The 60948-nt window shown below is 42.3% G+C and overlaps 2 protein-coding genes across 5 annotated transcripts; both read left to right on the top strand.

The window, feature by feature from the left end:
- Positions 1-580: 580 nt before the first annotated feature.
- Positions 581-36098, top strand: LOC128759302 (potassium voltage-gated channel subfamily H member 4-like). 3 transcript variants are annotated; one of them, XM_053866174.1, is made up of 17 exons: positions 581-995; positions 1099-1299; positions 11752-11985; positions 13001-13132; positions 14032-14165; positions 16718-16958; positions 17349-17506; positions 17614-17815; positions 17967-18161; positions 19381-19580; positions 19752-20001; positions 21729-21943; positions 26450-26488; positions 29465-29853; positions 30518-30609; positions 32000-32076; positions 34283-36098. In XM_053866174.1, exons 2-17 carry the CDS (start codon positions 1224-1226, stop codon positions 35210-35212), a joined length of 3564 nt encoding a protein of 1187 aa, XP_053722149.1. In that variant the 5' UTR covers positions 581-995; positions 1099-1223; the 3' UTR covers positions 35213-36098. The 3 variants fall into 3 exon arrangements, with proteins under 3 accessions (XP_053722149.1, XP_053722150.1, XP_053722148.1); XM_053866175.1 differs by having other exon boundaries at positions 581-1299; positions 14038-14165; XM_053866173.1 differs by having other exon boundaries at positions 581-1299.
- Positions 36099-48532: 12434 nt separating this feature from the next.
- On the top strand, positions 48533-55529 carry LOC128759492 (ras-related protein Rab-5C-like). 2 transcript variants are annotated; one of them, XM_053866493.1, is made up of 6 exons: positions 48533-48585; positions 49962-50149; positions 50550-50701; positions 52654-52776; positions 52836-52929; positions 54612-55529. In XM_053866493.1, exons 2-6 carry the CDS (start codon positions 49981-49983, stop codon positions 54737-54739), a joined length of 666 nt encoding a protein of 221 aa, XP_053722468.1. In that variant the 5' UTR covers positions 48533-48585; positions 49962-49980; the 3' UTR covers positions 54740-55529. The 2 variants fall into 2 exon arrangements, with proteins under 2 accessions (XP_053722468.1, XP_053722467.1); XM_053866492.1 differs by having other exon boundaries at positions 48538-48650.
- The last annotated feature ends 5419 nt before the right edge of the window (positions 55530-60948 follow it).

Genomic DNA, 60948 nt, shown 5'->3' with positions numbered 1-60948 from the left:
CTAGGTAAAGTCATGTGGGCATTCATGGGGCCGACATGTTCTGAAACATTTTCAACATCTTTGAAAAGAATATTTTTGAGAAGAGTCTGTTTCAAGCTCAGCACAAGTTCAAACATCATTGTACAGACTAAAGTCTATCGATTATTATGGCAGGTAGCTTCTTTTCATCCTTGGCTCGAGTCTACACAGATGAAGCGCTGCATCATCAGCACAACATAAAGCACAGTGGCACAGTTATGCCAAGGAAACATGCAGAACCCCACAGCAACTCAGGGTTCAAATGCCTGCTGACATGACACCTTGTTAAAGCAAAGAAAAAGCTGCAGTGTTGTTAGCAGTGATTTCCTTCCAATCACATTGTCTTAAGACAATCTGCCTAAGCCATCTTTTTTCCTGGGTCAGACACAACTTTGGTGCGCTAAGCATCAAGTCTTCATGAAAAACATCTCCAGGCTTATCCTTTTAATCCGCTCTCAGAGGCTTTTATCCCAGAGCCTTAATTTTGCGTGCTGGTGGAAGCTGGCGGGGCCAACAAAGATGCTGCACAAAGCTATCTGTGGTGCAGCCCGTGGGAGTTTCATGGCTGGACTGTCATAATATCTTGACAGAAATAACATTTTGTACATGGTTGTTTGCTGCACAGGCTCCCCCGGAACCACTGGCACCAGCGGCAGCTCTTCCATCCAGCTCTCCCAGATTTGCACACCATGATACAAACGCCATGTGCTGTCACTGACAGCTGCTCCTAAGTGTGCTGCCTCTCTCCTCCGCTCCACTCACCTCTCTCTCATCCAGGCTCTGCCACCACAACTGAAAACAATTCCCCGCTGACGATGCCTGCGTTTCATTGGCTGCTGAGCCACAGGAGTGGATGCGAGCGAAGCAAGACTGTGAGAAGATGCAGCGACTCCGCCACATCCTACCAGACTGAGATGAGGGAGGAAAGGAAAGACACCCATATGCTGGACACAGATTCTGGACAACTTTGTTTGATAGTGAAATGACTTTCCTACATCAACCTTGTTTACGGATCCTCATTGATCCGCTGCCCCACAGAGACTGAGCAGCTGACAGGGATCCCCTCTTGTGTGTACTTAGATCCTTTGTCTGCCAAGTCTTCAGGATCCCTGCTGTGAACAGCCGTGGATTGTAACCCTTGCCGCGTCTCCTCTGGAATGTTGTGAGCTTCACACTCCTGTGGGCAACGTCCCACCTGGGTCAAGATGCCAGTGATGAAGGGGCTTCTGGCCCCCCAGAACACCTTCCTGGACACCATCGCTACCCGCTTTGATGGCACTCGTAAGTGAAATCGAACCCTCACAAGTGTTGTTGAATATTAGTAGTAGTGACATGAAGTTTCCTGGCTTCCATCACTCGCCCACCAACTTATGTAGTACACACAAACAAGTGTGTTTGGTGTTCAGCCAAATTTTTACGGCTTTTCTGCCCAGCGCACTGGATATCTTTTCATATCTTTTGAGTTACTATCTCTACCAGTTTCATTGCTCAAGTGGAAACTAACTAGAATTATCAATGCTACTTCTACCCCCACAGATTAGGTTTCAAATCCAGAGATCATTAATCCCACTGTTTATGAGGCAACTCAACTTCATTCTCACATAGTCTGAACTGCTTTGTGAGCAATGACGCCACATTATGTTGTTGATGATACATAATGTGTTTGTTTGTTTTGTATTTCAAATTCATCTTTTCACCACATTATACTGATCTTGTTTCGTATTTGGAATCACTTTTTACGGCCTCTGGAGATACCTGAGGTCCTTAATCCTCACCACATCATATTCAAATAGGAACACAGTCTAGTTATACTGAATACAATAGCAATCGTTGGTTCTATTGGATCTATCTGTTTATCTATCTCTCTACTAAAGTGTACATCCATTGTTGGAAACACAAGCACATGGGTTTTATTTTATTATTTTAAATCAATTTTGGGACCTTTCAATGCTGAAACATAGTAAATAATAATTTCGCAACCAACGACAACAGTAAAGTCTCTTGTTTTGGTGCACACAAAATAAAGACACAAATCGATGACGTGGTAGAGTACAGTACAGTGAAATGACAGGAGATTCTGACTGCAGGTTTCAGTAGCCTACCTAGCCTTGTCACCGGTGCACAGACGCTTGTTTTGAACCCAGATCCTTGCACCAGGGAGTCTGCAGGTCGTGTGAAAAGACTCCCAAGGGGCGGCTGTGTTTGTTTGCGCATGGATGTATTGTTCACGCCACTGGTGTCTACTTATAAAACAGATTGAAAACACTGTCACTCAACGTGTTTACATTGTGTGCATCCCTGCTGGTACAGTTGGGTGCAAAAGTCCACAATGAAATTAATATGATATTATGATGTCCCACTGTGTTGGTGTGTAATTATAGCTTGGACTTGTGAGTTGGGCCTTCTAATGAGGAGTCAGAGTATTTCTCTAGAGCTTATATCGCTGACACAGTGCTCATACTGTTGCCTTATATGATCACTACTCAATTGAGGCAATATAAGCAAACTGTGGACTTCACGCAGAAGCCAGGGAGCATTCCTCATTTCAGTTCTGTATTGCCATCAGAGCTTTAAAGTGGAGCTCGAGTGTTTGCTAGACAAAACATTCGGGGGATTGATTTTGGAATAATGGAACATGAGTGAGTCACATTACTGTGAAGCTATTCTGACACATAATAAATGTTGTACTGTGGCCGTGGGCAGACAAAGGATAAGCCCATACAAAACCATTTCTTTAGGCTATTGCAGGGAAAGGTTCTTGAGGTTGATATTGGTTTTAACAAATGAATGTCATCCTACTTTGAGGATTTATATAAAGTCACTGTACTTCAGTTCTATCCTTAAAAACACTTCTCCTTTCTTCTAAATAGTTGGCACAATGATGGACCAGATCATAAACCGACACATCTTCACTCCTATGTCCCATAATACAAGGACGCTAGGAAAATAGACTTTTGCATCCTATACTGACGCCAAAGGCAACCTTGAGGCAGCCCGCAGCATATCCTGACGCCGTGGGCCATTGTGCTACGTAAATGAAAGATGGAGACAAGGCATGTGATCACGCCCCTCTCGTTCTATAGTCATATAGTATCATATGTATAATGACAATAAAGACTATTCTTTCTTTAAGAATCTACATTGAATGTACATCCAATCCGATGTACATTCAATGTACTCACAGTACCGTCTGTAAGAAACCTTCATATCCATGCACTTGCATGGGACAGGACCATATGTTTCAGTTGTTGAAGTCTAGTGTTATACTTTGTCGCTCAAGTTTTGTTGCGAAGTTTTGACATTTATTGAATTGGTGACAGCAATAACATAAATAATAAGCAGTAGTTTTTAATCATGAGGAATAAGCCCCCCCATTATAATACCCAGACGTCTGTCACTGCCAATTTACTGGTAAGCGCATGCACACGCGGTTATATTGCGCAAGTTTGTGAATTATTTATTTTTAGTATGTGAGCAATGCCAGCACCATTTGGACTTTAGACCTTATGCCCATCCTGAAGACATCAACTTGACCTCGCGTCTCAGTAGCAACATGGCTCCTTTCCTTCCTGCTGATCTGCAACAGCACGGAACCTGTTTGTGCATCCATTCATTTGTATTTCAAGTCCAAATGGACTCATGGTGCATGAATGAAGCTTCATCTTATATCTTAATTTCAATTATGATTTTCTTTTTATTTATTCAGTAGGTTTCTCTGTGAATTTGGTTGTGTTTTAAAGCATGTATATTCACTCAAATGATTACACTATTGCAAGTGTGCATATGTGTGTGTACCTGATTTACCAATACTTGTGAGGACCAGTTTTTAAAAACCTACTTGTGATGACATTTTGCTTTGTGTCAACATCTTTGCCAGTCCTCAGGGTTAGGCCTCAAATTGAGGGTTAAAATGCAAAGTAACTGGGTCATTATAACTGGGTGTAAGTTTGGTTCAGACTCCTGGTTAAGGTTAGCCATTTGTTTTGGATGGATAAGGATTAAGGGGGAGAGGCTGGGGAAAGCATTATGGCAATGAAACTTCCCACCGTGTGTGTGTGTGTGTGTGTATTGTCAGAATCACTAAGTCACAAATAACCTTCAGTACATCACCATGTCAGAGTTATGTTACTCCAGATGATTTGCATTATTATGAGTGCTTGCCATGTGTCTGTGTCTGCGTGGTTGATTTCATACCAGTGTGTCTGATGGTTTATTGATTCCTCGAGGTAAAGTCTCACAATGTCAGAGTTCAGGTTAAGGTTACAACACCCTAGAAGCTGTGCTGCAGGGCAGGTCAGGAGAGCAGATGCTTGCTGTTGTATACTCTAAAAGAGCACAAATTCCCATTTGTGCGTTGTGCGTGCGTCACAGCCAACATGTCAAGGCTTCGGTGGGTGACCTCCCCAGCAGCAACTCACAGTGACAGCAACACAAGTCCTATTGGGGGTGTGCGTTCTCCTAGCAGCTGGAGGCCAAGATAAGAAGAGAGCTTATTTCACAACTAAACACCCTTCACCTAGATGGGAAAAACAGATGCAGAGAGAAGACAGAGGAGACGGCTGTATTGTTACAGAACACAAGAGGCAGCTGAGGGTGCTGAGATGTCAAACACACTGCAGTCAGCTTTTGTTTCCCAAGAAGCCCATTTCTACTGCTGCCTTCTAGGTTTCTAAATCCATACTCTCTAAATTCATACCAAGACTCTTCAGGGTACTGACCCTTTGGGTGCCCCTTGGTGAATGTGGGTGTCAGTAGGTGTGAGTCTTTCTTTTACTTGGCTTTTTCTCATACCTGCAAACATTTTTAGGTGTGACTGACCGAAATGGATGCTTGTGTTCAAAGGGTAGGATCCACTGCATGCGATTTTGCTGGCTAACACATGCTAACTTTTGTGTAAGCGCTTCCTGTTTGTGGGGGGAGAAGTTTGAATCCACAGGCCACAAGAAAAGGATATTTTTCAAAAATTTGATCTTGAAATTGCAATGTTTGAAGTGGGATTCACCATTATTCTTTTTAATCCACAAACTTCTGACTGAAGAAATACATTTGCTAACCACAACATAAATAATACTCTACTGTACATGAACCCACAACCTTGGGGAATTAAGCGCCATGTTCCTAACTGCAGCACTACAATGGCCAGCTGCCCTATAGTACTCCGTGAGTCACTTTAAGTTTTAATTGATCTCTAATGTCAATCACTAGAAGAATTTAAGATGAAGCAACCAAGGAACCTGTTGTGGATTAAAAAAAAAAAAAGCTGACTCACGTGTCACCTTGGTGTGACAGCCTAAAGATGTACAGTGAAAACATGCCACTGGCTGCGTGGCTGGTGACCCAGACTGGCGTAGCCCTGATCGGACTGAGAACATTTGTTGTGTACCACATGCAGGAGGACACACACATCTGACGGTGGTCGAAATGAAGGGACACAATAAGGCACTTCTAATGTGTTCACTTCAGTAAATAGCTACACAGATGCGTCAGTTAAATACGACGTTGAACGCACCCGTTTATGAGCACAGAAACACTCTCTCACTCCTCAGTTCATAAATGTATCCTCTTTTCAAATTCGGACGTCAAAGTTCAGATCCGGGACGGGTCTTTGGAAATGCTCCTAGACTGTGTGTGTCTGAGTGGTTCCCTAAATGCAGCTGTCGAACGCTCCTCAGTGAGTGTCTTTGCTGTAGAAGACCAGAAACCGTGCTCAGAGATATAAAGTAGCTTCTCCAACTTTCAAGACAATTCTAAGCAGCACTTAAAAAGTGGGTTCGTTCGGGTCTGTTTGCAGTGGCTCTGTTTACAGCGAGCAGCAAGGTATCAATCCCAATCATGCGCTTGCTGATGTCATGTGGTTTGACTTTAACATTTCGCAAAGACTTATTTTTAGAACTAAATTACTCAGAAATGGATGAAAATGGTTCTTTCACACTGACTAACAGGGGTTGGACAAAATAATGGAAACACCTTAAAGCTTTCGCTTATTTATCACAGTATCCAGCTGACATCAGAATAGACACTGACTGTCCAAACAGATGCACACATTTGGATGAAACATACCAGTGGTGCACCTGACCTGCAGCGCCACCGTGTCAACGACACCACCAGAAATGAGAGCTGCTGAGTGTTTTTAACATGTAATAAGGTGTTGAATATTGAATAACTGAAAATTTAATAACATTCTGAATAAAATAAATCCATTACTAATTATCATAACATAAAATAAAATATTTGATTTAAACTCCATAGTATATATAAGTAAGTGTTATTGAAAGTATAGTCATAAAATGTTATTAATTTTAAAACTGCCTAGTTGCTTTCATGAACAGTTTTTACTGTGGGGGGGGTGGTAACGTCACTTTCTTTATCATTTTTTCTTTTCAAGAACTTCTCCATTGTTGTTAACTGTCTCAGATTTGCAGCTGTCAAGTCAATTGAGTGACCCACCACTGCCATCATATGTGGCCATAGTATTAAAACTGAGCGTCTCTCGGCCCTAATGTGTAAAACAAAAAACGTAGCAGCCCTCAAGGAGGCGCTCGCGTCCCAACCAAACGTCTCGGCCCTATGGTTCAGAATCACTGATCTAAGTCACATGAAAGGCCATCTATTACAATGACTAAATTGTCGTATCTTGTTGTGTGCAGCAGGAGTCAGTGGAGGGAATTTTACAATTTTTGTAAATTCAAATGGACCTCCAGAACACCGCCAAATTGAAATCACTTCTAAGTTTGTCCAACCAATCTGGATTTTTTTTCTTTTGTATGCACTGTATGTCCGTTTCACAGTTATTCTAGTCACCAACGCACACATTGGTGGAGACATTAATTGCAAATGTATGATCTGAACAACCTCAGTGCAGAACAGTGAGTCGACCCAAGTACTTGAGCACAGTATGAGTCAGGAAATATACAGAGATGGTAGATTCTTTGCAAGAAGGATTCATAACTCAAAAAATATGTGACATTGAAATGTGATAGAAATGTTTTTTTGTCATATACAGTATGTGTCATCACTCCAGTTATCTTCATTGACTTCCATTGTGTTCCTTGCCAATGAACCAAAAACCAGTGAGTACTCGCACAGTAACTCCGGCAGCCAGTTTCGAAGAGCCAACCCATAAAAAGCTTGAACTTCAGGAGGTTTTCGCAATGACAGTGCAGGTGACTTGGCTGCTCAGCTAAAGTCTGATTGGTCAGTGTCTAGATTTGAATATTTCAGTAAACAGTGATGAATGAGAGTTGATTTCTCTCTGTAACAAGCTTGGAAACATTTCACTTGCCTCCTGAACAATCTCCCATGGAGTGATATCACGTGTCAAAAACACACTCAGCAGCTCTCATTTCTGGTGGTGTCGTTGACACGGTGGCGCTGCAGATCAGGTGCACCACTGGCATGTTTCATCCGAATGTGTGCATCAGTTTGGACAGTCAGTGTCTATTCTGATGTCAGCAGGCTACTGCGATAAATAAGGAATAAACAAGCACTCAGATTTATACGTTCCTTTCCTGGTCAGATGGCGGTAATACGCATTCACACTTCAACATCAAAGCACACACTCTTGTGTCTTGTTAAGAGGTGAACAGTTGCTGTTCCGGTGTCCTGTGTGACGTGGACATGTCGTCCGCCAGCGTCCGGCGTCATCATGTCAGATTACAGAGTCAGCACAGATGTGTAATTAAGGAAGCTGCTGCTTTCCAAGCAATATTCTCAAAGGGATTAGAGCCCCAGAATTGTCAGTGGGCGTTCACAAAGTTAGAAGCTGGTGAAACATGTCGGAGTGTGAGGTGCTGCAGTGTCAAACATCCAGTCCAACAGAGAGGCCACATTCAGTGATATGTTGTCAGCTTGTGAATAATTCCATTTTTAATGTACTGCTTTTATTGCCGTTGTAAGTTATACAACTGTTTTAAACCTCATTTAAATGTGTATGTATTTATTTATCTGTATATTATTTTAATTGTCAAAGTCAGCCAGAAAGTCAGTCAGTCAGAAAAATCTTGGCTATTGCCAAGGAGTGTTCCAAAGAAAACAATGTTCAGGTAAAAAGCCACTTTTGCGTTGCAATAACTGTAGTGGGAAGCAGGTCCTTGTGTATCTTGCCTTCATCACTCTCTGCAGCACTTTCTGTTCAGCCCTAGAGCAGCTGGAGAACCCCACTATGAGACAGACACTTTGAAGTCCATAGTGCTTAAAGTTGATCATTTGTTTCTGTGGGAGAGTTACTCTCCTTTGTTTCCATAGGCATTGTTGTTGTTCACCCCATCCACCAGCTCACCCTCCATTGTGAATTGGAACGTGGTTCAGCAGACCCGAACGAAAACAAAAAGTGCTGCCAGTTGGGGTGACGAACTCTGTTCCCATGCTGACGCCTTGATTGCAATTTTTTTTTTTTTTTTTTTTTTTTACACATAAGTCCGTTCATCGGTAATGAGGGCTGGTAAGAGGTCAGACTTTATAATAAGGCCAAATGCTAACATGCTCTACTCATCATGCTTCATTTATCTGTGCATATGGGAAGTCTGTAGTAGATTTTTAAAAATAAAATATAATTTAATTTAACATGGTACAGCAAGCAACAACTAGGCTGCTACAAAGAAGATACATATCATTGTAGCTAAAAAGGTAACCCTCAGCACCACGCACGTCACACTGGCTTCTATTTAGTCTTGAACAGGATCATCCTGCTCATATTGCAAGGAAATTAAAGACAGCGTCAGTGCTCACTTGATCTGAAGGAGTCAGCGGTGAATTACCATTATTCTCCAACGGTTCAAACTGACAGAGGGTGTTGTGCTGCTCTGCAGATTCTCGTGTGCTACACACTATTTTGTACTCCACAAACTAGGACTGCACTAATGAATATTTTTGTGGTCGACTAACTACTAAAAAAATCAATCTTTTTTCAGATTAGTCGACTAATCACGATCATTTTTGTAAGCACAATTTTGAAGTGATTATCTTGCTGTTAAAGTGGGTTGTATGCAGACATTTTATATATTTATATATTACAATGATGACACATAATGCAGTTTTTCTATGAGAGAGATTGATATTGCTGAACGACTACCAATTCTCTTGTTGAATGGGGAAAAAAGAAAGCAAAGCACGTCATGTAATATCAATAAAATTAGATATATCAGTGGGAACAAGGTGTGGACAGAGCTCTAGCATTCTCCCGAGAATGCCAAGGTGTCACGTTTGAAATTGTTGAGAGTGATGGGACCTCACATGATAAGAAGAAAAAAGTGATGTGACTGCAAAGAACTAAATAAAAGTGGACCAAGAAAAGAAAGAACACAGCGAGATAGAGGCTAGTTATATTGAATAGGCTGCTGCTCATACAGTATGTTCAGATGATGGTGTCCCACAAAGTGCAGGCAGTCAAAAAGCAGGGCACAAGTTTCTATTAAGGCTTCATTTGTGCTCAGTGGCATCAGAGATAGCTCATCCCGGACACGTGATACTAACTTAAGCTGGATTTCGAAAGCTCAAGTTTGGTCACCTCCCATTCATGCTCAGAAAGCAGATTTGGGTCACTTCCACACTGCACGACGTGAAACATCTAATCTCTGAGCTGCCATGTGTCATGTGAACACGCTTTCTTTACTGCCATGCTTTTGCTTCCATCCATCAGTCAACATTGTGTCCACAAGCTCCAAGAGAGGGGAACGTCGACACGAAAAATGTGAAGCAGGATTTGAGTAGTATGACTTTCTACTTTCATTTGGTGGCGGCTGCTGCTGCTGCTCTTAAAAAAGTCTACAACACACCTGGGAGAAGGAGAAGAGTGCAGTGTGTTTAGTTGTCTAACTTTAATGCATTTATACCAGACAAGAACTGTGGTTGACACAAACACTGACATTTTAGACCTGAATAATCAAGGGGCAGCATTTTGCAGTAACATTGCTATAAATTATTTGGAGTGTAACCTCTCGACCATGCATGGATATGTGTGGGAATATAGACATCCATACTTCAAACACACTTTACTACCAAGCTGGCAGAAGGATTGGTGTTAGTTGTAGGTTTTACAACAAGTGTGTTTGCAGGAGAGAATCTCAGAGTCTCACAGAATGATGCATTGTTATTTTTCTGTTGCTTTTCATAAAGCCTGAGAGCTGAAAGTATTTACAGCTGCTGAGAGTGGGCTCACAAGAGGCTTCATTTTCAGATACATTTCTGGTCTTAAATTCTATGAGCATGCCTGCCACCCCACCTTTCACAGAAGAGTTCTGAGTAGTGTAAAAAAAATCCTGTTTTTTTTCTCTTCTTTGTCATCAGGATAGGAGAGCAGACTACTTCCCAACATATTTATCTGACTTATCAAAACTCCTCTATGAATATCCAGATGCAGCTGCTTTTATTTTTGGGTGAGAATCAAAGACACAGCACTGTAGGTTTCATTCATATCTTGTAGACAAGACGTTACTGTATGTAACGTCTCCTCAGCAAAAGTTCTCTATTGGGCTCCACCTACATTCGACCTCTTTATCAAATCATCCAGCACCATGTTTCTTTCTGCTGTTAAGCAGACTTCGCTCGGTGGGGCAGCGGTTCATGTCTGATTAGGTCACCATTTGGACGGCACAACAACAGAAGCATCAGTTCCCCTCCTTATACTGCCTTAGCTTCTCTAGCTATTCCCATGTCCAGAAATGTAAAGGAAATCTCAGCGTTCATTTTCATTCTTCACCTTCATTTTATTCTCAACCACTGAAATAAGAGCTAAAGAAATGTCTGGATTAATCTAGAAGCCTAGTGAAACTGAGATGATTGATGATCTGTGTAATCCTTCAGGGAAAACAAATATGACCCTTACTCTGCATCTCTTTTCACTTTGATTGGGTTAAAGCGTTTTCACATGCTTATGCATTTTAAATACCTTCGGGGCTGTGACCTTTAGCTGCCGTCCACACCACTTTGGTGAGCTGGTGCATTGCTGGCGAGCTGACTGGCTACATCATAAATCAAATATATTCAACATGCTCATTCAGCCATTGTGAGGGTACATTTGCTCCCTTGGTTAAAGAATTCACAGAGCAATTCGATGCCATTGGAAGCATGGTTAATATGACACACGTGTCAGCTAAAATAAGTGGACGACCAAGCATGCATTTGGCTTGGTTTTCTTTTACGACCTTCCTGTAATTACAGCATCAGATGTTTTCCTCGTGTATACTGTATCTCACAAGTTATTATCCTTACCTTTATGCTATTCTGTGTAATATAAAACACAGTCTCTACTCTCTGCACGTTCAATACAACGCAGGATGAAATAAAGAATCAAATCAAAAGCTCTGCCACAAGAAACATGTTTTTCTTACTTCACTTCCACACTTGCGTGCAACACTGATGCAGACCCACAAGTGCCATAAAAGAAGATTTAAAGGTACCAGAGTGCTCTGATTTTACAGCTTTAATTTTTTAAAATGAAACAAAGCCATTTCTATTTCAAAAGGGGCGGTATCCGCTAATTCTGCAACCCTCCAAAAGGCAACATGTAATGTGTCTTACTTGTTTTCCTATTCTTCATTTTTCTCGGTAGAGATTTTATTTTATGCAATTCAAAACTAAAACCGAACCCCAACTATTATCATAATCATGTGTGAATTAGGAAAGTGAAAGAATGAATAACTCTTAATATCCTGATACAAATACGGAGGTGATCAGATTGATGTTGCGGATTGATTTCGATCTCACCCTCTTTACTTGACTGTTGTCTCCTTGTAGACAGCAACTTTCTGCTGGGTAATGCCCAGGGTCACCGTGGCTACCCCATCGTCTACTGCTCCGATGGCTTCTGCGAGCTGACAGGCTACACCAGAACCGAGGTGATGCAGAAGAACTGCAGCTGCCAATTCCTGTACGGCCGCGACACCAGTGAGCATGTGGCACAGCAGATGGAGAAAGCCCTTCAGGGCCGTGAGGAGTACCAGGCTGAGGTCCACTTCTACAAGAAGAATGGTAGGCTGAATCATGAAGCTTGACTTCTGCCTGTTGATGAGCTCATCCCCATAGGGAAATCGGTTCATTTCTCCTTTCCAATTCAGGAAAACACACGGCAGGATTATGACTGGCAGTCTTCACCTCACATTCTCCTCTCCTCACACATCAGCAGAGTTGTAGTTTGTCACTTGTATCATTTTTCCTCTCCAATGTTGGAAAAGGCACATTTACAGGCTGCTCAGTTTTGAAGTTTATGCTGTTTCAATTTGTACGACAGAGCAAAATCTTATGAACGGCCAGATGTGATAACCTTCACAAAACGTCCAGCACATTATGGCTGAACCACAGTTGTCCTGCAGAATCAGAAGAAAGGCTTTGATAAAACATATTTTAGTATCCACAGTTACTGGCATTCTGGGTTTCTTGTTCTGAATCGAGCGGTGCTGGGTTGCACAATTCCAACCTTGCACTTCAGTAACTGTTAAATTAAAAAACAAACCCAAGAAACCCATAAGCAAAAACGCATTATTATATTAATTTAGCATAGAGCTGATTTCCATTGGGCGAAAGTGGTTGCTCAACATAGTGGATAGCCTGCAGCTTGCTGGTTACATGTGGACAACCCTCACGCTAGTGGACAAAATAGGGTCACCATTTTACCTCCCTTAAGAAAGGAAACAGACTTTCCATAAGCTACATTTGATCCCTGGGCCATCCTGTTGTGAAGTTGAAGCACTACCCTTTTTTAGTACTGGAATGCATGGACTTTTTGCAACATTGCAATGTCTGTATCCACTGATTTTTCAGAAGGGTAGATGAGAAATATCCGTCTCTCCGAAAATGACTTCACTTCTCGGACTTGTGCCGTCATTTTGTTCAGAAATTGTTTAAAATATGATCCTTACCTAATGTATTGTCTGTGCTCCACACTCAGATAAAGTAGCAACAAAAGTGAGTCAAGAATATGTTGGCTGTAGCATCACCGGAGAAACCTAACCTGGCAGCCACTGCTCTTTCTGTGGTTCTCTTCCAGGGATACCTTTCTGGTGTTTATTGGACATTGTGCCGATAAAGAATGAGAAGGGTGAGATGGTTCTGTTCCTCTTCTCATTTAAGGACACCACTGACACTCATGGAATCGTCCATCACAGCAACAAGAAGGAAGGTAGGATGGCTGAGAGTCAAAGAGACTCACTGAACCTTTATTAGCTTGACTGTGTAGAAGGCGTGCTAAAGACCACCAGTGATCATCCTTCTGTGTGAACTGTTTATCACTGCCCAGTCATGGCCTGCAGTTATGTTTGGCCCAGCATCTGTTCACTCAGCACAGTTGTGCAATGGGGACACTTTTCGAGGCCACCATGTTTGGCATTGCAACCTCAACAAAAACAGGAAAGCATGCCCTGATTTAGTCAGATGCAGCTGAATGCTGACGCACATACAGTCCGTATGTTCACTGTTTCTCTTTTTCACTCCTTTTCCATTGTAGATCCATACTGAATACATCAAAGCTATGAATGAAGGCATATTATGTGACAAAGAACAAAAGTGTTGACTAACTGTCAATATGATTTATATTTTAGATGACCCCAAAGTAGCCACCATTTCCTCGTTGACAGCCTCCTTAATGAGCTTCATGATGGAGTCACCTGTCGCAAAACCATTTCAGGAGACCACCTCATGAAGGTCATCGTTACAATGCTGAGAGTGTGCTCAGCAGTAACGAAAGTGTGGCAGCTTTGAAGAATCTAAGTAAATTGAGTAGTACTGCATAATTTCATGCAGCGTGTATTCATTCATGCCTTTGATGTGATCAGTGTGAATCTGAAATGCAAATAGTCATGAGAATAAAGGACAACCATTTGGTGAGAAGTGAAATGTTTGACTGATAGTGTGTATATACTTTTGCATTATAGGCAGTGTTATCTGCGTGGAAGTACTAGCTGAACACCATCACTTGTCTTTGATAATCAGATGGCAGAGTTATTGATATGACTGGTTTGACTTAACTCATCTCACTAATAATAATTCAACTGAAGCAGCACTAATGGATTTATTTGACAGTTGTAGAGGACAAAACACACAAGAGGAAAAGCAATTCTCACTTGAACGAGGCCAGGAAGCGAGGACGCACGATGCTGTACCAACTCACCAATCAGTTCTCAGGCGGAGGCAAAGGCGAAGTGAACCTGGGCACTGTGAGTAAATCACTCAATCCTCTCTCAGATTTGACTCTGGCATCAGAATTTATGTCCTCACTGAACCAGTGGAAAATCCACTCAGGCTTCTCTCACACATGCTGTGACCTTATTCTTCATCCTGTCTCAGTTTTTTTTCAAGCAATGTGCAAAACCTAGACCCACTCCCTGTCAATAGTTTTTATCAATATCACTTGGGAAGACATGCAATGTGTCATGTCATTGTTCAAGCCTTGACAAGTTAGAGAATTAAGAATAAATAAAGCATGAATAGATACCGTTCAGATCATGAGCGCAGCCTGGCATGAATGAGCCACAGAACTGCCCCTCCCTAACCAGCACAGCTTCATTTTAAACTTACTAGTGTTGAGGCTGACACAACAAAGCAACATCTGGGTTCTATGTTTGACTGTATCTGCAGAGTCCTGTTCAAGGTAGTTTGCTTGATCACTTTAGATATGTCTGTGGAGAATCCAGTGAATGGTGCTCTGTAAGGATTTTGTATGCAACCCAGTAAGCAAGGCACCTGTACTCACACACACTCGTTCCTCTGATACAGAGAGGAGTGGGGGAAGCTGTGTGAGGACATACCCAGGTTGCATATGGCTAAATTGAAAATAGACACACAAATAAGAACGATCTACAACTTCATTTAATGAATAATTGATTGTGTTAACTAAAAGTCTGACCTATGATAATAATATAAAAATACAGCATGGAACAAGTTTTGTTCTGATGGAGATACTTAAACTGCAAGATACTTTTCTCTCATGAGCACATTCCCCACGTGTATAAAAGGAACACCAGCAGACATGACCTTGACCAGACATGACCACTGAAAGAGCAGTCTCTGACATCTTGCCATGGAGAGCTAATGCTACCACCTCACTGTATGAAGTTTGCAGCTTTGCTTCCAGTTTCAGGCAACCTCAGGCCTCTATGTGTGGTGTTTGTACATTCTACCCGGGCATTCTACAAAAAGCAGTGTTTAGAATACAGTTCAGTGCTATAAAATGTCCTTAGGTGTGAGTATGTGAATGGCTGTCTGTTTCTGTGTGCCTGTGACAGGCTAGCGACCTGTCCAGGGTGGCTCTATCTGTACTTCTATCCGACCTTTGAAATCTCTGTCTGACATTGTCTGCATCTCTCATACTGAACTGTCATCACAGAGACAGGATGCAGTCTGCTTTGCAAATGAGTGTGACGGCTAAAATGTCACTTTCAACCTTCTTGTTCGGGCAAAGCAGAGATTCTCATCTGTAATTAACAGAGGGTTGTAAATCACCAAAACCTGTGCGTCATCTTTGTCAAGTCATCTGCAAGATCCAGGCTTCCTAAAAAGGAGGGGTTTGGGGAATTGGGTGGTGGTGGAATGATATAGCTTCTGTCATCGCAATTTCTCTCAACTTTTCGTCAGAGCACTCCGAACAAAATCTCATCTCCAACGTATAGGGGATACGGAGCTCCCAGTGGGACATGAGAAAAAAGAAATGGTGACTATGTGGTGCTCATGAGTTACTAACTGGTGCGCACCACTTAATACAGTATCTTGTGAGCAAGTGCTCAGTAAATTCTACAGCCAACACAAATACACTGAAAACAATTGAAAACGGTGCAGCACCCATGCTAGGACTGCAACTAACAACAACCAAAGATGGAGTGGTGCATGTGCACACATGAAGCTTGACCACTATTCTTTGCACATGACCAAATGGATCACTAAGAAACGCTGATGTTTACACAGTTGGCCTGCTATTACAAGTCAATACTGAACTTTTAACAGCCTTCTGATCAACTGCTGCATCAACACCACAGGGAGTAATCATCTTGAGTTCCATAAGTTCCTGTTTGGTTATGGTTTCAGAAAAAAAATATTCGCTCAAAATGTGAATATTAACATTGTGTTTGTGACTGGCCTCTCTGAAGAGTGTGATCTGCTCACGTTATTGCAATGATTGTCTGCTTTTCATTGCAATGAGTAGCTGAAGGTTTCATTTTAATATTAACAATAAGTTGTATACTAGTTGCTGAATGTACACCAATCTGTAGTGTGACGGTATTGTGAATTGGCGATTCTTTCGGGAAGAAGTCAAGGGACTGGGGTAACGTCATCATTTCAATAAAATCTGAATCAACACAGATCTGGCGTTTTCAAACGGTGGGACTTCAGAATAACTGCTCTGCTGGTTATTCCTACTGTGAGTGAGAACAACGGCTCTGTGTGCACCAAATGATCATCCGACACAGAACTTGTGTGTATAAGGACCAATGTGTGAGTTACTTGTGCAAAACCATTGAAATGTTCAAACATACATCATGTGCCACTGGTGCGCACCAGATAGTATTTCGTGTGCAGCATTTTTTTTCCTTTTTCCCTCTGTCCCTTGGGCTCCATTGTATTTAATTTCAGGTTACATAAGATTATGTTTAATTGGATAGTTGATAAACGCTTGAGATAATAACAAGCAATACATCCTGACCTAGAGTTGTAACGTCTCTACTTGACAGGAAACAGTAATTTGACTAGTTTTTTTGTCTCTTCCACTATGCAGGGCATTATTGATAAACCTTCGATACCGGAGTACAAGGTTGCAGCGGTGCAGAAGTCTCGCTTCATTTTGCTCCACTACAGTGTCTCCAAAGCGCTGTGGGACTGGCTTATCCTATTGGCCACCTTCTACGTGGCTGTGACTGTACCCTACAATGTCAGCTTCACACCGTACGATGACACGGTCACTGCTGGCCGCTCTACCATCGTCAGTGACATAGCCGTGGAGATGCTCTTCATCTTGGGTGAGTTCTGGTGCTCTTCTCCTGCCAGGCTTTTCCTTATTGAAATAGATGATGAAAAGTAATACAAAAAGGAGCTCAAGAATTGAGCAACACCTACATATAGATGATTGATAAAGAAGCTAGACTAGTTAGTGATTGTCTTTGATCATCCACTGTACTGCAACCAATTCAAGCAGTTTACCAACGTGTCTGCACATGGTGTAATGACAAGACACACAGACAGGCATGCGCACGGACACACGCACGCACGCACACACACACACACACACACACACACACACATATTTTGTACACTAATAAGAAGATCTGCATGTTCAACCTGTGGATGAATAGGGCCCCCTGGTGACGTTTTGTTCAATGGACGATCATGTTTTTTTTTTCCATTTCTAGATATCGTCTTAAATTTTCGCACGACATATGTCAGCCATTCGGGCCAGGTGGTGTATGAATCACGTTCCATTTGTATTCACTATGCCACCACGTGGTTCTTTGTGGACCTGGTTGCTGCCCTTCCCTTTGACCTTCTGTATGCCTTCAACATCACAGTGGTGAGTGAAACTTTTAGCAGCTCCATGTTGGCAGACTTCAAAGACAATATCTCCTGTCCTACTTCTCTCCCTTCCTTGCCTCTGCTGTGCTGTGCCCTCCATTCCAGACCTCCCTGGTCCATCTGCTGAAGACAGTACGTCTGCTAAGGCTCCTCCGCCTGCTTCAGAAACTGGACCGTTACTCTCAGTACAGTGCCATGGTACTCACACTACTGATGTCTGTGTTCGCACTGCTGGCTCACTGGATGGCCTGCATCTGGTACATGATCGGACGCAAGGAGATCGAGACCAATGACACCTGGGACATCGGTGAGTTCTGGTAATGTGGATAGACAGACAGACAGACAGATAATGTTGAACTGGGCATGGATGTGTATACATCTGCTGTGCTTGTCTTTGGGATGTGAGGCCTGGTGATGAATGAATTCCCTGACTGGCCCCCACCCATCTCTCACTTAAGGTTGGCTTCACGAACTTGGCAAGCGTCTGGAGATGCCGTACATCAACAGCACTGTGGGCGGCCCAACAGTGCGGAGCTCCTACATCGCTGCCCTCTACTTCACCCTCAGCAGTCTGACCAGCGTGGGCTTCGGCAACGTCTGTGCCAACACTGATGCTGAGAAGATCTTCTCCATCTGCACTATGCTTATTGGAGGTCAGTCGTGGACAAATCAGGTCAATCTCTATTTGTTAAGTCATATTTATCGTCTCAAGTTGAGGCTAACGTTTCATTACAGGCCACACAACGGCCTAGTCGTGCCACTCTTGCTCTCCATTCCAGGCTTGGACGGGTAGCCTTTCTGCATGTTCTCCCTGTGTGCTTATGGCTTTTCTTCGGTTTCCTCCGACAGTCCAAAACTCACATGCTCACGAGGTTAAATAGATGCTATAATTTCCCCTTGGTGTGCGTGTGTGTGTGAATGGTGTTTGTGCCCTGCTTCTCGCCCAATGAGCGCTGGGATAGTCTCCTCGCAACCCTGACTAAGCTGTGGTTAACTGACGACGTATGTGTCATTTCCAAATTCAGACATGGGTATCTATAGATAAAAACAATAAAATGAAGACGTATCTGAACACAGCAGTCCATGATGTTTTCTGGGAAATAGAGTGAGTTGAAGCGTTTAGGACAGGGGTCTCAAACCGATCCTCACGTCTCACTTTGACGCAAATACGGTCACCATGAACGATTCTGCCTTCGGGCCTTGAGCTAGAGATAATTGTGGCAGATTCCCGAATTAATAGGAAAGACATTGAAGGAACCTCACTTGTACACATTGAATCATGACACCACTTCCTGAACCGCACTTTCCTTTAATTCACATGAAGATCTTGTAGGTGATTGTGCAAGACTGTTTCAAAATTCAAAAGTCCTGTCATCTCTTTCAAATTGAAGAAACACCTTCAAAGCACCATAAGGTTTTTTTCACTGCAGTGAAGAGAGAAATGGCTGTTGTGTTTATAGTCATATCACCATTCAATCATTGCAGTCAAGGTGTGCGGTAAAAAAAATAAACTCACTCCTACCCTGCCCATAACTTCCGTGCCATGTTTACAAAAATGAAAAATGAGAAATCTGTAGCACCAGTGATATCACCAAGTATGGGATTGTTCTATGGCTTATGTTTGTTAGAGACTTGCACAGAAGAAGCAAATGCTCTATGGGGGCAGGTGTTATTCAGTAAACAATGAGCGCCCTCTTGTGGAACTTCGTTCAGGCACCTGACGTCTGATACCTGGGCAGTTTTTCAAACGAACGAAAATATGGAGCAGCATCAGTGCACAACAAACAAATCCCCATCTGGTATTTTCTCTTATTGGCTTGTCATACTCCTGAAGTCACACTGTATGCTTTTGTGTCCCCTCCACTGCACTAGCGCTGATGCACGCTGTCGTGTTCGGAAACGTGACAGCAATCATCCAGAGGATGTACTCCAGGCGCTCCCTGTACCACACGCGTATGAAGGACCTGAAGGACTTCATCCGTGTCCATCGACTGCCGCAGCAGATCAAGCAACGTATGCTGGAGTACTTTCAGACCACTTGGTCCGTCAACAACGGCATCGATGCAAATGAGGTGGGAGTTCTTACTTTGCGACAGTCACTCAATCCAAACCAGTGGGACGCTGCATCACAGCATGCAGCTGCCCCAAAATCATGTCCTATTGCAGCTCAGCAGTGGCTTGCAGGCCCACCCTCTCATTGCCTGTCAGTGACATACCTTGTTGTACGTGTCATACATTCACAGCTCCTGCACGACTTTCCTGATGAGCTGCGAGCTGACATTGCCATGCATCTGAACAAGGACATTCTCCAGCTGCCTGTCTTCAAAGGAGCCAGTCGCGGCTGCCTGCGCTCTCTCTCGCTCCATATCAAGACCTCCTTCTGCGTCCCAGGAGAGTACCTGATCCGTCAGGGTGACGCCCTGCACGCCAACTACTTTGTCTGCTCCGGGTCTTTAGAGGTGCTGAAGGATGGCATGGTTCTGGCTATATTAGGTTCGTATAACTTTGCTATGTGTCTGATAGAAGGCCCTCACAAGCCTGTTGATCAGCTTCGTAAAAATAAATGACTTCTCACAATAGAGGTCGAAGCACCCAAATCCCTTTTTTTACCTGGCCCTCTGAGGATATGCAAGCATCCAGTAATAACCCTTTAATGTCAACTCTTGCACATCTTCTTTTTTGCCAAATTAACATTTTTTTCTTCTAATACCATCACACATTTTACCAATACTTAGCCAACCAGTTCATGCTCAGGTCAAGTATACTGTATATTATGCAGTACAAAAGTCCTTCAGACGTGCATGGGTTGATTAAATGGGAGACATTTCCCATGTTGTCTGCAGTCTTAGTAAGATGAAAGTTTAAAAGATGAAACTTAGTTTTACAAATAACAAATATGGCGTCTACGCAAAAGGTTCTTGTACCTTTTATGTAGATTGTACTGATTTCTTTTTACCTACTGAACTAGACATCACAAAGGCCGGTTCATGTGGCTCCCAAGGATTACGAGATAGATGGTGTACTGTGCTGTGTAAATGGTGACACTGATGGTCGACATGAAGCTACTGTTTTCTAATGATCATCTTGAAGGATGATGAAGAGTTGGCTGTAAGTGAGAGGAGCCAGTATTTGCTTCCCGAAAGACAGCGCTGCAAAGGCTTAGTGGTTGAGTTTGCCACGCCAGAGTCTCTCTATGGAATACAGCGATCCATACAGCAAATATTTCACAACAGTCCTTTTCACCGAGATGACCAACTGCATTGCATGTTTTGCAGAAAACTGCACAATAGTACTCTACTTTTCACTTGTCTGGGTTCTGAACTTTTGTGTCCGCTAGAATCTGTGAATCCTTGGGAGTCGGTGAAGTGGATACACATATTGAGCACCAATGAACTCCTTTTGGTGAAATAAAACCATGAACTTTATGTTGTCCGCCACATGAGGGCATGAATCAATTAAGCATCTCAGACCAGAGACTCACCGTTACACTATTCCAGGGGTCGGCAGGCTGTGACTCCGAAGAGACTCCATGAGACACTTCACCCTCCTAGTTGCAGCTCCCGTTAGTGTTGACTATGTTTTGCTGCTGCAGACTGTATTTCTCTCCCTGGAAAAGGAAAAAAATGGCTGTTTTGAATCTAAGGGCTATCAAATCCTGCCCTATACTTGGGAGTTGAAATCCAGCAACCAATCTTACCAAGATGATGTGAATCGGATCAGCTGCAATTCAGCTGCTCTAAATACTTCAGTGATCAATATATTTGAGTGGTCAAGGAGAAGAGTAGTTTTTGTCTGCCCCAAATGTGCCACGGTCCCCCAGAGATTGTAACATTGCACAATAGTGTGTGCGCATGTGTGGGTATCAAGACACACCTCATGCACAGTCTGGTAATAACTGAAAAGGTTCAACACCAGCAAAATACTTTTTTGGACTGCCCAACCACTGTTGGAAAATAGAGAAGTGCTGTGCATATTTTTAATGAGGCTTCTGGGACGCCTCGGAGCTGTGGTGCTGTGTGCCTGGTGGATGCCCCCTCATGCACTAGAATAACATTGCAGTAACAAGGGGTTGCTGAACGTTCATTTTGGTCATATACTTAGTCATGAACTAGGCATGCAGTGATAATTGTTTGTCAACACATCACTGTTGGTTACAGGAAGACAAATTAAGATATCACTAAAATAGTAATAAGATAAAGGTTTGTTGTCTGTGTTTTTAGGTAAAGGAGATCTGATTGGATCGGATCTACCTGGGACCGATCATGTGATTAAGACCAACGCAGATGTGAAGGCTTTGACCTACTGTGACCTCCAGTACATCAGTGTGCGTGGCCTGAAGGATGTCCTAGAGCTCTACCCTGAGTATGGCAGCGTGTTCTCCTCCGACATTCACAACAACCTGACGTACAACCTGAGGGAAGGCAGCCAGGATGAGGTACTGAAAACAACATGACAGAAATTGACATTCGATGAATCAATTTCGACGGTTGTTAGCAACAAAAAATGCAGATAAACAAGACTTCAGTTTCAAGATATTAATGAAATGCTACATTTTATATTCTTCTTCTTGACTTTAAAGGAGGCCCGCAAGATTCGAGGGAAAGTATGACGATTTTTTTTAGCTAAGAATTGATATCATGATTGTCTGCCACAATTTTTTCCTCATGAAATATGAAGTTTATTGCCCACATACACCAGACATATGAAGTTTGAGGTGCTAATAAAGATTTGTAGTAGAGAATCTCCTATCAGGGCTTTTGCTGCCGATCTCCAATACCGATCACATGGATTAACCATGAATTTGTAATCAAAATGATGAGACCTTCTTTGTACATGATGTGGAAACATGAACCATTAAATCATTTTAATTCAGACAAGTTCTAATATACCTCTTCAAGAAGGCAAAAAAAAAAAACCTTGCAGAATGCAGCAACTATTCTGTCAAAAGGACAACTGAAAAACATATAATTTGATGTGAGGCATCGCAGTTTGGTGAATCTCAAGAGGCTTTGCTATGTCCTTGAAATATTGATACACTGACCGCTTGTAGCGGGACTCTGAGACAGAGAGCACTGCGTTTATGAAAGTTTCCACTCTAGGGGCTTCAGACAGATTCAGGCGGCTGACAAAACTGCACCTGACTCCGCAGCAACACCTGAAAAAGGATGCTCATCTAGTTCGGTGAAATTACTTATTATTTCTAGGGCATTTAGCTTAGCGTTCTGAATGTCACGCTCAGTCACAGACTGCTGCTGAGGAACCAGCGCTCTCACTGTCACTAGCCCGGAAAACTCTGTGCTGTACCATCTGAGCCTCCCAACTTCTTCATGAACTATACCCTTGATGTAAGACAAGATCTGCCTGAGCAACCACGGCGCTGAGCGACCAACATTCCTCAACGTTTGCTCTTTCACACACCTCTACACTTGTCATACATAACCCCAATAACTTCCACTGTCTACCTTTTTGATCTCGGGGCCCACCTTTTCCAGAACAAATGGGTCAAGGGGCCCATTCAAGGAACAGAATTGATTTATTACTGTGATTATTAATTTCTGATTTCAGAATTACTGATTTCATTTCATAACCATACATGTAAACAAAACCAAAACCTTGTGAAATGATGTGAAACCATGTGATCAGCTAGTATTTGCAGATGTTTGTCATCGAAAAATACACTTTATGCAAACTGTTGACTGAGAAAATTGGAAAAAGTGTGCATCCTGAATAAAAATTGGAATAATATAAATATAATAAAACAACGTCTATATATATGTATATTTAAAAAATCGTTTTAATAAATAAAATAAGTAAAGTGAAAATGAAAGTATTGCCATAAAAGTTTCTAATTAATTAAAAAAAAATGCTCCAGTCCTTGTTGACTCCTGTATTGATGACCATGGAGCACGCATAAATTCATTTTATAGGAAGACGCACATTGTGTTTTCTGGTCTTGACACATTTTGAGGGCCACAGAGACAACACACTAGACCCTAACAGGGAAACGTTGTCCTGCCAGTAGACATAGCATCAAGGGCCAAAGGGCTGCCAGTGACTTGAATGTCACACCAATTACTCTGAGCCTCTGTGAAATCTAGCTTCCACTGCATGGTGAGAGCAACGGCAGGCATTGACTCTCAAACCATGTGACAACTCACAGCTTGATAACAGTGGACTGAACCCCCGTTTGCATGAAGGTGGCTAATTTTAGAAAAGGACATTTCACCCTCTCCGTTTTCCAAAATAATTGCTTGTTCACGTACAGGTATCTGTTTAGAGAACTTGTAATTGTTACATATGGCAGTCAAACTAGCTATAAGCTCCTTAGTAAATTTGTACAATATGAAACTTATGATCTGGGAACCTCAAAGAACAATATATGACAGTATTTCCATGTACATTTACTTACGTACGTTTCCTTAGTAGCTATGTGTAATATCAAACTTATATGAATTAGACAAACATCAATAAAACTTAAAGTTATCCGCAGCGTTGCATATATGATCGACACATTTTTTAAAATTTTATTGAGTTTCTTTTTTTTTTTAAACACAACTCTGGAATGTTACACGTTTATAACTGTATCATAAGAAGAGAGCTGCTTGTCTATCAATCGATTAATAACATTACATCTCTAATATTCAACACAAAATATTCGCAATTCAGTGGCAAGAAATATAGAAGACAACTTATTTTCTTGCTGTGGAAAGATTTGAAATATCGCTGACATTTGTTTGAAAGTGCATACATTACATTTTAAAATAAAATGCAAATGTCAATAATCCATTTGGCCCAACTGACCATCACCACTGCCATTTTGGATTTACTGAGAACATGAATTGCATAATGTTTTTACATAAGAATAAACGTAAAGTTGGTCTTGTGCCGTTTCAGTTTATTTACACTGGTTACACTGGGCAGAAATGTTTCCTATTCAATGACAATCTTAAATATCACATAAATATCAGTTGTCTGCATACCATCCAGCTGACTGTGGACAATGCATTTATGGCCTTTTTGAACGCCTGTGGGAAAGTGGACAGTTGACATGTAGTTGTGTTAAGTTCTGCTTCTTCTGACTAATGTCTGCACTGTGCACTTAGCATAGTTTCCTATGGCGTATAAACATTGATCAGCCTTATCAATGAAGTGTGACACTCTAAAAATACTCCCATCCTTCAAAAGTTCTATACATTCTTACACTACAAGTATAAGCACAACACCTATAAAACTGTGATTTATTACTGGAGTTGATATTACTTTTTATCGTTTTTTATATATTTGAGGTGGCAGTATACAGTAACAAGAAGCTGAAGCCCACGATAGCCAACCAGACTCCTGAAAATAGCATCAGCACCAATGCGTCTCTTCCTCGTCTGTATTTGTAAATGCAAACATCATTTCTGCTGCTCCTGAAGGAATACATGGTGGTCGCACTTATGATGCGTGTGCAAGTTCGGTTGCACACTGAGACGTCTGCCATCTGTCTTTCCTCTGTTTTGCTCCATTTACATGCTAAGATGCAAGTTTTTAAAGAGCTCCACTTTGCAAGAAACTTTAGAAAAGCATCACTGTTTGAGTATAAACAAAGGGAGTAGATGAAATATTTGTTTCTAAAAAAAACATTTATGTGTAAACGGGGATTCAAACAGGAGAAAAATGATCTAGAAAAAACTAAGACATGAGTCAACTGGCCTTTGGGTCTCACGTTCACTTGGCTTAATCTAGGTTTGACTGCTACTGTTAGTCTAACTACAAATATCAGCCAAATTGTACTGACAGCAATCAGGCACATCTCCGTTACGATCCAAATTCTGCTGCAGTTGACCATCTGCTCTCAGTACTCTCAAGCACATAACGTGGTTGTGCTTGGAAGCACAATGTGTCGGAATAGAACACTTTCTGACTCAGATAATATGATTGCAGTCCTGACAGTCTTACTCAGCAAGATCTCGTGAGTTAATGGCCTAAGCAGTTTCAACTCCTTAAAGAGCAACCCAGTCTCAAGGAAATTCGTTCATGCTGTCACAAACATTTAATCTATTGCACCTTGCATGAGGGCACAGAAAACGCCTTTTTTTCATTCCGAGGAGAACAGAAAAAAATGAATGGAACTCGATTGCGGCATAGTCACTTGCTATTACGTCGTACTGCTGCAATTTATTTGTGCTTCTCCGACCCCTGTCACAACATTACCGCCACACAAGTCGCTATTTCACCACCTGGGTTTGATTTTGGTTCTTTATTCACTGACTCTTGTTCCAGACTGCTCTCCGCTCTCCAGTGGATCAGCAACAACACAGACTGGAAACAAACTTCGCATTTTGTGCACGGACGTTTCCTTACATCTTCACAGAGCAAAACGACTGCAGACTAATATGTACATGGTTTTTATGGGTTTAGATTTGTCTGAAACAGTTTGCTGTTCTGTTCGGAACAAAAAGAAATAGATTAAATATACATGGAACCATGAACGAATTGTCTTGAGATTGGGTTGTAGAGAGTTATTAAGAGTTTCAAAAATGATATGAAGTGATTTGCACTTATCTTATTGAATAGTTTAATAAAACAAATAAACTGCCACTATAAAACACATAAAAATGAACAAGTGAAGCACCCCTGCATCAGATGGAGCTTTTCATGAAGAGGTGAATCATGTTTTACAGCCATTAAATCAAATACTGTGTTAAATTAGCACAAATGCTTGTGAAATGTGATGACAAATGTATAGGCTATGGGAATGTGGTTTTAAATGCATTTGACAATGACCTGTGGGCATGAGCATTCACATGAATGATAGTTTTAACGTTTTACCCAGACAACCTATTCTTGATCAGCTGAATCGTCTGAAGTTGTGAAGGAGTCACTGTTAACTTTCCCCCCTGAATTGCTCTGCAAATAGGGTGAACAGTAATCTTTGATGTCTACCTTGTCTTTGCAGGGCCACAACAGGTTCTCAAGGTCACCCAGGATTTCTCACGTAAGTTGAACGGTATCTTTTAACCTGAAACTGCTATCCACATATTTGATTCCGATTGGTAATCCGTGGAATCCCGCTGTGAACGCGGCATTGTGGACTGATTATAAATACAAAAGAAGGATGAAACATGCTCGTGGCTATCGTGTAAAAATAGTTTCATTTTCAAGTTTCTGGGTACTAGATATATTTATCCAAATGTAGTGTTAATGCAAATTTCTTCTACATCAATCAACATGGCTGGTGTTAGGCTTTATTCAAGCTTTTAGACATAGTTTTCCACCTAGTTTTCAGTTTGGATTACTTCACCACAGAAATGGTTTGGTTGCAATAATTTTGTTAAAAACAAAATCAAATTGCTGCAAAATCGATTCCTTTTGAGCATCTCAGCATTCTTGTTCATGGGTCATTTTGTCACGGTTCAAGGACTTGGAGCGGGACCCAAGTGCAGTGGTGAAAGTCACAGTGAGGCAGGAGCGAGTTAGAATATTTTAATAATTAAGCAACAAAGAAAAACCACAACAGAAAGCGTCACCGAACCGGGAGAAACAAAGCAACGTCTAAATGTCCAAACACAGTCACCAAACTAGCAGAAGTCCATAAACATGAGTAAGAGTCCAAACAGAAAGCGTCACCGAACCGGGAGAAACTACCTCAAACCTGGAAACGGAGAGACGAAAGCCCAATGAACAGAGATAGTGACAAAAGAAACCAGGAAACACGCAGAAACAGGATGAAACCAAAACACTAACTCAGGCACCAGGGTTTAAGACAGCGTAACCAAAAAACAAGCTAGCTAGCACACAGAACGAGAGACCGAACGACAGAGAGCCAATTTACCGCAGGGAACTAGAGGAGCAATCACAGGGACACAAATGGAGACGATCTGGCAAACAGTGCTGGAGTCCAGGTGCTCTAATACATGGGTGATCAGTGGTTGATTGGCTCCAGCCGTGTGCCACACAAACAGGAAGAAACGGAGGGAGAAAGCAAAAACAGGACTCACGTGACAAAATAAGAGCAGAGTCATGACACATTTAGCATTGCCGTGGTACAAGGGATTCACTCCAGGTTGGAGTCAATTACAAATAACAGGAAAGATTCCGTTCCTGGAAGCATCCTGCTAACTGGGTCAACAGATAGGAAGCCTCAGGGGTCTTTTAGTTCTCCATCTCCACAGTATCTCCACAGATGATTTTCTCTCTGTGTGTCACTATTTCGGTTTATTTGAATTTTCCATGTTATGAGATCTGAAAACCAAAATTTAAGAATGTCTTCTGGTGCAACTCCTTCTAATCTCCAGCTCCACAAACATATATTCATGATAAGATTGCTCATTGGACTGAATCTCACAACATAGCGGTCTGATATTGAATTTTAGATGCATTTCCTTGTTGATTAAAATACACACAGTGGGTATGATGTTTCAAAGAAGACGTGGTAATAAATTAGCATAATATATAATACATTATTAGGCCCTGTCCCATTACTCCTCCTTAAATCTTATTCTTGGTTTTAAGTGCACTAAACAGTTAATTCCCTTCATCAAGGGGAAATCTTTCCTTTGAAAATGGGACACCACTAAATACAAATTAGCATCAATATCAGAAAGCTTTATTGCCGATGTCGGTGAGGATCCCACCAACTTGGAAAGTGATTTGGCACATCAATAATGAACAAAATAAACAAAAAAATAAATAAATAATAAAAATACATAATAAATGAATAAAAATAATAATAATAGAAGTAGTTAATAATTAAACAACATACAACAAGACTGTACACAAATTGATCAGTCTGATGGTCGAGGGGAAAAAGCTGTTCTTGTGACCGGTGGTTCTGGTCTGAATTGACCGTAGCCTCCTTGCCAGTGGAAAGTTGGCTCTGATCCGACATGGACATCTGATGTGGCAGTCTGCAACCTCTCAGCAGAATGCACAATGCGCTGTAGTCTGCCCTTGTCCCTGGAGGTGGTGCTGCTGTACCACACTGAGATAGAGAAGGTGAGGATCGACTCCATGATGGCTCTGTAGAACTCCATCAGCATCTTCATTGGCAGTTTGCGTTTATCCAGTGTGTCCTTGTGTCTTTGTAATGTAACATTCCATTTCAAATATAGAATGAGATGTTTATCTTCTTTGTAACACAGCTGTGTGGAAGTCACGAAAATGGATAAAAGCAATACAGTGTATATTTGTGCTGAGGGGGATAAATAGTTGCATTCTACACCCCTGGTCGACTCATCACTATTGAGGAACTGCTTTCCCCGTCAAAGAATCGCTGCTGTTTCCTACAGTACATTGTAACGAAACCTGACAAGTTTGGCATCAAGTTTTGGGTGACTTGCGCCTTGAAATCACAGTACATTTGCAATGTCCTCCCATATCTTGGCAAGGACCCCAGTCGCCCATTCCTGGACAACAAGGGCAGAACTGTCGCCACAGACAATATTTTTACATCGCTGTCCCTTGTATGACGACTGCGTAGCTGGAAAACCACCATCCTTAGCACAGTCAACAAGCCTACAGTGTCTCCCCCTCAGCATACGCCCTCCTTGGGTGTGCCAGTAATGGTCTCCTTTACAAACATTGGAGCTGTTCGCACCTGAAAGCAAGTCACTAGGTATTAAAGGTAGATAGGTCAAATGACCCGTTATTTTCTTGAAGTTCTTAGTCTGGTCCCTCAAAAAGGAGCTGTTTGCCATTTGACAAAGGAACAATGCTGCTGGCAACATAGCTCCTTGGTTTTTCAACATGTCCAAACTTCGCTGTGACTGTGAGCCAATAATAATTTGTCTAAATCCCAGGTTACAATGCCTCTTGGTTTGACCGAGCATTACACCCTCTGTATCTGGGCTTAGCTTCAGGTCCATGTATTCCTTGACAGTCCGAAACCGAAATTGAAAATAAGGATACATACAATTCCTACTGGACTGATGTCATGTCTCTGCTTCGGTGTCTGTGGTTTTGTGTGAAACAGGAGCCCAGACTGGATTCTTTAATAGAACAGAACAAAGCTGACGATCTAAGTGATGCCTTCCATCTTTCTCCTTCAACACGTTCACGCCGAAACCTTCTGCTGCCCAACTTCAGTAGCCCTGTCCGCCGCACATCCTTGGGAAACCTGCTTGGGGATGAGCTGCGCCAGTTCAATGCCCTTCGCCATTGCCGCTCCCCAAAAGTCAGTCGCACTTTAATGGGACCAAGCTCGTCTCCGCAGCCTTCAGCAAAACAAGAGCACGTCAGCTGTGTAGCTACCTCTGCTGCTGCTACAACATCCTCCAGAGGTGAAACTGGAGATGAGCAGAAGCCTTCCAACCTACTCATTCCAACTGTCACATGTTTTGGACCGTCTGACCTCAGTCCAAGGTACAGTACAAACATGGTGGTATTTATTTACTTATTTATTTTCGTTGTCATGCGTTCCTTTGTTTCTGAAAGCTAGTTAATGTGTCTGATCATATGTTCATTATTAACACATTTTGCTTGTTACCAATGTGGCTGTTTTTCTTGCTTTAAAAAATGTGAAGTATATCCTCAAATGCATCCAATGATCTCCTGATGTGCAAGTTTTTAAAACAAAAACACACCCCAAAAGTGAGTTTTTGCTCCGATGAAGATCTGTGTCTGTGGAAACCACTCTACCGGGGCCGTCAATAGATTAAAATCTTAATCTTGTTTAATCCCACTAAAGCTGTTAACTCCTGATTACTCGCAAATTAAACTCTAAAGCTATATGTAGCTCTGTCTCAGATGAGTTGCATGTAGAACAAATAAAAAAGTGTATTGTAGGTTCTTTTTCTTCCCCATTGTTTTGATGTATTCATGATGTATTGTGAAGTCCAGAAAGTGCTGGTCCAGAGCTCTCAAATGTCCATCCTTTTCTTTGACCCTTACCTAAAACCCATACGGATCTGAGCTAGCAGTCTCTCTCTTGGTCTCTGTTGTCTGCATTAACTAGGAGCTCAGGTGACATTTGAGGAGGTTCTACTGTTACATTAATGTGGCTTCTCCTCTTCAACCCACCTGCTAGGATTGTGGACGGTATCGAAGACAATGGCCACACGTTTCAGTTCAACACGGATCACAGCCAACCCAAAGTCAAAGCAGGTGGCGGGAGTCAAGGTAATCCAAAACCATCTCTTGGACTCATCTGAGTTCCAGATCGCAGAAAGATGGTGATGGAACACCAGGGCCAATCTGCCTTCTATTGTGGGGAATGTTGGGAGGCAGAGGGGATTCCAACCTTGTGCTGATCCATTGAGTGTCAGGACACGTCAAAGGGTAACTAAGGTGAAAGCAGAAGTGGATAGTGCCAACATCTTAAGTGCTTGTCAATCAGTCCATGAGAGTATGACAATTGTGAAAATACATAGCAGCAGGTAGCTTCACAAATATAAGCTCAGGTTAAGCAGCCAAATAACTTCAAGGAAAAATATTACCATAATTTCTGGGCAATAGAGAGCACTGAAATATAAAATTATATTATATTACTAAATTTAAGTAGAAAAATAGATCTTGTTCATACATATGCCGCTCCAGTCTATAAGCCAGAGGTTCAGAGGTGCTGTCTGCACTGTGGACAGGTCAGTGGTGCAACGGCTTAAAAACGCTTTTCAAAACGGGGTCCAGCATTGAGAGTGAGGAAATAGTGCAAACAAGACAGCGTTCAGGCCATTTAAAGCCTCTGATTTCATCCATTTTATCGCCTCTGATTTAATCTGATTTCAGCCTGTAAAAATCCATATATTAGCTGCGCTGTTGTATAAGCCGCAGGGCTCAGACCGGGAGAAAAAAGTAGCTTATAGTATTATAGTAGGCTTATAGTACGGAAATGACAGTAATTTTTATCCATCTTTGTTGCGTGGGGCTCGACCGGTAAATAACCAATCGCAACAAAGGTGATTTGGGCGTAGACTGTTAACGTGCACAGGAATCACGACAGAGAAGATATTTGTTCAGTACGTTATTTGAGATTCAAATTATTAAAAAATACTTTCCCCAGGTTTCCTGCAGCATAATACCATGCAATCCACTGAAAGAAACTAAACATAAAAATGAATGACTCCCTTTGGTTCTCATTCACGTGGCACATGATCTCATCCAAGCAGAGGCAGTACCCTACCAATTCTGATATCTCCGTTCCAGTCACACATGGAAACCTGCTTTTTTACTACAGTATGTCAGACAGATCCAATGATGCCAAAGCAGTGTGTGAGAAGCTAAAACTTCCAGACTGAATGCCTGAAATTGTAGTCACAGTGTTATTGCCGGTTTTGGCTCTTTTCTGGTCCAATACTCCTCCCTAGGTTCAGATTGTCTTCCTCCTCTTTCACATGGTGCCCCCAGTATACAGTATGTTTCAATCCTTACGTTAACTGGAGAACTTGAGAAATTATGATGCAGTCTAAACACTCTTCTACTGAAAATGGGGAATCTATTTCACTCTCAATTTCAGAATGTAACAATACATATGTGCAAACTCCACTGTTTATGTTTGTTCATGTGTTTTTAGATCCAATACAGGTGAACACAACACTGCTACAAGAGACTGAGGAGATCAGGCAGAGCATCAGTCAGCTGCACAACAAGGTATCATAACTTCTGTCTTCTCATTTTTAGACAAACATCTCCCTACATTGGTCTAAAAATTCCTGTTAAAGCCACCAACAGTGTCCACTACAGCACACAGACTGTAAGCGCCAGCCATACAGACTTAGACCAAAGAAGGAGCTGATCTGGAAAATAAACAAGCACATCTTACATTACAGCAGTAATTTTGGAAATGTGTGCATCAGAGCTCCTCCTCTGGTGGACGATAAAAAGACCATAAGGTAAGGACCCTTGACCCGAAGAACAACGTGATCATTTTAAGTCAGACAGCAGAGATTGGTCAGAGAGAGTCCATACAACATATACGCTGGATACATCAGATCTACCAGTGTTTGGAAATTACATGGATTCTGTGATATTCTTTCTATACACTACGGATCTATGCTGATGGGTTGATTCATCCATCACTGGCAGCTGAGCTGTGCATGGTGCTACTCTTCCACCACACTCACAGTGAAGAAGCGAGTTATTCTTTAACCTGATGTGCCTCTGACTTCACCACACCTTCACGACAGAATGATTGAGTGTTTCTTGTAGGAACCGTCACGCCAAAGACCGCAGATTTATCAGAGCTAATGGCTAACATGACGTCTCACTCAAAACCTGTAAACTATCAAAGTTAGCGCTGTTGTTTAAAAGTTGGCTAAAAAGTAAATGCAAAACCAAACAAATTTGCCCCAAAATGTGAAGAGATAAAGAATAATTGTTGTGAAGCAAGCTGAGGCAAAGAATGTAAAAGATTAGTCGGGAAATTCCCAAACTGCAGTAAAGTTCTTTGGCCTAAATTGTCAGATATCTTTGCATTAGGACCAACACTGACCAGAAACTTGCAAGTTAGTCTCAAAAATACGTGAGATAGAGATGCAGTTACTTATAATATATGAATCATGATATGTTTTTGCCCATCCCTTCTTGAAGAGATGCTCAAACCAATACATTTTTGGCAGCTTGTTTCTGCAACTAGCATGCCAATATAGACGAGTAACAGTAAATATTTTCACAAATTATAAGGGATTTTCTACAAGACATTCGACTAAGCACAATTGTGCTTTGGCTGAGGTTCCTTTGGTGGGGTGCCTTGGGATTTTTTTAATGAACAAAGTGTGTCGTGGTTTAAAACAAGGCTGGTCAGTATGCAGACGGAGCCACGTGTGCTCGGGACCCAAGTGCAAGTGGTAACCAGTAGCGAAGACACTTGTAATTCACAAAATAACACAGACAGAAGGAAGAACCAAGGGCGTCACCGAACCGGGTGTAAAATACGAACAGAACTCAGGGAGAAATCTGGAAACCGAATAAACAAGAATCGATCAAATCACACGGCCACATCACTCATTAAGAACAAGTCGAGAAAGACAAAATAGACCCAGTCAGACATAATTGTGGTGATAAAAAGGCCAGTAAAAACAGTTATGTGGAGGTCGAAAAGTCATGCACATTGTCTGACATTATCAACTTGTCTTGTTACGTTCTAATTCAAATTAAGTTCTAGGTAACTGTAATATCCAGATGCAAAAAGAAAAAGTCACTGGGGGTTATCAACAGAGCCGGTTTATTCTCGGTGCCAACTTCTGCATGACTCGATGTTGACACATGACACTTCATAACAGTAACTCTCACTATTCACATTATGTTTTGTGAGAAATGCAACAGTCTTAATTTAGAAAAGTCCACAAGCATCCTCATTCATATAGTTTTCACTTAGATTTCCATATTATGATACATTTTTTTAACGATATGAAATAATACAATATGAATGCAAAGGCTTGACATTATTGTATACACTAGATCATCAAATCAGTGTCAATTCAGTCTGTCAAGTAGGTTGACGCAAGGGATTTTTAATGTCCAGCAGGTGTCAGTATTCAGTGACTGACCAAAAAAAACAGCTTCTCACAAGACCCATAAACTGACCTATCTGGAAAGGTGAAAGCTCAGGTAAAAATTTGGTAGTTGAAGATTCATGGTTTTTTTTTTTAGTAACCACAAGCGTTCCTCAAAATTACACATTGCCTTTCAAAATATCTCCTGAGACCAATAGATATTCCAATTTGTCACGGACCAGGATGTACCCCGATATTCTTTGAACATATTAGCTTTGGAAACCAAGTGATTATTGACCACCGTGTCAAAGCTGATAATTGTTACTCCAATCTAAACCATGCTGTGGTATCTTCCCTCACAGATGGCTGCAATAAACCAGGAAGTATCAGAGCTCACCAGGGTCCTCCACCACATGATGCATCTTCTTCAGGCTCATGTATCGGTTCATCAGTACCCGTACCCTTACAGCATCCAGATTCTACCCACTGATTGTGCCTCAGCTTCCAAATCAGCAGTGGTGACCACAAAGTCTAATGTGTACCTCCAAAACACTCCAAAAGGGCAGGCTCCTCCCTGGAGTTACAAAGGTCCAGATGATGCACAAACAGAGATCCACCACCCACTCCAGTCCTCCACTCTTCCACCTGTTAACTCCTACTTGCCTCTTTCTCCTGACTCTGACCTTGGCACCGGCCAGTGGGGTCAAACTCTTCCTCTCAGTAACAGCTCACCTTTCCAGACTGGAAGTCCCGGACTGGTTTCACACGTTCATCATGAAGACATTTCTACGGAAGGTCTGGCTGTGAACTCGGACACTACGACCATGGTTCACGCCTCGTTCTGCATGCAGCCACCCAGTGACACGTCTTGCCTTTTGAGCTGCACCAGCACGACATGCACTCCTCCAGACATAACAGTGGAAACCGCATCCAACTCCTATTCTCAACTCAGCCTGCCACCTGAATCTCATCTGGACTCAACACAAGCTTCACTGGAGGGCATTTGCGTTCTCATGTCCAACCCTCACACGATAACCCAGGACACTAACTTCCAACCAGAACCCTCCATTTTTCCATCACAAATACTGGGGGTCCCCTTCGCCAATGTTCCTCGGGGCACACCACTTCTCCACATTCCACTCACAGGCTCATCTCCCACAGAACACACAAGTTTGGAATGCCTCCTGGGGAACAGAGGCTCTTTAGAGAGCAGGGAGAGTGACTGTGCACCATCTCGGAGCTCTCATATCGGTGTTCGGACTCAGCGCACTGAGCAGTCGTGGTGTGACTGAGTCAGCCCGTGTGAGCCTTCACCGGACTCAGCTGGAGATTGGTGTGTGCATATCCTACTGTCACCCTTTTATGTTTCAAAAACTTTCTGAGTTTCTTTTGGTCTGGACCTTATTTTGCAATTTTTGGAATCACCCTGGTCTCACAATAGTTTGGGTACAATTTCTCATTGAAATACTGTGGCTGGGGTGTCAACAGTATTCATTTTAGTTTGCAGCAATGTAAGTTGTGCCAAACTCTTTTCTGAACCCGTCCTGGTCCACAACTAATAAACTACTTGAACTGTTATGATGTAAGTTACTGTAAAGTGACTATCCGCAGTACACAATATACCAACAATATTTCGTCGGAGAACTCAATAACCAGCAACAAGCGAGATAGGCACTCATATATGAGAATTGGTCTATTATTATTATTATTCCCATTTTTATGATCTCGAAGTAAAAATCAGATAATTGATTTATCCCTTGACCAACAGTAGTGAATACATTCTTGATGTAACGCAGCAAAAATGATTACAATAGCATGATTCTTTGCACAATACAAAGAATTGCACTGCATTAAGTCCGATGATACAGATGGCATTTGTTTAAATATTGTGTCACGAATGTCTTTTTTTGATTTGGTGTTTTCTTGACTTCATCAACATCATTGTCAATGTAGTTCAAATTTTTTTATTCAACTTTTCATAGACTCTTGACATCAGTCAGAGATTGATCTTCTTCATGGTGGCCACAAACTGAGATCTTTTCTTTGCAACCCCCACTATACACTTCACTGTCCAGCAATGCCCAATAAAGTATATAAATTGTGACCTTTTGCCTTGTGGTCCCCTTATGCATTTCCTGTCACCTCCAAAGAATATTTGAATTTAACTGGAACTTATGATTGGACCCATTTCCAGGTGGAGGAGCAGTGGTTGCACTTTTAACCCCTTGATAATGACACAACGTCTCACTCAATTTCAAAGCTTCTTGAACTCCTTGAACATTGCACCCTAGTCAGATTGAGAACCATGGTCTCATATTGAGAGGCGCTGCTCTTGTCCATCCTCTCTGCCGTGGCGTAACATACTGACGTTGGGAAAGTGGATTTTTGCTTCATACACTGACAATAAAAGCATCCATTTGTGTCGTGTGCTAACACAAACATGGTTTAATGGATTGAAATAAAGACCTTTTTGTTCCTGTGTGAGAACTTGGACAGTCTGGCACAGCAGACTGAAACCTTGAGGCTTACAGTAAATGAGGAGACAGATGCTTTGAAGTGGCTCCATCCTCGTTCCATTACCTGTGAAGCTGGGAAGAACAGACAAGGGAGGGGCACGGACAGGCACAGAGAAAAGAGAAGATCAAATAACGCCAGAGGGAGCACTAATGAACCTTCATTTGAACACATTGCTGAGGAGAAATTCTGAAGAAACAGAAGCCAGCCAACGGTAAATTAGAGCCATTCTTTTGCCATGTTACTTCAAAGAGCCACATGGCAGGTGCATTAGAACACGGGCCCATTCTTTCCTGACGCACACGTATGCACACTTTAAATGGAACAACATCAAAGACTTTGATCACACTAGTGGTTGACAGGCCGTGCATTGCCAATTGCAGCTTGTCTATGTATGTCACAAGACTCGAGTGAGACATTAAAAAAGACTGCAACCTTTGTCAATAGCCTTAAGCTCTACTTCACTGTACAACTTGTACAGTATTCCATGCTATTTGATAAGATGTAGTCTGTCACTGATAGACAACCAGAGGTGATGTACTGACAGCACCCACAGGTCGCTCAGTTATATATGCTGATCCATGGGAACATGACCACTCTGATATAAAGCAACAACACAATGGGTGGCTGCTACAGACAAGCCCCTGCCAACAACAACATCATTACAAGCAGATTTCCTGAAAGGTGCATTCATGTGTTTACATGTAAATGCTGACTTAGAGAAGATCCAATGGTTGGCATTTTCAGGGGTCTATATTGTGTGAAACTGTTGGCAATTGCTTGAATGTAATATTACAGGCCAGTCAATGGGTGGTCTCTCTGTGGGAATCTGACTCTCCTGTATTACATAACTTCCAGACATTCTCCTCCGAAATGTGACGGGTGTTTGGCGCTCCTTTCAAGAGCGGTCCAAGCGCTTCTAAGTGCCTCGTCTCTTTGTCCCAGAATTACCCTAAGGAATCTCTCTCCGAGTTCTCCATCCGCTTTAGCATAGTAGGCGCCAAATCAGGTTGGAACAAGCCCGTTCTCATGTCCGTTTTCTCCAACGGCTTGGCGAGCAACGTTCAGGACCAGCTGCCTCTCCAAGATGAGCCTAACTCCCTATAGGATCATGATGCTTGCCATGAGAATCGACAACAGAATTCGAGAGTAAGCCCTGGAGAGACGGCCCACCCATCACACTGTGTTGCCGGTCCTGTTTTCCCCACCTGTACATGGATTCTCCAACTCCTCCTGATCTGTATGAGCCCATGCAGGTGGGGAGAATGAGACTCACGCCGGAGGAGCGTCAACTGCGGCTTTCTCTGGGTCTTTCATACATATTGTGGTTAACCGGGCCACCTCATTCGTGCCTGTCTCGTCTGTCCCAGTGGTCCTCGTCTTCCGCGAGTCCTTATTAAGAAGGTTAATTACTATCCACCTACTAGAGTCGGGAGGGTTATTCTCACAGCTTCTCGGCAGAAAAAAAGACTCTTGTACTCTGGTGGAGGTCTTCATTAACTCTGTCACTGACTCTACAAACTCCAATTCAGAGTTCCGGACACTCTCCAGGGTGCCAGAGCTGCCCCAGAACTCTGTCCAAGCCAGACCTGCCAAGATTCCCATCCGCGCCTCAGAAACCAAGCTTCCCGTCGAAGCTAGAGCCAGCCCAGAGCTTGTGCCATCCAAGCCAGAGCTTCCAAAGTTCCAAGTCCAAGTCCTCCCACCGCCCTCCCGCTGGTCTTCTTCAACCACTGCCTCTCGAGAGTCGTCCCTGGTCCCACATCGCAGTGGACTTTGCCACGGGTCTGCCTCCCTCAGCAGATATGACGACCATTATGACTAATGTTCCCTCAAATTTTTCATGCGTCTGTGCCAACACACAAACTCTCTGAGCAGTCACCTGGACCAAGTTGAGTGGAACAGTGAGGCTGTGTGGATCAGGCTAAAATGAAGAAGGAACACGTTTCTTTCACTGACTACACTGTTAATTTCCTCACCTGACTAGCGTGTAGTCTCTGTTTATTGTAGTCTGAAACCTGCGCTGCAACGATTCTCTCTCTCTCGTTTCTCTCTCCTGTGCGTATCTACGCCGCCCAATTGGTTCAGTGCATGCGCACATTTTGACCAATCACGAGTGTCTTTAAGAGGAATCAGCTCTTAAACATCAGCCAGCTCCAATAGTTCACTTCAAATAGCAGCTCTTCTAGTTGCAGTTTGCCCCATTGTGTATGTAGCGATGTCAGAGGCCCTGTAGTCCGGAAAGTGCGGTAATTTATATTCAATTCAGGATGAATTTTTGTTGCGCAGCATAGATATTTTTGTGCGCTGAGATTGTATCCGCTGTGCGCAATTGCGTTTTTGTGCTTTCATTTCGTCATTTCTCACGTGTTGTTTCTGGGTTTTTTTTGTTTGTATTTCCGTTTCCTGTTTGTCTCCAGCTTCCTCAGCCACAAGGCTGACCCTGATTCAGCGCAGCTGGATATAATCCCCTCAGAGCCAGCTTGTATTGCCAGATGGTTGCGTCGCATCCCCACAGCGTGCATGCTTGTTTCTTTTCAGCCGCCTTCTCTGTTGTTCTCCTCACTTCGTTTTTCTGTTCATCTAACTCCTACCTTCGATCATGTGTGAGTGTTTTGTGTAACTCACCTTTTGTTTTCTATAATCCTTATGTTATATTCCTCATTGGTGTGTGTATATAATTCCTCCGCCAAGAACTTGTTGTTGTTTGGGCCCCGCGCATTGAGCCTATCCCTGCGTGTTTTGTCTTCCACTTCTGGTGTCGACTCCTTTGGTTCTTCGTTCCTGTTTATGTATTGTTTATTGTGCTTGGGTATTAAAACTCATCGTTAAGACCTACTCCCATTGTTCCGAGCTTTCTGTACATTGGTAACGATTCAACACTTGGGTCTGACTCCTAGAGCGGTCATGACACAAACCTTCATAAGACATCACCATGTCGTGAGAAAAATAACCCAGTAAGGAAGCATAATTTGATACAAGTGTATTTACTGGGCTGTCAAAATGAATACATTGAAACTGCTTCTCCACTTGCAAGTTTTTTGAATGACCCTCGATACCAGGGGTGCCAAACTGGGTGTCCTCTTGCTTGGTTGGAACAAAAGCACTGAGGCCCCTTGAGGACCGGTTTGACACCTCTGCTCTATACTGTTGAATGCAGCAGACAGATTAGGAAGCAGAGCAGTAGTGACACAAGTGGGAATCAACAAATCTAAAGCAGTTTGCAGTTACTGCTGATGTGAACTGAGTTAGCATCGGAGTATGCCTTGTCTCGTGGAGTATGTACAAAACGCCATCATCTCCAAAAGGTTCACACTCTGGAATCTGACTTGCATAAGCTGTTGGAGTCACACAGTGTTGACGTCGTATGAACAAATATTGCATAAACATATGCAAGTCCTCTTCTCCATAGCATATCCATCATAGCAAATCCATGCTCAAACAGTAAGCAATAAAACTTTACAGAAGTGCTGTAACAGGTAATAAGATACATAGCACTCAGTGACTCTGAGGTTATTCTGAAGAATATTCTTTACAGTATCTGTTGTTGGGTTATAATTATAAACAAATGTTTGCACGAGGAAAGATGAGTCACTCCACTCTGGTCTTGGTAACATTTTTAAAGTGCAACAGACACAAACATCAACCCATACATAATTCAATGTATTAAGAAATTTCCACTTACTACCATAAAATGCATTGTGATTCTTCCCCAGTTCTCATAAGTGGGTCAAATGGCACCGCCATCTTGCGATGCCTCTGGAGGAACTGTACCAAACAGCGGGGCACTGTGCACTGAAGTGGTGGATGTTTGTTATTATCATGAATGCATCTGGGTTTTCAACTCCCCGTCCTGGCTGTAGACTGTAGACACATGAAATACGGTTCAGTTATAGACGAAAGCCTCTGGATTCTCACGATGTGCTCAGTTTTTTGCTATTTGCTACAGTTTCTGAGATACGGACATTTGTTCGGGGAGTAGTTAACTTGCTCTGAAGCACGATGATTCCACAGTTCTGCTGTGTGTGAAAGAGAGATGGAGGGGGAGCGTTGCTGTGGCGACGGAGCTGCAGAGTAGGGGAAAGGTCACAGCCTGTTCAAACTGCAGACACTGGGGCATTGCCTGTCTTTTGAGCAAGAGACTCCATTCAAAGCTTCAACCGTGGCTGCAGGCCTCCACTTACAGCATGTGCAGCGCAGTCACCCACGGTGCATTAACAAGGTGTTTATTAATAAACAGCAGCGTCTAGTTTGTCAACTGTTTTTGAGGAAGAGCAGGTTCATACAAACAAGGGAAATGTCTTTACTCAAACCACTGACTATTGCGAGAGGATGAAGTGTCTGAACAGATGAGTGATGTGTGGCAACTTTGAACGGTAATGTAAAAGTAACATATTACTCGCTTAACACTTGCTCTGTCTTTTACCGGGAGTAAGGATTGTTTTTGATTTCTTCTCTCCACTGTAATGATAGTGTTGGTATCGTTGCTTGCTGTTTCTTTACAGTGGTGGAGAACAGTGAGATGATCTGATCTGTAACATCGCTCACACTCACACAGACAGCTGTAGAGATATCAGCAAGTCCATTGTGCAAAAATGCATACAAATTAAAGGTATTTTTATACTATACTTTTTATATGAGTCACCGCTCTGCAGTACGCAGTGTGGGGCTGCTGCATAATGCGATCACTTTTGGTGTGAATCCAAGGTTGGAACTAGATTTACATTTATTTAGCATTGTAATTCAGCAGAACCAACGCTGTATTTGATATATCACTTCATACAACACTAAGTTACATTTAGAAAAGACGCAAAAAGGTGCGATAAATGAGTGATAAATTGCATGTTTGTTCCATTAAAGCAAGTGGACTGTGGTTCTGGCACCTGAGAGAATTTAGTGGGCCAGAGGCAACTGCAATACTTAGATTAATGAGTGCTATAGGCAGTACCTGATGGATGAAACCACATTTAAATATTTAAATTAAATAATTGTTCAGCAAAAGAATAAAAGGCAAGTCACACCACTGCCCTGCACTTAGACTGTTCTGGTAGGTTACAGCATTTCCCACCGTGGTGTTTAATCAAGACTTCAAACTTCTATTCAAACTAAAGAACAAGCATGAGGACTTTGTATTTATGTCTTCTGGTGGGTGCTTTGCTCACTCAAGGTAAGTCTGTGAAACAGAAGTAGCAGAATTAGTTGACTGAGAATAAGGCTGAGGTGCGGCCTTAAAGTGCTACTGTTCAGGGATTGGCCACTGCCCCTCCCGATGATCTGCTCTGGCCAAAACGACGTTTGTGCTTCCCTGCTTATTTTCCTTTTTATTGGCTACTACCAAGAACGGAGATGTATGTCCCGGGAGGAGTGTCAGCAGAAGAAAGGTCCGTGGGATCTTTGCAGCGAGACCAATCTCTGCAACACTGATTAGGCTGAAAATTGGTTGCAGATCTCAACTTTCCTTGTTTCTTCAGTGAGAGAAATAAATATGACACAGGATAAATTCGTGTTCCCCTTCTGTTATGTACCTTATCTAAGGCCCTGTATACACGAAGGTGTCTATTTTTAGGCATAGATGTTCCACTCTCTCCATTTCCTGAATTAATTCTGCGCTAATTCTGTATCCGTTGACAGAAAATATTGCATCGCATGTGTGTCTGCTGCCACGATATTCTAAAACTGTAGGTGGCAGTGTAATAAGAAGCTGAATGTCATTCTGCTCTTATTTTGTCCCTTGAGTCCTGTTTTGTTTCTCCTGCCTTCCTTCCCGTTTGTGTGGCACACGGCTGGAGCCAATCACCCTCTGATCACCTGTGTATAAAGACACCTGGACTCTAGCAACGTGTGCCAGATCGACTCCGATTGTTCCCGTGGTAAATTGGCTCTCCTTGTTCGTTCTCTCGTTTTGTGTGCAACTTCTTCTTGTTTACACAAAAAAATGTCTCCACGCCTCCATGTAGTAGAGCAGCTGCATTTGCAAATGCAACCATGCAAAAGGGATGGAACCAACAAGAATTTGTCTGCTTCTCAGAAGAAATTCGTGGTGGTTGCACTTTTGACGCAAGTGCAAGTTCTGTTGCATACTATGACATCTAGAAACCTGTCATTCCTCTGTTTTGCTCTGTTTACATGCAAGTGTGTAGCCTGCGTTTGTAAACAGCTTCCAGCGCTTTTAAAAGCGTCATTTCTAGGGGGGAATTCTGTTTTTGTTCCTGAAAATAGCTTGTGTGTAAAGTGTAAACAAGGCTTAAATAGCTATTGTTTGTGTCGCAACTAGAAAGGTACTCCAAATTTAAGACTTTAGAGCAGCAATCTGTAGTTTAACAATATTTGCTTTTGGCGGATGTCAACTGATCACCATCTGGTGGTGAGTTGACTCTGATGGCAGGGGAAGCCTCTAGACCAAGGGTGTCAAAGGGGCCGCAGTGGGTGCAGGTTTTTGTTCCAGCCCAGGTTAACCAATCAGGTGTCAGCTGAAACAAACAGCACCAGACTGACGATCAGGTGATGACAGTCTTCAGACACCTGATTGGTGAGTAGGTGTCCTCTTGATTGGAACAAAAGCCTGCACCTACTGCGGCCCTTTGAGGACCGCTTTGATGCCTGTGCTCTAGACTGATCAGGTAAACCCAAACGAGTAGTGAAGGTAAACTGGAAACGTCTGGAGGACGAAACTCTCAGAGGGGATTTCAACTCTCACCTCCGGGAAGCTTTCTCCCACATCCCTGTAGAGTCTGGGGACATTGGGCACGAGTGGTTGGTGTACAAGGCCGCCATGGCCATTAAGACATTTGCACCCTTGGTGAGCGGAGCGAGGTATGTGAAAATGTATATCGGATCATTCATGTATTAAGAGTCACATTTATAATTACATTTATTTGATCGTGTGTAATTTATTTTCAGTTTCACAGTGTCTGAAGATGACATTAAAAGATTGTACTCATCGAGACTCTCCGCACTTACTCTGGGACACCAAGGGCTTCACTCCACTGTTTGACTACCTTCTAGTATTGGTACAAGCAATGTTCCCCCTAATTTTTCCATGTGTCTGAGCATACACACAAACTTTCTGGGAATACCTTGGACCACTCTGAACAAAATCTGATGTGTCATAATCCCAATTGAATAGACCCAAGTGCAGCTAGTGAGGTTTGCAGAGGACACGGACAACAAGGTTAAATTAAAGAATTTAATTGAATGAAAAGACAACATGAATATATATAGACAAACAAGTAATGAGAACTAAGGGCACTGGAAGCCAAAAACGCAGACCGGAAAGAACACACAAGAAATGGGTAGAAAATCTGCAAAACAAAAGACAGGCGGATTAGGAAATCAACAACCTGCTAAAAACTGGGAGAACAGAAAAGCACACCCGGAGTTAAGCTCAATGTGGTGGCGGCAAACTGAAAGCGCTCGGTGGTGGTGACCACACACACACAAGGGTTAAACTTTTAAACTAAGGAGTGAGATTCCTAAAATATCTCACACACGGAATGAATGGAGAGCGAAAGAGAGACTAGGAGGAGCGAGAGCTACGGCTGAATAAGAATTGGAGAGCGCACAGAATTTAGATAATCACGTTTGGAGAGCAAGAGCATGGAAGTCTTGAGAGAGTTTTTACCTAAAGTAACGAAACGCTACAATCCGGCACACGTAGCTGGCGTTGGGAAGAATATATCCACAAGGAGGGGAATTAGCGGAATGAGCGCCAGCTGCGTATGCCTGTAATGATAGAGGAAAGGCAGGAAACGGAAACAAGGATAACAAAATAAAAGCACATGATAAGAGCGCGGAGAGAAATAGAATAAATATATAAGAACAGACAGACAAGTACAAACATGACAAGATGTGCGCACTGTCGCCCTGTACCAGTATCACACCTGTCCAAAATCTGAGCTCATAACAAATTGCATGGCTCGTTAAAAGAATCAAATTACAACGGCTCTTTCCGTTAGATTACTTTTAGTATTAGTAGTAACGATTTAACCCACTTACAAAGAAAAAGACAAAAATCGTGTTTTTCATGAGCCGTGTACTGTAGTATGCATGTTGTATGTCAGGGTCCTGCTCTGGTCTGGGTGGAGGTCCTGCTCTGGAAGACTTGAGACATTTACACCTTTCAGAGATCAAATTTTGTTCACATCATAAAATCCACATTTTGCCCAATGAGATGTGTTCAGTAGCATATGCATATGATACAGTGTCAATTCCTGTAAATCTGTCTGTAAAATAATTAGTTTTTTTCAATTTCTACTACTCATAATCTAGTAATAGCATTTAATGAACCGAACCAGGAGAGTCAAACTTAAATCTGCAAACAGAGACAAAAACACAATGAACAGAAATAGTAAATCACACAACAAACCAGGAAACACGCGGAAACAGAGGAAGGAATAAAACACAAACTCGGTCACCAGGGTTTCAAAGAGAGCAGTAAAACTGACCAAACGAGAGAGAGAGAATGAACGAGGAGACCCACTTTACCACAGGAAACAAGGAGACAATCTGGCACACGTTGTTGAAGTTCTTATTCACAGGTGATTGGGATGCTTGGCTCCAGCTGTGTGCCACACAAACAGGAAGGAAGGAAACAGGAGTCAAGGGAACAAAATAAAAGCGGATCATGACAACTTCAAGACGATTTCTGGATTGTGTTTTGATATGATTCATCAAGCTGAAGCCTCTTTCACAATCTGCACTGGATGCTTGAAATGTAGCACAAATATCCACAAGCTGTGAAATCTCCTTTAGCTCCTCACATCTGAGTGCTGCAGCCACCATGTCTGAGAATGTGCTGATTGACCCTTGTTTAAGTTTTTGGTTCATTATGTATTCCCTCTGAATGGCCTCCACAGAATGTTTGTGGTGGAGAATGGCCTCATACTTCTTTGCCAGTGTAGCAATGTCTGCTGATCCATACTGATGTCTGAGCTCAATGCTTCAAAGTCAAATGCAGACCACTCCTTTAATTCATCCTCTGGGAAATGAGCATCCAAATGATCACAGAGCTTCCGAATAAAGAGAGTAATCTCACCAGTATTTCTGCCATCAGTTGGTGAGGTCCTCATGACCTCTTTGACACGGTCACGGCTTAGAATAGCATTCACTGCTTGGTTCCGCGACGGCCACCGCACTTTGTTCAAAGGCTGGAATGACGGCTGTCAGCTGGATGATTTTTCACTGTTATGTCTGTGCTCTCGTCTACTATCAGGGTATGCCATTTTTAACATTGCACATCGTCTCATACTGCACTAATTGATTGAGTTCACAGGCATAGTTTTTACTTCGCCAGCTTTCCGGTATAGTCACATACTTCGCCATGTGATCGTGGATTTCCTGAACCGACAGCATTGATGCATTAATTTTGACGGTGAGTAGTATATTGCCGATAAGAACTTTGACTTGCCCGGCGTCTGATTTCTTTTTGTGTGACAGCTCGATCTCTCGATCTTTTGCGCTCTCCTGCAATAATGTACTGCTCCCCATTCCCATCTTGCGTCTTCATACAATTCCAACAGCATTCAAATGACTTTTCTGCTGAGTGTGACGCTTGAGATAGTCCAACTTCCAGTCAGTCCACACTTTTCCCTCCGAAAATTTGCTTGCTACTTTGGCTTTGCAACATGTTTTGCAAGGCAGCCCTTTCTCACCCGAAAAAGAAAAATTCTCAGTTTTACTTCTTCTTCTTCTATTCACACATTCTCCGACAGCCATTCCATCTTAAAAGAACCGCATTTCTTTTTTTACTTTTGCTTGTTCAGTGGCTGTCGTACAGTCTAGTCGTTTCCACATGATAAAAGGTTGGCAGCATTTACCTCTGCCAACCTAAATGTACTGCGTCAGCCCTGGCTCGCTCATCCCAGTGCCTCATGGCAGATGCATCAGAGAGTTTTGTCCAAACAGACATATTAATGTGTTCGATAGGGGCCCGAAATCAGTTTGAAGGCAGTCATATTGCCAGATCAGATTCTATTTAACACTGAATTCATTTCTCTCTCTATGAAATGGCGCTCCTTACACCACTGGCTCCACAGAGATCTAATCTTGTCTAGTCTTGTCTGTGCCAAATTCTGTTACAGGGTCCAATTCCAAATTTACAGCAGCAAAAACAACACAGTAGATGAGAAAAAGCAATAGACTTTCAAAGAGCACATTTTGAAGACACAACGTTTTGGTCATTATAATTGAATTTTGGTTTTATGCCCTTTGGATGTTTAGGTATTGGTATAGGGTGAGATACCGGGGAAAGCACGAGTGTCAACAAAATGTCCCCACAGTATATATAGACGGACGACAGCCGTACACTGAATCTATGGTGCATCAATAGGATCTACCAAGGCTCATATCCGGTTCTCCTTAGTGCAGGGGTGGGCAAACTATTCCAGAATGGGCCTGACTGACAATCAACTGCTTCCAGTCTTCAGACACCTGACTGGGGAAGCAGTGTGTGCCAGTCAGGTTGGAACAAAAACCTACACCCACTGCGGCCCTTAAGGACCGATTTGGACACCCTTGACTTAGAACTAGATTTACACTTATTTAGCATTGTAAATCACCAGAACCACATGTCTACACAAGATAGGATCATTTCATGCAGCATATTTATGCATTGCTTCCAGAGCTATGTCAGTGACTGCAGCTAGGGTGGAGCCTGACATGACGAATATGAAATACAGCATTATCTGAAAACCAGTATTTCATATCTGCTGATACAATTTTATTTTGTATTTTTTCTGTCTTCTTTCTCTGTTTCCATGAGCTACTGGCGCACACCTGCATCTGCAATCAAAACCACCCGCTCATTTGCTGTGCTGCTCCAATGCTGTGTGCCAGACCAACTTTGCTCCTATGTATGGCCATCTCTTTTCATCTGCATGATCAGTTCCTGCTCCTTGAGCTTTCATAGTTATCTGAGTCAGTTCTGTTCTGCCATATGCTTTCCTCTTTTTTTTTTTTCTTTTTTTTTTGGACTGCCTGTTTTCTCAGCCGTGTGCAAGCAAATTTTTGTTGGTTCATATTTCCTCCCTTATTGTCGGGCATGACTTTTCGACCATCATTACTTTCTGTTGTATTTCACTGGAATTTCTATTTTACCATGATTGAATGTCTGACCATCTTGGATATTTTGTTATATATGGACTTCTTGTACCCCACAAGCGAATGATTGACTGCCGTGTGATTCAGTGTGTTGTCATTCTTGCTTCCTCTCTTTTTCGGGTTTATTCCTGAGTTCTGTTGCTGCCAGTTTGACGTCGTCTGTTCCTTCTGTCTAGTTAGTATTTGTCAATTAATACACTGTTATACTTGCTGTTGAGGCTCCTTGCCTGAAAATGGAGATGGAGACATGAAGGGGAGGGATGAAGGCATTTTATTTCCTTCATTCTCTGATTCTAGTTTTATCTGACTGCGGTCTCATTTTAAGTACTGGTATTCTGGCAAGGTTTTGATATGTTTTGCGGGAAAACTATTGAGAGACATGACATTGAGAAACATTAACACGTTTGCTTTCGTTTACACGAGAAGAGAATTGTATCTCGTTTGTATGCTTTTTCTTGTAGTGTCTCAATTGTATTTACAGCGCGTGATAGCAGCACCACCTATAGTCCACTATAAGCATTTTTTAAACGGGTTTTCGGTTTGGGTTGGTGAGAACTCAGAAGCAACCCCCTGCTCCTTTATTATTAAAGCATAAAAACATGTTTAAAAACATGTACACATCTGTAAGATCGGCAATTGCAATGCAATGTATTTTACGCCTGAAACAATGACTTACAATGGTTAAATTATAGAAATAAAGCGACTGTCTGTGCTGTGCGCATGTCAGATCTGGGCTCCTTCGTGTGTGTACGCATATATATATATATATGTACATCATATCTCTGAGAGCCTTTTCATCAGTGCATATTTTAAATCGTGTTCACATATGGAGTAGTGATTCTTATTTACTTTTATTAAAGTATTCTGTAACATCAGACTGTGTCTTTGAAACTTTTTCGTACGCAGCTACATGGAGTAATGTCAAGTCTCATTACTTCACATATCTCTCACCGTTCATTGGTCCGTACAACGTGTCACATGACAGCGCAATTCAGGAACTATTTTGGTTGCACAAGGCGGAAGTGTTTTTGGAGGAAAACGAGAAAACAACCAAGTGAGAGGGCAGAAGTCCTGTGCTAAAGTTGGAGGGCGAAATTGTGGTGTGGCGTTCAGTAGTCGGTGAGAATGTCTGCTACTCGTCCCTCTCCCTTTGAACGAAGTCTAGGATGTTTGGGATGCCTGACTACTCTCGTCCCAGCCTTTGCGCTAGTTGACTTCAGCCGTATCGCTCGTCGTTTTTCTTCGACTTAACTTGTTCATCCGGTCGAACCACGTAACAAGTTCATTTTGTTATCTTCTAAAATCAAGACGTTTTAGAAGACGGATTTCGAAGTACTACGACGTGTCACTTACTAGTTCTGCAGAGTCTACGTTTATCAGGGGCTACTCGCTTTTTGTTTTGAAAACTCGCACTGACGGCGATCAAGTATTTCTCCTTTGTGTTTCCATGATTTATTGTTCATGTTGTACAAAGGGAACGTTGCTCTGAAGATATGATCTCTTCACTGTTGCGTTACGCAACCCGTGTTGGTGACAGGTCGGTTATTTGACCGCCGTTTTTCATGATGGATGAAGTCATGATGCATATTTTTTGGTTATTATTTCCAAACCCCGTATAAACTAAATGATACAATACATTGTGTCAAGACAAAAGGCAGTAAACCCTTATACAGGATGTTGACAACCAGCAGGTTTTTCTTCGACCACGGGCAACAGTACTTGTTCCCAGCCAAATTTAGTTAGTTAGTTATTTAGTGTACATATCCTCGCGCGTGTCTGTCAAGAGCAGCAGCAATTCTTTGTTTTCTTTACCTGCTGCGAACACTTCTGATCAGAAATGGCGTGCCCAGGCCCAGTCATCTGTAGTCATAGCAAGGCATTTCAAGTTCTTGTCCTTTACTACTCTTTCTGCTATTGACATTCCATTTGTTTCTTCACTTTTTGCCATCCAGAATACACATACACATACACATTTCAATGCTCTCAAACGTCATCCTTGCTTAAAAAAATTGACTGGTTACAACTAAGGCAGTAGCACAGTTAAGTCTGTCAAGTCTGATTGTATCATTTTGACTTGAGCTATGTGTAGTTCGCCTCCGTCACGAAGGGTGGCGCTGTGAGTTTTTCATTCGGAAGGACAATCGAAGTTAACAGGAGGCAAGAAACCATCTGACACGGTTTTATTGAACTCTGTTGACAGTGATCGTGCTAACTGATTACAAACAAATTACAAATCAGGTTTGTTGTGTGTTCACCACAGACGTCGGCTACGTCTCTTCCTTGTAAATTAGGCAACACTTCGTCTCCTTATGTTTGTGTTTCAGAAACATGTCGTCTCACTGCCTCTGTTGTGATTCTCCCTTGCCCTTGCCCTCCATCAGTGCCTGAGAAATCAGTGTGTACCTTTACCTCTGTAATCTGTACTTTCAGCTCGTTCCCCGTCTTGTCGATGGCCAGCCGCAGTGGGACAGCAACCAGGCCTAATGGCGCTGCAACAGCAAACAAAATGTGTCAGTTTAAACTGGTGCTGCTTGGCGAGTCGGCAGTAGGAAAGTCCAGCCTGGTGCTGCGCTTTGTCAAGGGGCAGTTTCATGAATATCAGGAGAGCACAATTGGAGGTGAGTAGCATCATTCTGAGTCACTTATATTGCCGCTTGAATACATTGGTCAAATGTGCAAATTGCTATGCTTATGAATTTAGTTTCCAAGATCTATGTCTGAACTGAATTCTTAAGTAGGTATATAGGGGTCAGCCTACCTCTGGCAAGCATGTGGAGGGCTGTGCAGCCCTCCAAAGAAATGCCATCCCGACACCATTACTGACCCACCGGTCATATGGAGGCTAATCACCCTGCCACATGTGCTCACTATGAACCTACAGGGTGTCAGCAGTGAATTTGCCAATCCAGGTTGTGGGTTATAGAAGCCATCTGTGAAATCTATTCATCAATAAACGATTTGGCTTTGACGCTGTATATTTATACATATCTATATATAACTCTAAAATTCTCTTCTCAGCTGCCTTTCTGACTCAAACGGTGTGTCTGGATGATGTCACTGTCAAATTTGAGATCTGGGACACCGCTGGACAGGAGCGCTACCACAGTCTGGCTCCTATGTACTACCGTGGCGCACAGGCCGCCATTGTAGTGTACGACATCACTAACTCTGTAAGTGGCAACATTTAAAGTGTGTGTGCATGCGTGCGTGTGTGTTGCCTTGATCTACCTGGGATCTCGTTTTAATCATTAATCCTTTATTAAGGTTTCTTTTTGGCCAGCTGTATAGAAGTTGGAACAGACATTGACATTTTAGATACACATATCAATGATGCCTCACTTTGCAGCTTTTCATCGGCCTGTCTACAGTGTGTGCTAGAATGTATTGGCCCTCCATTTTGTATAATCTCCACTTGATGCACCATTCCCGAGGAACTCCTGTGACAGACTTTTAGCTGGGATTCTGAAACAGGGCGTCCCAAGCCCCGCACCCAGCCCACTCACATCCCGGCACGGCATGTCAACAACTGACTTAAAAAACTTGCTTTTTTTTAAAAAAAGCTGTAAACATCTGTTTGAACAAAAGGATTTTTTAAAAAACAAACATTTGAGTCAAATAATCGTGATCGAGAAGAATGAAGATGAATTCAGTAGCTGTTGCTACAATAAGACTTTCATATCCAGGGGTCTCCTTGGCAGCTGTTTTACTCAGCTCACCCTGATTAATTTGAAAAAAATAATCAATCATCTGTGTGCAAGATTAGCATACAGTCCTATCAGCTGTGAATATGATGGCTTTCTAAACTTTCAAACATTTAAACATTCATTCATTCAAACAGTATATACAAAGAACCACTTGAAATTTGATCCCTGACAAGCTCTGCCCCGCTCCAAAATGCAATTTGCTGCACGGCAATGGGGAGTGGGGGGAGTGGTGGGAGCAGGAGGAGCGAGCTTCATGCCAAAAAAAAAGCCCAAATCCGATTTAAAAGCTATGAGTGAGTTTTGTAAACAGTTAGGGACTTATGTGCCTTTCCTCCTCTCATCAGCGTCAGACATCCCATCAATAACAGCACGCTTCCTCGCCACGAGTGTCGCAACACGCAACCGTGATGGCCAACCTACAGCTGTAAAAGGAACAAGAATTGGTGAATTTTCGTGAAATTCCGTCAGTACTGCGCGGAAACACCCTTTTTATGGAAACGAGTGTTATGCCCCTAGGAGTAGGGCTTTATGTAGGCACTAATAATTGGATAATAATTTAGGGCATCCTGCTGAGAGAAACTGGGTGTTCATTTTGTAATGTTTCGCAGTTTAGGCCGTCCCCAGGACGCCCAGACGCCTTCCTAGCTAAAAGTCTGTCCTGTGATGTAATTATGCTGTGTTCTGGAAAGAAACTGCGTGAGAACATTATTCATTATTATTATTATTATTGTTTCAACCTACACTGCAAACCAAAGAATTGTATTTAAAACGTACGTGCTGGCACCTTGCTGTTTCGCTGTACACTGCATATGTTGTAATCTGAATGTAAAGTGAAATGGATTTGGAGCTTGTGGCTGCAATGTCCTTGAAATTGCATGTGTAAGTAAAAACTGCTCACAGCAAAAGTCCCCTACCTTCTGTCCAAATGAGCATCTTTTGTTGTTGCTGTTGCCATTGTTGATTTGAACTTAAATGTAGCTTCTGCTTCAGAGACAGGGAGCGTTTTGAATGTTAGAAAAAGACAACCATTGAGGGTTATGGATGGATGGAAAGAGGAGAGGTGTGTCTATGAATGATGATCACGATAAGTTAAGCTGACTTGCTCTGGCAACCTCTGATGAGAGATAGAAAAGGTGGAGAAGAAACGGCTGGTCACTTTTTATTGATCTACAATTGCACCACAAAAAGTGACTAATAGAGGAAAATATTTTTCATTTGAAAGACTGGTGCTTTTTTTGTTCCAATGGGGAGGTAAAATCCCAATTCATAAGGCATCAACGCATGACTTTGTGTGCCCTACATATATAACAGATAGAAAAATCCATTTACCATGAGTTAACTGTGCTTCGATGTGATTGACTGAGATAAAAACATTTCTGTATTGACAGCCCTAGTCATACTGTTTAAATGTGTTGTAGGATACTTTTGTAAGAGCAAAGAACTGGGTGAAGGAGCTGCAAAGACAAGCCAATCCCAACATCGTGATTGCTCTGGCTGGCAACAAGGCCGACATCGCAGACAAGAGAGCTGTTGAGCATCAGGTATGAGTACGTATTAGCCACCAATATTTATTCATCATTCTCGTAATTGTTTTTTAAAGGAGGCACAACAATATGCTGACGACAACAGCCTGCTTTTCTCAGAGACTTCAGCAAAGACTGCCATGAATGTCAATGAAATCTTTATGGCTATTGGTGAGTGTCTTTTTTTTTTAATTGTGACTCAACCCAGCAACTGCGCATCACTGGCAGGAGGGTTCTGCTTATCAAACGAAAAAAAAAAGCACTTTCCATTTTTTCGTTCAGCACCCATATCAAAAGACATGACTTCACTGTCATCTGCTTTCTTAAGACACAGACACAGTGCCGCACTGTTTGTTTTGTGGCGAAGGCCTATGAAGTAAGTGAGCTGCCAATGTGTCCATGAAAAGCTTTTATTTGTCAAATCATCCCAGATTAAAGGTTCTTGCGCAGTTTTTTAGATTTGTACACAAACTATGCAAAAACAAAACTTCTGTTCTGGTGAGTCGGTGTAGGTGTGTAGTGTAGGCGCTCCCTACAGATCTGCTGACAGTGATGAACATGTTAACACCGTAATTTGTTGTGTTACTGTTCAGAATCAGAAACAGATTTATTGCCATGGTCAGTGGGGATTCCACCAACTAGGAAAGTGCTTTGGAAAACATGCAGTCAAAACATAATAATAGTAATAATCATAATGATAATTAAAATACAATAAAATAAACAGAAACAACCAATAAATAAATAACCCACAAACAACAAGGGCTGGTCGCAAATTCATCAGGCCGAGGGGAAGAAGATGTTCCCATGACGGGAGGTTCTGATCTGGATGGACCGTAGCCTCCTGCCAGAGGGTAGAGGGACAAGCAGTCCATGGCCAGGGTGAGAAGGGTCCGCTCTGATCCGACCTGCACGTCTCTGGGTCCTGGAGACATACAGGTCATGAAGAGGTGGCAGGCTGCAACCGGTCACCTTCTCAACAGTATGCACGATGCGCTGTGGTCTGCCCTTGTCCCTATAATTCCAGGCCAGCGTTCGGCAGTGCCATCTATCAGATAAATGTTTTTTGACGATCAGAGCTTCAGTGATCCTATATGATGGGTTTAGGTGTCAAGGTTGTGTATACTGCGAGGTGTTGCGCGTGGAGCGGACAGTTTGATTCTGGTTATGGTCTTATTAGCAGAGACATCAACCTCGCTATTACAGTGGTACTATACATATGTTCGGCATGAAGTCCCAAAACTCTGCAGAGCGAAAGAGAAATGAGTGAAGACATGGTAGAACAACGTCTGCTCCAACAAATTGTAAGTTGGCGACCTCACATTTAAGAAACAATCTCCCTTATGTAGTTCTTTGTAGAACTACAATTTGTTTGTTTGCTTGTGATTCAAAACACATTTCAATATTTGAGTCTTTTGCGTCATCCGATGACAAAAGTAGTGACTGGAAATATGCACACCAGCATTGACCCAGACAAGTTCATGCACCCTTCGGATTCTAAGATAAACAAATTGAGATAACGATTCAAGTTAGTCATATTCCTGTTCACTAATACAAATCCACTGAACATCCACTCAATTCTTCTCCTTAAATTAGTGACACTTGAAACTCATCTGTGAGCAGTATTTAGAGCCAAGATGACCCGTCTTCATTTATATCTGCAGATAAGTCAATTTCCATCTCCAACTCTACATGACTAAAAAAATAAACCTGACTTTCACCACAGGGCTCCACCTGACTGCCCTGGCTGCCACACCACACTGGAATCAGTGCCATGATTTTATATACGACATGCTGTTTTGTTGTTGTAATCCATAAATATTGCTTTAGTAATTGTTGGCTGTTTCTCTGTGCAGCAAAGAAACTTCCCACAAATGATCCCCAGGCTGGGACAGGAGCAAGTGGCCGCACCAGGCATGGAGTGGATCTTCATGACACCCCTCCTCAGAATCGCAGTAGCAGGTGCTGTGGCAGCAACAACTAGCACAGTACCGGGCGACACGTCTAGAAAGCGAGCCTTGATCACTGTTCTAAGGACAACATGTAGCTAAAGACAGGAAAGGGCAGAGCCACTCGCCAATCCTGGGCTGAAACTGAATTAAAGATGAAACTATCAGAGTCTACTTTTATTAAAGAAACATTGTTGAGGAACTCATAAGCTAGAGGGATCACCTTAATCCCTCACTACTACTGTCCTCAGTCATCACCCCATTTCTCTGTCCGTGTCTTTTTTTTTTTTTTTTTTTTTTTTGAGGACAAACTTTTACTATTGATTGCATGTGAATATTTAACTATGAGATATATATTTTCTTACACATGTCCATATTCACGAATAGCCATATGTGTACCACTTTCTATGTGTCGCCTTTCCACATTTTAGCTGCAAACTACAGTACATACTTGCATCATAAGTATGTGTTGCCAATTTGGACTAGAGTTTTTAACAAGGCTCTGTATTCAGCTTTTGTTTTTCGGGCAGACCTGGCTTCAACTGTCTATACCTCTGAAAAATTTTTTAAACCAATGCAATTGTTTGCATTTCTTTTGTATCAATATCCATAGCCTCAGAGCGCTGGATGCCTCTTAGAAAGACATGGAAATAACTTGTAGATCTGAAATACAGTAAAAAAACAGTCAACTGTGTGTGCATTTGTCCCGCTGTTTAGTTATGGTGTGTTTGGGTTTTTTTTTCCCCAAGTACACGTTAACAAACGTACCAAAAATCTATTTTCATAAAAGTGTGGTTCTTTGAATAAATATTAATGATCAAATGATACACCTCACAACAGCTTGGAATAGTCTCAATCACTGTTAGTTTCCTTGTTTACGCGCTGCAGAATATAAGTCAGTTATTACATAAATGGCACTCAACTGCTCCAAAATAAGTCCGTTACACATGTGCTGCTGCGAGTAGAATTAAGACACACATACCGAGAGAGAGAAAGAAACAGACAAGTCACGATGAACGTTCGATTTGAACTTTCCACCTGAAAGCTACATCTTCGGCCACTCGATGGCAGCATTTCCCGGCGGTCTTAATACTCTTAATACCCATAAGTGATTCGTTGCCGCAAGTGGAGGAGGCTGACTTGCTGTGGCAACTACGATGGGAAAATGGACAATAAATGTCAACATGGCAAGACTCAGCGTGGCATTAAGTTATTGATTCTTGTGGTCGTGGTTTATATGTTTATTTGACTTCTTGTACTGCGAATACATCGACTGTAAAAGGTTGTGTTTTATTTAACAAGCTCACTCAACACCGTGTTCTCCAACTTCAGATCATCTGTTTTATCTTAAATCTCCAATGAATGTTTTTTGGAGTTATACTTTTATTTTTGACAATATGCTCCCTTTGTTTCTTCTCTGAATTTGTCAGTTTATTTCCTCTTGCTGACATTGAAGTTGATTCGTTATTGCTGCCATCTTCAGGGTTAAAGTCTCTATTTGTTTACCTCATTTTTCTTTCATATCCTGTGATCAATTGGTTGTCGTAATTTGCAACTTTCCCAATATCACTGACTCCCTTGCAGAGCATGTATGGGAATAATTATATTTTCCTGATAATTATGTGAATCAATATATCTTTTTACATTACATAAACTGTGTAATAATGTTTACCTAATGAGAGATGGAATCCAGCAGGTGCAGTGATATTGGGTAAGGTAACCTCAACTTGACCCTGTATGCATGGAAGAATGTGTGAGGTGAAAGAGTCAGCTATGAAAGCTAGGAACCACCTGGTGTGAGGACCAAGGAGCAATCGATGAGCCCATTTAACCACTGGACCGGTCCAAACCGGCTGATCTGATCCTAGATTTGTGGGGAAAAGTACCTACTTTCCTCCAAGTGAAGGAATGTGAAAGATAAGGAACCTGTGGGTATCAGAGATGGCTATGGAGGAGGAATTATGAACCACAGAGCCAGACAGACACCGGTCAACCAGCAGAAGCAAGCCAATCAGAAGAGAGGCCCGGATTATCTGTTAACACCATCCAACAAAAATGACTAAGAATGGATAACATTTGGGAGGATACATCAACATCGCTCCAGACAAAGTGTTGTTGACACAACATCTGGACTTTGAGCCATGGCAACCAGGACCTAAGGAGACCAGGACCCATCACTGTAGACTGTGCCTTAAAAGATGGACTGAAAGTGTGTAAAAAGGGTCAGGCCCAGATAGTCTTTGTCTCACTGCATCACTTGAGCTGAGGCCAAGTCAGGCGTAGTTGCAGACCCAGAGCTTGGTAAGGGTAATTAGACTCGTCTGTCAGAGAATAAACTATTTTTTATTTAACTTGTGGGTTTTTGGTTGTCACTCTCACAATAAAATGAACATGTGGTACGGTAAGATACCTTAAAGGTGTATTTCCCTACACATGTAGTGATTTCTTCTATAGAGCTGATTTTGCCTTCTGACAGCGGTAATTTCTTTCGGCATCATTTTGACAACTCACTGTTCTCCGTCTGCGTCAGTGGCTGCCTCATGCCCTGACTAGGCAAGGATTCACTAGTCATCCAGGATCCTAAGACTTCTCACTCTTAGTGGAGCCATTGTTGCTTCGACACACCTGGCAAAGGTCTTTGGGCATGAAGGGTAACCGCTCTGTCCAATAAGAGCCTGAAGAACATTGAAGCTGTGAGAGAGAATTATTGGAAACAGGAAGTAGGTATCTGTCAAGTTTACTGAGGTAATTCAGTTACCTGGATGGACATCCAGGTAAAAACTACTTCATTGTGACCATCTAGGGAGGCCGAGGAGTAATGAACTTGTTGTTACAGCTGAGATCCATGAACTCCAGCCTCCTGAACTTCCTGAACCAGGAAGTACAGTGAATAATAGCTTCATCCCATCTCTGTCGCTGCAAAAGGTTCAATGGCATCCTTCTGCTGGTGAGACTGAACTTCTTTCTTCAATAGACAGGGCATTAGAATCCTCCACATCAGTCCACAGGACCTCACAGAAGTCAGGGAGCAGATGAGAAAACATGTGTGTGTAACCTTATCTGAGTCCCCTTACCACTCACCAGCAGGACAAAAATACTGGGAGAAAAAAAACAAAACAAAACAAAAAAAATTAGGTAGCGTAGATACGAACTTATGTGGGAAACATTCCATGGGCGGCCTGGACTGAAAAGTGACTGGTACAGATACATTCTACCAACTTGGCAGTGAGTGGGAATATATACCTTCAATGTATCTTGTGTCTGTGAGAATGACTAAGTGAAAATTTAAATAAAAAATAATTTATTCCCTGACAGAGCTCTGGGTTCACAACTACGCCTGACTTAGCCTTAGCTGAAGTGGTGTGGAGAGACAAAGACTATCTCTGGTCCTGACCCTTTTATTACACATTTCAGTTCATCTTGGGCTGTAGTCTCCGCTGATTGCTCCTGGCCTCTTGAGGCCTGGGTTGCCATGGTGCCAGATTCCACGTCTTGTGTCAACTCCTCTTGGTTTAATGAATCCTCTTGTTGTAGCCCATTTTCTGTCCCTTTTTTTGTTGGGAAGCTGTAGGCAGATAATCAGGCCCACTCTTGTGATTGGCTTGCTTCTGCTTGTTGACTTGTTGTCTCTGCCTGGCTCTGCCTGGTTGTGTGGTCCATAATTCATCCTCCTCACCATCGCTGTTTCCAGAGGTGCCTTATCTTCCACATTCCTTCACTCGAGGGAACGTCGGTGCTTTTCCCCACAAACTCAGGCTCAGTTTACCCATTCCTATTGACTCCTTCTGCTTCCTAGGAACCACCATCACTGAGGACCTCAAATGGGAGCCAACCATCAGGTCCCTCATCAGGAAGGCCCAGCATAGAATGTTCTTCCTAAGGCAGCTACAAAAACTACGACTGCCGACGAAGTTGCTGGTGGAGTTCTACACGGCCATCATCCAGTCCATCTTCACTTCATCTATCACTTTCTGGTATAACAGTGCCACCTCCAGGGACAAGAGCCGACTGCAGCGCATCATACGTTCTGCTGAGAAGGTGATAGGTTGCAACCTGCCACCTCTTCATGACCTGTATGCCTCTAGGACCCAGAGACGTGCAGGTTGGATCAGAGCCAACCCTTCTCACCCTGGCCATGGACTGCTTGTCCCTCTACCCTCTGGCACCAGAACCTCCCGTCACAGGAATAGCTTCTTCCCCTCGGCCATCAGACTGTTGAATTCGTGAACAGCCTTGTTGTTATTTTATTTTATTTATTTATTTATTTATTTGTTTGTTGGTTTGTTTGTTTGTTTATTTGTTTATTTATTTATTTTTATCAGCACTTTATTCCAAAACACTTTCCTAGTTAGTGGGCTCCCCACTGACCATGGCAATAAATTTGATTCTGATTCTGATTCTGAGACCAGGCAGTTTGGACCTGTTCTCGGTTGGATGTCCCCTCTGGTCCTCCTTGGTCCTAGTACCAGGTGGTTCCTGCCTTCCTTAACTCACTCTTCCATCCACGCATCTTTCCTCTTTTAAATATATATATATATATATATATCATTAGCAAAACATCATTATTCCCATAAGTGCTACGTACTTTGCTGTACAACTGCAACTGGAAAACTAGACTCTAGAGCTGAGCCATGCTTTTGTCCATTTTGCTGCGGCGTATGTATGGTCTGCTGGTCTAGAAGAAGGCACGATCCCACAGGAGCCGTTGGAGGAGGAATAGTCCGCCCCATTCACCTCTTTCACCTTTGAACAAACTACTCCAGCTATCTCAGGAGGGCAGGTCTGAAATAAAATCAGACTCATAAATCAGAAGGATTAGTTCCCTTTCAAAATGTTCAATTTGGAATTTACCCAGGCACTTTTTACTCTTCTTACTTTGTAAGCAAGTTCATCCTGGTCCTGTAGCATGCAAGCATGTACTTAACACATAAGCATTCCAACTTGCATTCACAAGTTCACTAGTATCCAGTTTTTGAAGTTTAACCTCCTCTTCTTGGTAAACATTCGAAGGATGTTTGATGTTAAACAAAAGGTAGAGGAATTCAGCTACTGTACTCTGATTACAATCACAGCGTGCTGTGGAGTCTAACAACAGTTGGTAATCACTCATGTAGGAGTAGAAAGGAAAGAAAAATAAATCTCTTTCAAAACTCACATTTCATTATCATCAATTTATAACACTTGTTATTGCTTTATATGTCTATTACAAAAGAACCGTGAATATAAAAACTCATGAATGTGACTACACATGGACATTTAATTTCTGTTGGTGATTAATGTGAAACACTAGTTATTTCAAGTGGTGTAACTATTGGATTAAGCTGACATTTCATTCTTTTGTGTATTGCTCAGCCGCACACAGGAACAGCAGGGCACTCGCTCATATTGGATGTTAAGAGCGCTTGAAGGTCGCAGGGAATCCTATTTTTCCTCTTCAGTAATCTAATCTCACAGCCTAATAAAGTAGCTTCACATCAGATAACATTTTTCTGATGTAATAGTAATTTCAATAATTGTAATTTCAAAGTAAGGCCCGTAAAAATAGCACATAACAAGCAAGTGTAACGAAGAAACCACGCGACGCAACACAAACTCTGAGTGCCACTAGGTGTGTTGGAGATGACCTCACGCTGACCGGTGCTGCACCTGTCTGGGTGAAGTCTTAAGCACCCATTGTTCAAAAGATGTTCTCGTCCTCCCTCAGTTCATATATTTGTCCTCATTCTTGTCATTGACAACGTAAAGGTCACAGCTCTATTCATCCAAGGGTTTATTAGTATTTTAGTACATGGCACTTCAGTGACAGCAGCTCCTGTGCAGTGTGACACATTCTGACATCAAGGTTCAGGATGAGTCTCATGTAGTGGAAATGTATTGTGCAGGCCTCTTATCATGACTAGGTCACTCAGAAATGGATGAAGATGGTTCTTTGCCACAGACGTGACGTTTCATCTTGCTAACAAAGTTGATGACTCTTACACCATGGGTTACCATTCTTGCTCCCGTTTATGAGGAGGATGCACCTCATGGTTGAACTGAACCAGGATTGTAACCACTGAAGATGTTTCAGAGTCAAAGCTGGACTAATGTATTTATGTGTCAGCAACCTTCTCACAGAGACAGTGTGATGAGCTGTGACATCTTACACCCTTGTCTCTCTTGTATGCACATTCACTAACACGCACAGCTTTATTTTTAGGGCCCCAGCCCTTCATAGGGGTCGCTCCACTGCCAGAGGATTTCG

Source organism: Synchiropus splendidus, chromosome 5 (genome assembly GCF_027744825.2).
Source record: "Synchiropus splendidus isolate RoL2022-P1 chromosome 5, RoL_Sspl_1.0, whole genome shotgun sequence".
NCBI classification, from domain to species: Eukaryota; Metazoa; Chordata; class Actinopteri; order Syngnathiformes; family Callionymidae; genus Synchiropus; species Synchiropus splendidus.
The sequence above is the reverse complement of the archived record's forward strand: the minus strand, read 5'-3'. Positions and strand labels throughout refer to the sequence as shown.

Excerpts from the sequence above, each read along its gene's own strand:
- LOC128759492 (XM_053866493.1), top strand. The coding sequence starts at position 49,981 with ATGGCCAGCCGCAGTGGGACAGCAACCAGGCCTAATGGCGCTGCAACA. Across the intron at positions 50,702-52,653 it reads TGTACGACATCACTAACTCT|GATACTTTTGTAAGAGCAAA; the intron begins GTAAGTGGCAAC and ends AATGTGTTGTAG. Across the intron at positions 52,777-52,835 it reads AGAGAGCTGTTGAGCATCAG|GAGGCACAACAATATGCTGA; the intron begins GTATGAGTACGT and ends TGTTTTTTAAAG.
- LOC128759302 (XM_053866174.1), top strand. The coding sequence starts at position 1,224 with ATGCCAGTGATGAAGGGGCTTCTGGCCCCCCAGAACACCTTCCTGGAC. Across the intron at positions 17,816-17,966 it reads CAATGACACCTGGGACATCG|GTTGGCTTCACGAACTTGGC; the intron begins GTGAGTTCTGGT and ends CTCTCACTTAAG. Across the intron at positions 30,610-31,999 it reads AGCAGGTGGCGGGAGTCAAG|ATCCAATACAGGTGAACACA; the intron begins GTAATCCAAAAC and ends ATGTGTTTTTAG.